General features: G+C 44.7%; 2 protein-coding genes and 1 long non-coding RNA gene across 3 annotated transcripts; all 3 read left to right on the top strand.

The window, feature by feature from the left end:
- The first annotated feature begins 1,007 nt into the window (after positions 1-1,007).
- On the top strand, positions 1,008-1,493 carry LOC110543892 (protein BTG1-like). The gene has a single exon (XM_060375252.1). It carries the CDS (start codon positions 1,008-1,010, stop codon positions 1,491-1,493), a length of 486 nt encoding a protein of 161 aa, XP_060231235.1.
- A 13,624-nt stretch (positions 1,494-15,117) lies between these two features.
- Positions 15,118-36,594, top strand: LOC132650140 (uncharacterized). The gene is made up of 4 exons (XR_009588527.1): positions 15,118-15,190; positions 15,307-15,354; positions 35,703-35,751; positions 36,559-36,594. It is a non-coding gene; the product is annotated as an uncharacterized LOC132650140 (long non-coding RNA).
- Positions 36,595-39,295: 2,701 nt separating this feature from the next.
- Positions 39,296-39,781, top strand: LOC132650089 (protein BTG1-like). The gene has a single exon (XM_060375193.1). The coding sequence runs from the start codon at positions 39,296-39,298 to the stop codon at positions 39,779-39,781; it is 486 nt and encodes a 161-aa protein (XP_060231176.1).
- The last annotated feature ends 32,308 nt before the right edge of the window (positions 39,782-72,089 follow it).

Genomic DNA, 72,089 nt, shown 5'->3' with positions numbered 1-72,089 from the left:
TCAAGGTTCTTTCTGCTGCTGGTGTACTAATACTCCCAAGCTTAGCTTCAGTCACACAGCCTGTACTCAATCCAATTTCCTGAGTGACTCAGAGTAACACAGATCTTACACTCTTGTACCATCTGACCAGTCAGGCCTCTAACCTCTGGCCCAGCTGAGGTTAATTGGCCTGCTCACCAGCCCAAATTGGTAAGTAATCAAGACCCTGCTCTCTCACACCTCAAACTCCCAGGGATAGCTTGGATCACAGCACTTGTCCATCAATCATGACCTGCTGACTCACCCATAACCTTGCCCATCTGCAACATTAGCACACTCTCAGGCCTAGCTTGGGCTTTGCCCTTCTGTGCCAACGACACAGTATCAGCAGAAGCTGGGGTCAAGCTGCCTGCTTACTAGCCCATACTGGTATGTGGTTGAGACACTCACCCACCCAACCACCCTGCAACCCTAACCATGGCATTACTGCTTAGGATCTGCTACCCTAGAGTTGAGACCATCCTGCTATTCAAGTATTCAAGGTGACCCACTCCTGCACCACCGCCAATCTCCCTGCCCCAGCTCTGGTCAGGCAGATTTCCCATCAGCCTGATCTAGCGAATACATTCAGTTGCCCACACTCACAGGCCAAGGAATGTACTCAGTGTGTTATCCTCTGTGCTCAGCCTGCTTAAGTTTAAAAGACCCTTAAGAATGCAAGTACATTTTCCCGTTGGAACTGGACCCACAATTCTTGGGATCCTCGGAGGTTTCCGAGCTAGTGGTAGGAGTGGCTGGGAAGGTGAAAGCTATGTGACAAGGCTATCTATCTCATCCCTCCACAATAACTTTTTCCTCTAACAGAAGAGTTGGAATAAGGCCGCTAGAGGTAGAAGCAGCCTTACACTCTTGCTTTCTCTAGACTACCAGGTCGTGGCAGAAGCCTGGGGTGGCCAGTGTGCCTTCAGGGCCACACTGGGGATCTACCTGCTACCCCATGCCTCCCTTCTATACCTTTTGCAGACACCATGATAGGGGAGATCTGTGCTGCAGCGACCTTCATCTCCAAATTCCTCAGCACCAAGGGGCTCAGGAGCGAACAACAGCTTCAGACCTTCAGCCAGAGCCTGCAGGAAGTGCTGGCAGAACATTATAAACACCACTGGTTCCCAGAGAAGCCCTGCAAGGGATCAGGTTACAGGTGTCTTCGCATCAACCATCAGATGGATCCTCTGATTGGACAGGCAGCCCAGCAGATTGGACTGAGCAGTCAAGAGTTGTTCAGGCTTCTCCCAAGTGAACTCACGCTCTGGGTTGACCCCTACGAAGTGTCCTACAGGATTGGAGAGGATGGCTCCATCTGTGTCCTGTATGAAGCCTCGCCAGCAGGTAGTAGCTCTCAAAACAGCACCAACGTGCAAATGGCAGATGGCATAAGCAGTTGCAAAGAGGAACCTCTCTTGGGCAGAACAAGCCCTTTCAAAAACTACAGTATGATGGCAGTATCAGGTTAAGATACAGCCTGTGGATGGATCATCTTATAACGGACGGATAAATTTGATTTTTTGCGTTGGGTGGGCTCCTCTTGGGGTTGGATTATTGAATTTAAATCATGTCCCAGCTGTAAAAACCTGCAAAAATTGGAGTGGTGACATTTTTTTTTTAAATGACATCGCCATAGTTGGATGATCAAGGAAACACTCACTGCATTTGCAAGGGAGTGACACTGCAAAATATAAAAATCTATATAACTTTGCTATAGTCAATATACTTGAACCATGCACATTTCAAATTTATCAAAGTTCACAGAGGTGATCTGTAAAGAAGGCTTTTACCCAATTACATATAAAGTTACAAACTAGACCTCCACTTTCGAAAAATAAGACATTTACTCAGTCTTAGAAAATTATAAGCTATGAAATGTATGGTTTAGGGTTCTCACAGGCCTTATATCTAAATTGTCACCTCTGTCCCTTTAATTTAATTTTAGATTGTATGTGTATGAGTGATTTTCTGAATGCATGTCTGTGTGCTACTTGTGGAGTAGCTGGGAGAAGTCAGAAGAGGGAGGTATATTCCCTTGAGAAGGCTGGGAATCAAAACTGGGCCTTTTGTTAGAACAAAAAGGACTCTGAATCATGAGCTATCTCTCTCAGCCCACAAACTTATATTTCAACAAACTACCTTTCACAGTTGATCTTTCAAGAGTATTTGCACTATTACACTTGAACACTATCAGTAACTATTTTTTGGCCATTTAGTAGGAAAGCTCAATCATTTAAGCATGAAATTAGAGGAAACTTTACGTCAGTACTAGGAAACTTTCCCTAGTACTTAAATGAATAAATATACATAAGGACAAAATAGGTCACATGATAGAGGAAAGGCAAGGGTCAGGCTTTGTATACATATATATATATATGTGTGTGTGTATATATATATATATATATATATACATATATATATATATATTGGTTTTGAAAGCAACAAGTGACCAGAATGTGCCTTGGCAGCAGGCTCTTAAAAGACACTTAAAAAGGCACTGTCAGAACTGGAATTGTTGGCACCAGCCAGAAGCCCATACATTTTATATCCTATAGTTTTCTAAGACTGAGTAAACATCTTATTTTTAGAAAGTCGAAGTCTACTTTGTAACTTTATATGTAATTGGGTAAAAGTCTGCTTTACAGATCATCTCTGTGAATTTTGGTAGCCACCGCTCATTTGAGAAATTTGAGCTTTATACAAGTGCACAGCTTTATTTGAGCTTTATACCATGTGCACAGTTCATCTATATTGACTACAGCAAAGTTGTATAAATTTTTATATTTCAGCTGAGAAACTTATTACATGTAATCAGCTTTTACAACCTAAGCCAAATCTGTGCCTTTGACCTTAAGCTATGTACTGTTCCATGATGCCAGCCCAGCATAATGTACTTGACAGGCCTAGCTGGTGTCACACAGGCTGACCACCATCCCAGTGCAGTAAAATTTCAAGAATCTCACCTGTAAGAGCCAGATACACTCTCCTGGCCTAGCTGAGGTCAGTCAAACTACACAGCATCCCAGCCCAGGGAGAGCTCAAAATCATATCCTGCTGTTGTTCTGCTCATAGCTCCAGGCTTAGCCAGGGTCCTACCATGACAGCCCAGCCTAGTGAGGCATCAAGGCTCCAGCTTCCTCCATCATCCTGAAACTCCCAGGCCTTGTTTGGGTCAAGCATCCCACTGTGAAGCCTGGTCTTGAACCAGACCCCTGCTATCTTGCACCAGCTCAGACTAGCAAGAAACCTCATGATCCTGAGGAGATAGTCTACCCTACTAAGTACCCAAATTCCCCACCTGCATTTACCATCCTTGTGCTCACAGTCTGAGGAACAGCCCAGCCTAGAGAGCAGTCAAGTCTCACTGTCCAGTGCCTTCCTCAGACTCTCTGGCCTGGTTTGGGTCAAGTAGATTCCTGACTTGCCCACCCCAATGAGGGACACAACCTCTGTTCACCAGTGCCATCCCTGAAGTCATATGTCCACCCAGGATGAAGCAGCCTTGGGCAAAAGCCCAGGATGGTGGGGGATGGAAACCATCCTACACCATCCTCAATCCTGTCATGTTGTCAGAAAGGTTGTATACCAGAGCAGTATGGTGTGTTCCCACGAACCTCACCCACTCAAGCAGTCATCACACTCCCTGGCCTAAACTCTGGCCACTCAGACTGTGTGCCATCCCAACCTGACAACAACTCAGCATCTCATCCTTCCAGTATCACATAATGATCTGTGGCCTTGCTTGTGTGCCATTTCCTGCACACCATAGCTCAGCCCGGTGATTCAACCAGACCCTGAACTCTGAGGCTATCCTCACCATCCCAAGCCTAGAACTGCTGAAACAGCCTGGGCATCAGTCTGTCCTGGAGAGGTCAAGACTATTTTGCACCAAACAAATTCCTAGGCTGAATAGAGCAAGCAGATTGTTCCTTAGTCAAGGTTGGTAATGAATCAGACCCTCAATTTTATTCTACCATCTATGGATTCATGACTGTTTTGAAATTTCCATGTACAGAATACACCTGAAATTGTAAAATTCGAAAATGAACAAATAGTCTTGAATCCTGTTAAAATATAAGACTTTAAACATTTTAGAGAATAAACAATAGAGTGTTTGCCACTTACCCCATGTGAGACAGATGTTAAATACCTGGTATACCCAAAACAGTGTTATCCCCCACGACTGGAAAGATTTAGTAGCACCTGTACTGGATACTGCAATGGCTGATGTGGTAGCAAGAAGAAGCTGCAGTTATGGAAATACAGATCTCTGAGTTCTAGCTAGTTAGCTGAGAGGCAGTTCAATGGAGTAGAGCTTGTGTCTGTTCAGTTGATGACAGTTCAATTCATGGATTTCAGAGGCAGTTTTAGAAGGATAGTTTTGTAGAGTCAGTTTAAAGAGAGAACAAACTAGACACAGATGAAGACGTAATGATCCAGGGAATTGTTACAATTAGTTTGAGGCCAAGCAGAGAAATTCAGTCAGAAGCTGAGAGAAGCCAGTTTGATTTAGTCAGCTTGGAAATGAATTTGAGCCAGAACAGTTGCCAGAGTTGAGAAAGAGCTAGAAAGGGTAACTTTATTCAGCAGCAAGTCTCAGAGCTGAAAATATTCTAGGCCTAGATTAGTTTGTATGGAGACTAGAAACTTCCAGGACTAGGCCTAGGTTAATAGATGGAGGCAGTAAGTCTCCAAGATGATGATTACATAAGGCGAATTAAGGTTACTTTTACACATCTGCACCATTATGACATTCTCAGGCTTAGATCTAGCTAGCCTGCGATCTTTGCCATCCTTATAGACCCAGGTAAAGCTGTGGGCAAGTTGTCTACTTATCATCCTACTCTATGATCAAAGCTAGTCTTTCTAAACCTGCTTAATTTTTTCAGGATTTGCTGAGGGTCAAGCAGCCTTATTACCAGTGAAGCATAGTGAATACTCAGGACTACCTCCTCCTTAAATCCCCCACACCTCTGGCTTAGCTATTGTTAAGCATCTTGTTCATCATCCAGGTGTAGAGATTTCCCAAGATCTCCACCACCTGTCTTTACCTTCCCCACAGTCAGAGGCCAATATTTGTTAATACAGCCTGAGCAATAGGCCACTCTTTTCAGTTATGAAGAATCCCCTCACTCCAGTGTTTTCCTTGTGAGCCATGTCTTAGTTCAGGTCATTTAGATCACTAATCAGCAGAGCCTGTTATATGACCTAGTCCCTGACTCTTCTGTGCCACCTTCATATTCTGATGTCTACCTGGGGTTAAGCCCAGACTGATGAATGATCAAAATCCTATTCTCTCACACCATCCTCACATTCCCAGGCTGACGAGTGATCAAAATCCTGCTCTCCCACACCATTCTCATATTCCCAGGCTGACGAGTGATCAAAATCCTGCTCTCCCACACCATTCTCATATTCCCAAATCTGGCTTGGATCATGGAGCATGCCCAATACTACAGCCTCATTAAAAATTAAGACCCTGACCTCCCATACCTTCCTCACACTCTCATCCTACACTCTTCTCCTGCCTGTGAATGACTCAGCTCTTTGCCCTACTATACCATCCAGGTAGTCTCAGTCTGAGATGGGGTCAAGCTTCCCGCTCATCAGCCTAGCTTAATCAGTAATCAGCTCAACCCAATGAGTGCTAATGGTGCCCACCTGGCTACATCTTTTCCAGAAGGACAAGTCAACATTGGGTCACAATTTCTGACTGCAAGGCCTACTTAGTCTCAGATGTTTGTGGACAAGGATGCAGGATGATCTAGAGAACTAGAGGAAACAGTGTCCCCCAGATGCAGCAGGGCTGATAAGCATATGAACTCACAGGGAATGTGACAATAGGCATAATATCTGTGCAATATCAAACCAGATGAAATCTCAGCATGGAGAAGGGGTGTAAGTACGAAATCTCACACCTAACCAAGAAACTATTTAAAACTGATATTTGCTGAGAAAGGGAATATCAGTTTTTTTTTTTTTTCTCCGTTGGCGTGCCATTAGGTATATCAACCACACTCTAGGGCATGCTTTATGCCTAGGAGTAGTTGGCCAGTGCAAAATAGACTCCACTTTTTTGTGTTGTTGATTTGGTTTAGTATTTTTGTTGTTTTTCATTAGTTTTTTTTTTTTGTTTTTTTTTTTTTTTTTTTTTTTTTTTTTTAGAGAAATTGAGTAGGTAAAGAGGTAGGGACATTCTGTAGAGAGTTGTGGGAAGAAAAATATTATCAAAATATATTGTATGAAAAACTGAAAAGTAATAACACAAATGAACAAACAAATAAATAAATGGATTACTTAAGATACTTAAGAGTCACCCAGACCTTTCCCTTCCACATTCCTAGGCGTAGCTGGGGTCAAGCTTACTGTTCATAAGGCTGCCCTCATGAGTGATCAAGACTCTCTGTCCAGCACCTTTCTTGGAAACCCAGGCCTATGTAGGGTAAAGCAGCTATCCAAACAACACAGCAAAATGAGTAATTAAGATTCTTCCCTTAGAAGGACATCAACTCACCCATCAAACCTTCAACACCAAAACTTGTCTTGCCTACAAAAAGTGTAAGAATAAAGATGGAGCAGAGATTGAGGGAATGGCCAACCAGTGACTAGCCCGGTTTCTTGGGTTACTGAACTAAAAAGTTTAAAACATATCAGGCCAGTTGACCTTGCTGCTTCTAGGCAAATCCAGCCAACTGCAGGGAGGAGCTGACCTTGCTGCTCATTAGAGATATCATTGCTAGGAAACTGGCCAAGATGGCCTCCAACTTGTTCCAACTTGTAGCTTTGCCCCTGAAAATATCACAGACTACCCAAGGCAGGCCATCCCACCACCTTCCTGATAAGAGAGAGAACAAAGAAAGCCAGAACTGTTGATGGTTTTGGCTTCCCACAGCAAATCATTTCTGAAATGTAGCCTCCCCTTTTCTGTTTTAACCACTAGAAGCTTACCAGGCTGGAATACCCCAGGCTTTGGGTGTGCTGGGAGGGGCTGGGACCTATAAATCACCTACAATCCATTGATCAAGGCTCTCTGCTGGGAACGAATGCCTTGGTGTTTGTGAGTGTCCCAGCTTGAGCTATAAGTAAGACTCATAACTAAACCTTTGGCAGAGCACAGGGAATCATATGAAAGAAGGGGGAGTTAGTACGACCTGGAGAGGACAGGAACCCCACAAGAACCAAATATATCTGAGTACAGGGGTCTTTTATGAGACTGTTTCTCCAACCAAGGACCATGTATGGATATAACCTAGAACCTCTGCTTGGATGTAGCCCATGGTAGCTCAGTATCCAAGTGGGTACTCTAGTAAGTGGAACAGGGACTATTTCTGACATGAACTCAATGGTGGGCTCTTTGACCTCTCCCCACCCCCAGGGATGAGCAGCCCTGCCAGGCCACAGAGGAGAACTTTGCAGCCAGTCCTGAAGATACCTGATAAACCAGAGTCAGATGAAAGGGGAGTAGGTCCTCCCCAATCAGTGGACTTGGAAAGGGGCAGGGAGGAGATGAGGAAGGGAGGGTGGGATTGGGAGGGAATGAGGGAGCAGGGTACAGCAGTTATACAAAGTTAATAAACTGTAACTGATATTTAAAAAAAAAATCCTCATGTGTTTTGTAACGGACTCTACTCCTCGTGGTCTTTGGAGGGTCTCACGAATCAGGCATAACAGCTGCTTGCCCTTGGATCCCTTTCCCACAGCTGGGCTCTCTTGTCTGGCCTCAGTGAGAGAGGATGCGATTAGTACTACTGCAAATTGATGTGCCAGAGTGGGCTGGTACCCACGGGAGGGCCTTCCCTGCTTTGAGAAGAAAGGGAAGGGGAGTGGTGCGAAAGACATCGGAGGGTAGGACTGACAGGAGAGGAGGGAGGGTGCTGGGATCAGGCTGTAAAGTGATTAAATAAATGATAAAAATGATCCTTCCCTCCCATATAAACCTCACACTACCAGATATTCCTAGTATTACTCAGTGTGTAGGTGAGCTCAGTACTAAGAATTCCCAAGAATGTTCCCACCTGGGTCATCCTCACATTCCATGACCTAGAAGTGGTCAGTCAGGCTATACACCATCCAAGCATGGGAAGAGCTCAATAGTATACCCTGCCTGTGTCTAACTAATACTCCCCAGGCAGCTTGGGTAGCAGAGCCTATATTCTAGATCAGTCTACTGTGTAACTTAGACCCTTGCACAGTCAGGACATCCCAACAGTCTCAAGTCTAGCTCATGAAACAGCGTGAGCATGAGCCCATTCTGGTGTGAGATTAACAACCCACCCTGTTGCATCATTCTCAGACTCTCAGGCCTAGTTCTGATTTCACTGAGAAGCAAAGACTGGTTAATAACCTAGAACCTTGTCTTCAACACCAGCTATGTTTAGCAAACAGACTGGTTAGTGACCCCAAATCATGCATTTACCAAGAATTACCACACTCACTGGCCTACTGTGGGCCAAACAAACATTTGTCATCCTAGGCCATGCCCATAATCCCAAGAACAGCTAAGATCAAGTTACCTTCTCACTCAACTATCTTGTTCAGTGATAAAGACTGGACCTTCATCCACAACTTAAAATCAGAACTTGTGTGAATCAAGCATCCCAGATACCAGCCCAGCCAACTCAGTAGTGAAGACCCTTCCTGTAGCATCCTCACACTCCCAGACCTACCTGTGGTTAAGGAGCTTGTTCATCAGCCCAGCATAAGGGCCTGAAATAACCACCTGCCTTTATATTTCCTACACTCACAATGACATGGGATGACAACCTGAATACCAGGCCTAGTGAGTACAACAAAATCTCTACCTGTCTTCACCATTCTCAAACTAACTGGCCTATCTTAGTTCATACAGCTTGACCAACATCTCAGCATGGTGTGTTGTCAGGACTTTACCTCCAGACCTTTCCTAGACCCCCAGGCCTAATTCAGACAAAGCAGCTCTCTGACATCATGGTGAGTGATTCAGACCTGTGTATTATTGTCCTGCCCCAAGTGTCTGAGTCCCAGCTGGGGGCATACATTCTAGGAAGCAGGCTAGAATGTTGACTATTCAAGATTTGCCCTCCTACACCATCCTCACGTTGCCTGGCTTAGCTCCCAGCTTCTCCACCAGGCCAGACCAGTGGGTGAACTAGAACACTGGCTTCCCCACAAGTAACACACTTTCAGGTCTGGATAGGGCCACCTATGTGTTACTGAGACCTTTGTTCAATTGTGACATTCCTCAGTCCCAAGAAGAATGGGTGTCAAGCTGCCCATTAATCAGCCTACCATGGTGAATGATCAAGACAAAGCCTTCATCAGTCATACTAACCCCAGGACTTAAATTTTAAGTAGCTTAATAACTTTTGCAGCCTAGTTAGGATCCAGATTCTCCCCTATCAAGTCATCCTCAAACTCCGAGGCCTAGCTCTGTTCAACTATCTTTTCTATAAGACAAGCTTAGTAAATGTTAATGATTCCAACATGCCTTCACCTTCCTGACACAGGCCATGATTAGGACACACAACTTGTGCAAAAGGATAACCTAGAGAGTACCCATTATTCAAATGTTTCTTACTATTCTTACTCTCACAGGGTCATATAAAATGAGCATTTTCAAGCCTGGGGAATGATCAAGAGTCCACCACTTTCCTGAGATCTTAAGCCTACTTCCTGTCAAATAGTTGGTCTATAACCTAGCCTGGTGAGAAAACTTTAACCTGTCCACTAGTTTCATGCCCATTATCAGAGGCCCAACTTAAGCTCAAGAAACCTGGGTTGGAATCAGTTCAGGCTGGTGATGGACCCAGAAAACTGCCTTTCCCCACCACTACCACATTCAGAAGATAAAAACCCTACCTTCCTATACTGTCCTCCCACTCCTGGGCCTAACTTGGGTCACACAGATTACACATTATCCCAGATTAGTGAATGAAACAAGATCCAGGCCTCTCATACAATCTTGTACTTTCTGGTCTATCTGGGGTCAATCAGACTGTGCACCATCACAGCACAGTGAAAACTCAATATATACTATCCTGCTTATGCTATACTAATCCTCCTAGGCTTATCATGGGTCACACAGTCTGTTGTACATGCCAGCCTTGTGTCCTAGAACTTTCACTCCAAGGTCATCTTCAGTCTCCTGTCTGTCCTGGGTAAAGCAGCCTGAGCACCAGCACATCCTGGAAGGGAGAAAAAGGGCCGCCAATCCTGTATTATCATATTTTTAGACCTAGTTCTGGTCAAGCAGCTTTCAGCCCCAGAACTCTGTTCCCCCATATCAGTTCAGAGTATCTAGTGATATCACAATCCCAGTCACTATGGGCAACAACCCAGCCTGTTGATTGACCCAGAATACTGCCTTTCCCCCACCATTACCACATTCAGAAGACTTTGCTTAGGTCAGAATGCATGCACACAAGCCTGCCTATGAGAGAAGGAGGCCCTGGTTATCCACTGCCATCCCTAGTCCTATAATTAGCTGAGATCAAGCTGCCTGCTCAGCAGCCTCCCCTGATTGAGTTATCAAGACCAGATCCTCTCCCAACATCTTATCAATCCCAGGAACTGTTAGGGTCAAACAGTCTCGGCACTAGCAGAGCTGGTTCAACAATCAAGTTGCCAGCCTCCTTCACTATCCACACACAGATTTAGCTCTGGTCAAGAAACTTGCCCATCAGCACAGTCCAGTGAGTACCTATGAGTCCCATCTGTCTTCACCTCCTTCACACCAACTGGCCAATATCAAGTCACATGGCCTGAACATCACACCAGTCTAATGACAACCCAACATTTCCACCTGCCTTTCTCATTACCACAGGGCTGCTTGTGCCATACAGGCTGAGAAACAACCAAGGCAGATGGATTATTAATACTATCTCTCCCGTATCATCCTCAGACTCCCAGACTTACCCTAAGGCAAGCAGAACACTGAATGGCCAGGCCTGGTGAGGGACCCAGACCCTTGCCCTGTGCCATCCCCTCAACCAAAGACCCATTTGGTGTCAAGCAGAGCAGGGCACCTACCCTGACTGGTATGTGAGCAAGATCCTGTAGTTAGCTGGTATCACAGAGCATATATATCTGCTCAGCTTGATAATATTCCAAGATCCTCAATTACCCTTGCCTTTCCCTGGCCTACCTGAGTCAGGTCAGACTATGCATTATCACACAACCTGGTGAAAGCTTGAGGTTCTATCTTACTTGGGTCATAATACTTCCCACAGGCCTAGCTGTGGTCAAGTATCTTGGGACCAGTATAGGCAACTGAGAGCCCACTATCCCCATCTGCCTGATCTTCCTAGGTCTATCGTGGGTCACAGACTTTGAACAATAGCCTAGGCTGGTAAGTGATCAAGATTCTCCTTCTGTACCATTCTCAGTACCAAGCCACTCTGGTGAGGGAGTAACATCCCTACCCCCTCCTCTCCTGTGCTATCACCATAACCCAAGGCCCAGTTAGAATCAAGCCTCATATTCACAAGCCCAAACTGGTAATTAAGACCCTGCCCTCACGCTTCATTGCTACATGCCTAGCTTGGGCCATGCTGCTTGCCTATCACCGCAGCCATATGAATATTCACAAATATTTCCCATCTACATCATTTCCACACTGCCTGGCTCAGCTTGAATCAAGCAAGCATAAGAACCAGTCCAGACTGGTGAGTGCTCAAGACCCTGTCTGGCACACCACCCTCCCACTGCCAGCTTTGGATGGTGTCGCAAAGCCTGCATGCCAGGCCAGCATGGTGTATTTCTAAGAACCTCATCTGCCGTGGTTATCTTCCCAACCCTTGGCCTAGCTGAGCTTGATCAGGTTTTCACCATTCCAACCTGGTATGAGTTCCAGGTCTTATCTTGCAGGTGTCAGACCTAGAATAGGAAATCTAGACTCCACTAAACCAGGCTTGGTCAGTGACTGGTAGCACTTTTGCACTTCCGGGACATTCCCAGTTTAAGGCCCCTACTCGTGAGGGAACAAGATCATACCTGTTCATTTTCATACTCTCAGGCATAGCTCAAATCACGCAGCTCCCAGACCAGCCAAACTTCCTTTGTGATCTAGACTCTTTCCTGTAATACCTGCTCTGACCAGGGTGACTTCACAATCACAGAGAGACTGTGGACCTATACAACCAGATGATCACAAGCCCCACCCTTTCCTACCATTACTGCACTTCCAGGTCTAGCTTGGGTCAAATAGTCTGCATACAAGCTCAGCCTGGGTCATACATCCTGACTAATAGACTACCATAGTAAGTGATCGAGACTCCCTTCTAGCAATTTCCTAAAACCTCAAGGTCCAATTCCAGCAAAGCAGATTTCCAATCAGAATGGTAAGTAACCCATCCTCTATTCAATACCATGAGGTACCAAGCTTCCCAGTCTTAAAAATCAAATACACACACAAAATTAAACAGGTAGGGGGTGGAGGTATGGTATTAATTATTCAGGAAAAACTTGCTAAAGTAACTCATAATTTAAAAATTTTAAACTGCTCTTTAAATGTTACCCTTTACATCTAAAGAAGAAACATAGGAAATATGTTTTATAATATTCATGATTTTATATAAACCAGTGTCTGGGTTAATTGTGGTCTGAGGCTTTGCATTTGTGATTTTTTTACAGGTGCTCTCTAGATACCAACAAGACTGATAAAGCCTTACTATGAGTTGACAGCCATAGACAACAACCATGAAACAAAAAAGGGGACCTTCTTTCAATTTCAGCCACATGAAAATCACACTTCATTTATAATTCTCTCCCCATTACTCTGGTACTCTATATACATGGCTTTCCCTTTCCTGAAATAAATACAGAACAAAGCCCTGTTTTTTCTTAGTGATAAGCAAAATACAACCAGGCAACAAGGATATATCATTCAGGCCATAAACCACAAGGGAAAAAGTGGAGAATTCGAAATTACTCCAAAAGGAAGATTTATTTTTTTTCTCATTCCTAAAGACAACATCCACACACTAAGTGAGTAGGTTGTTTGCACTTCTTGGAAGACCCCACAGTCCAAGGCCTAGCTTGGATGAAGGAGCCAAAGCACCAGTTCTCCTGTACCAATATCACACTAGAAGATCCCTGCCATTCCACAGCATACGGAAAGATCTAACAATCCCAGGGGATAGTGCAACTGTCATCCCCAACATTACCACCCTCCAAGAACTGGACAGACCCTTGTGTTCTGTGTCTTCCATATGGGCCCAGCCACAGCTTGAATAAAAGACCCTGAGTGGCAGCCCAGATTGGTTAGTGATGAAAACTCTGCCTGCCCACTCTATCCATACACTGATAGAACCATCTGCGGTCACACACTCTGTTCGTAAGCCCAAATTGTTTGCCAAGATGTTCTCTCCTTGCTCAAGCCATCCTCACATTCCCTGACCTCAATGGGGTCACTCAGGCTTTACAATCATCCAAGCCTAACACTCACGGTCCTACCTTGCCAGTTTCATGCTAATCCTCCCAGGCCTAGCTTGGGTCACATAGCTATCATAGATGACTCAGACCCTGTAGTCTTATGCCATTCTCACAATCTTAGGCATAGCTGGAGTTAAAACTGCCTATTTACCACCTCAGACGGATAAGTTGGGAAGACAGGGTCTTAGCAACTTATCCCAAACCATCCTCATACTCTGAGGCCTAACTTTGGTCACACATCATGCTCACCATTCAAACCTTGTAAGTGATGAAGAACCTTGCTCATCCATACTCTCACCATACTTCCAGGCCCAGCTTGTGTCACACCGGAACAAATGAGTATCCTAGTGCCCTAGTAATTGGGACTCTTCCCTCAGATACTCTCCTGATTCTCTTGGGCCTATCTTGGGTCACACAGCTTGAGCATAGACCCACTCTTACAAGGGATCCATATCTCTTGCCTCCATGAAATCCTCACAGCTCACAACATAAATAGTAGCCAGGTCTGGTGAGTGTTCAAAAACTCCCTGCCCTGTATGCTCATGCTGAGTTCAGGTCATGCAACTCACAGATCAGCACAGACTAGTGAGTCTCTCAGATGCCCAGTTTGGTGAGGAATCAAGATCCTGTTCTCCTGCATTGTGCTCACACTACCAGGCCTACCTTGGTTCAGGTAAACCATGCATTAGTCCATACTGTTGAGTTAAAAGATCCTCCAACAGCCTACACCACCCTCATGCTCTCCACCTAACTTGGGCCAAGCAACCTGCTGATCAGACTAATCTAGTTAGTGATTATTTTAGTATTTTTCTATCTCCATAACAAAACACCATGACCAAGGCAACTTATAGAAGAAAGAGTTTATTGGGGGCTTACAGTTTCAGAAGGTTATAGTACATGAGTATCATAGCAGGGAATAAGGCAGCAGGCAGGCAGGCATGGCACTGGGGCAGTAGCTAAGAGCTAACATCTTGTAATTACCAAATCACAAGGCAGAGAATTTTTCCTAAATAGTTCAACCAACTGGTAATGGGGGGGGCATTATCCTTCAGATTACCAAAATGATCAAGACCCTTGCCCTCCCCCACCTTTCTCACACTCCCAGACCTATATGGACTCTAGCAGCCTGCTGAAGGGCCCAGTCAGGTGAGTGATCAAGACCATTGCTCTCACACACCTTTCTCAAACTCTCAGGACTAGCATGGTCACCAGCCCAGGCTAGCGAGTAATCAAACCCTGTCTAAGAGAAAAAAAAATTAAAAATTAAGTTTTGGGGGGTACTGAGCTGAAAAGTTTAAGACATAACCGGCTAAGCTGACCTTGCTGCTTCTAGACATCAGGCCAGAGGCAGGAATTGCTGACCTTGTTGCTCATTAGAGGTACTGTTGCCAGGAAACCAGCTTTGCTTCTGGAGATACCACAGACTGAGCTAATTGTCCCATCTTCCACTAGCAGGAGTCTATCAGTCCAGGACAGGGCTGAAACCCAAGGCCAGCACATGACAGGACTGAAGCCCAAGGGCAGCTATTTTCCCTCACCCCCCTGCAAAAGAGAACAAAGGAAGCCAGAACCATTCATGGTCCTGGCACTTTCCCATAGCAAACAGTTTACGAAATGTAGCCTCCCTTTTTATATTTTAACCAATAAAAGCTTGCCAGGCTAGAATCCCATGCTTTGGATGTACTGGGAGGGATGAGGACCTACAAGTCATCCTCAGTCCTGAGCTCTGGGCTCTCAGCTGGATACCACTGCCTTGGTGTGTGTGAGATTCCAGCTTGATCTGAAAACAATGGCCATTTTTCAATGGACTTGACTCCTGGTGGTCTTTTGAGGGTCTCATGAATTGGGCATAACATTTGGTTTCCTGACTAGGAACTCCAAGATCCCCAGGAACCTCAAGCTGAAGGATCAGAACCCCAGGTAAGTGCTTTTGTATTGGCCAAGTTTTATGGCTTTGTTGTACTATCCTGTGTCTCTGTTCTGTTATTCTGGGTTTGAGATCTCAAGGCATTGGCAATGGAGGTCATGGAGCAGTTGTGTTGGTAGGACTCTGGCTGACGAACTGGAAGGCTATGGTCATGGGGATCTGGGAGGTGTCCCAGGTCCTGGACAGATCACTGTCTGTTTGACAGGTGAGGATCGAGAGCCTCACGCGTGGGAAACTAGGTCCCAAGTCTGTGTCTTAGGCCTAGAACAAAGTGGGTCACTCTCACAGAGACAGAAATTGCTGCCAAAGTACTGGTTTGGGGTTCTTATCCGCTCAACAGGAGGAATCTGTTGTTTGGATTTGTTTTTGTCTGTCTTTGCTGTCTGCAATAACTGTTCTCATTTATTTGGACAAGACTTGGACAACATAAAATACTGGACAGACTCCTTCCACTCTCCTGGACTTAGTCCTGGCCCACTTCAAAGAAGTTAGGGTCAGGGGACAGGACCTTCCTCTTTCTCTTAACAGAGACAAATTCATCACCTTTTGCAGCTCCAAATGGTCCACCTTCCATGTTGGATAGCCATAGGAGGTATCTTTTGACTTGAAAGTGATCTTAGCAGTCAAATCAGTGATTCTCAAACCTGACACCGGCCACCCAGGCTAATTTCCTTACATCATGATGTAGGAGGACATGGTGTTTAACACTCCCATATGGCTCAAGTCTTTCAAACCTTTCCTCCATGCTAACCCAATTTATTTAGGTCCAGATGCCAATACAGTGCTAACTATGGCAGAGCGAAGCAAACAAAGCAAGACAATTCGGAAGAACAAACATGCAGGGAAGAGTCAACTGCTGCATCCAACTGTCACTGCACCTTCCCAGTATCCATTATTACAGGGGAGAACAGAGGAGGATAGACTCTTTTCTCCTCTGCCTTACCCTAGACCCTTACAGGCTATGCCGCCTAGAAACATTGAGTCTCAGGCAGGAGCTGAAGCTGCAAAACAGCAGAACAGCAGAAGCTGTTCCCACAGGACCAGTGGGGGTGGGGCCAAGGACACCCAGCTCAGGCACCGGGGGAAGGACCTGCTCAGAGAACCAGAAGTAGGCAGGCAGCCACGCCTGAGGTGGAGTCCACAATGGCCCTGCCTCTCTGAGCAGCGGAGCTGGCTGATGACTAGCAATTAGCCTCATCACTATTGGCTTATCACTACTAGTAATCTTTATAGCTGGAAGGAAAGGCATGCTAAGTTCTCAAAAGATCCAAAGGATCTCATAGAATTATTTGATAGTGTTCTTTTTACCCATCAGCCCACTTGGGATGATTGCCAGCAGCTATTAAAGATCCTGTTCACCAAGGAAGAAAAGGAACGTATCCAGATTGAGGCCAGAAAATTTATTCCTGACACAAATGGGGAGTCAACCACCAACCAGGCTGATATAGATATCAGCTTCTCCTTGCAGAGACCTACCTGGGACTACAATACAGCAGCAGGCAAGCAGAGGCTCCTAGTCTGCCGTTGGGCTCTTTTGGCAGGTTTCAAAGCAGCAGCCAAGAGGCCCACTAATTAGACTGAGGTTTACGATGTTAAGCAGGGAACCGACGAGAGCCCCGCAGCTTTCCTAGAAAGGATCATGGAAACTTTCCAGAGGTACAAACCATAATGATCCAGAGGCAGCCGAGCACAAGGCCACAATAGTGATGTCCTTTGTGGCCCAAGCAGAGTCAGATATTAGGAGAAAGCTCCAAGGCCTAGAAAATTTGCAGGAAAAGAGACATGGAGAATTAGTAACTATGGCAGCTAAGGTGTATAACAATAGGGAAAGTACAGAGGAAAAACAAATCAGGATCAGTCAACAGAGTAACAAAGATATGGTAAGCTCAATGGCTAATATCTTGCTAGCAGCCCCCAGGTCTATGGACACGGCAGGCACACACTACAGGAGGTGGTGCAAGACACTGAAGGTAAGAGGCGAAACAAAGGCAGGCCAAAGTGGGCACATAACCAATGTGCTTACTGTAAGGAATAAGGGCATTGGGCAAAGGAATATCCTAAGAAAGGGGGAGCTAAAAAGACACTCCCCCTGGGAGCAATAGCAAGGACTGATGGGGATGGGGTTTGGACCCCCTCCGCAAATCTCGGGTAACTCTAAAAGTGGAAGGTAAGCCAATGGATTTCCTGGTTGATACTGGAGCCTGACATTCAGTTTTGTTGCAACAAAAGGGTCCCCTGTCCCTAAAATATCTTGGGTACAAGGGGCCACTGGAATGAAACAATATCCATGGACTAGCTGAAGAACGGTGGACTTAGGAATGGGCTGGGTAACCCATTTATTCATAATGGTACCAGATTGCCCCTATCCCCTGTTGGGGAGAGATCTTCTGACTAAGCTGGGAGCCCAAATACATTTCTCACCAGATGGTGTGAAAGTCCTTGCCCATCAGGGGCCCCCAATGCATGTCTTCACCACCACACTGTCAGATGAATACAGGCTCTTTAATACAATGATAAAGCCAGACACTGCGAGAAAAGTCTGGCTAAAAACTTCCCCCAGGCTTGGGTGGAAACAGGAGGTATGGGATTGGCTAAGCACAGAGCACCTGTTTTCATTGAACTGAAGCCTGAAGCCTGGTGCATATCCAGCCAAAGTCCGGCAATACCTAATGCCTCTAGAAACTAAGAAAGGCATCACTCCTCACATCCATCAGTTACTAGAGCTGGGAGTTCTCAGGAAATGTCAATCAGCCTGGAACATACTCTTGTTGCCAGTTAAGAAGCTGAAGCTGAATTCCACTGACTATCAGCCAGTTCCGGACCTCAGAGAGATGAAAAAACAAGTGATAGACATTCATTCTACTGTATCTAACCCTTATATCCTCCTATGTGCATTGCCCCCAGAGCAGCAATGGTACACAGTTCTAGATTTAAAAGATGCCTTTTTCAGTCTGCCTCTAGCCCCAAAGAGCCAGAAATATTTTGTCTTTGAATGGCACTATCCAGACATTGGAATAAATGGACAACTGACATGGACCAGACTCCCTCAAGGATTCAATAACTCTCTAACAATTTTCGATGAGGCTTTGCGTGAGGATTCAGGTGAGTACCGAGAATAGCACCCCTAAGTTACTCTCTTGCAGTATGTGGATGATCTGCTGATAGCAGCTTGCTGACAGGAGACTTGCCTTCAAGAAACAAAGGACTTACTCAACACTCTAGGAGAACTTGGCTATCGAGCCTTGGCTAACTAGGTCCAAATATGCAGGTCAGAAGTGCAATACCTAGGGTACATCCTAAAGGAAGGTAAAAGGTGGTTATCAGATGACCACAAGGTAACAGTTCTCAAGATCCCGACCACCATGAGCCAGAAACAGGTACAGGAATTCTTGGGGTCTGCTGGATTCTGTAGGCTCTGGATACCAAATTTCCCAGAACTTGCTAAGGTACTTTATGATGCCACGAAAGAACAGTCAGGTGACTTCTCATGGACAGCTAAGCATCAGCAGACCTTTGAAACCATAAAAGGGGCATTGCTGTCAGGCCCAGCCCTCAGATTGCCTAATATCAACTAACCATTGCAACCATTTATAGACAAGAAAAAAGGAATAGGAAAGGGGGTTCTCACTCAGCTAGGACCATGGAGGAGACCATAGCTTACCTATCCAAAAAGCTAGACTCAGTGGCAGCCTGATGGCCCCCATGCCTCCATATCATTGTTGGTCAGTGACACTAACAAAGTGACTCTAGGGCAGGACTTGATTATAATCACCCCTCATGCCATTGGGAAAGTGCTAAAACAACCCCAGATTTGTGACTGATCAGTGCTCGCCTGACCCATTACCAAGCACTGTTGCTGAATCCTCCTAGAGTCACTTTTCATGTGCTTACTTCCTTGATTCCTGCCACTCTGCTGCAAAACCCAAACCTGGACACTCCTCCCCCCATGACTGTGCTGAGATTTTAACCCATGTGCACGAAATCAGCTGATATCCCCTGACCAACGCAGACAAGACTTCCTTCACCGATGGGAGCAGTTTCATCAGGAATGGGAAAGGGTACGAAAGGGCAGCAGTGCTGTCACTGAATGAGACTCTTTGGGCAGAGCCCCTTCCTCCTGGAACTTCGGCCCAGAGAGTAGAACTAATAGATTTGACTAAGGCATTGACTCTGGGAAAAGACCTAAGCCTTAACGTGTATACTGACAGTCCATATGGTTTTGCGACTGCACATGTGCATGCCGCCATCTACTGGGAGCGAGGCCTATTGACAGCTGATGGGAAAACTATGAAAAACGAAGAAGAAATACTGGCATTATTAAAAGCTCTCTGGCTCCCCAAAAGACTGGTTATCATACACTGTCCAGAACATCAGAGGGGGGACACTCCAATCTCCTGGAGATCTGGTCCTCCCTCAGAAGCTGGATTATTCCCCAAAGGACACTGAATGGGCCAGGGGATTGCCCATGTCGCAATACCTACAAGGATGTTGGAAATCAACTGAAGGATACCTGATACTCCTCGAAAAGCTGGGAGAAAAGATGTTAAGAAAAATCCATCACGAAGAGGAGGACCTCCCTTATCAGTGGATTGGGGGAGGGGCAGGGAAGGAGAAGAGGGAGGGAGGAAGGAAAGGAGGGAGATTGGGATTGGGAGGGGATGAGGGAGGGGGTTACAGCTGTGATACAAAGTGAATAAATTGTAATACATAAATGTAAAAAATAAAGAAAAATCCATCACTCCTCCCACATGGGTATCTGGAGGATGCAAGATTTGATCGGACAGTCGAAGTTTACTCTCAGAGATGCTAACTCTAAGATTTGGGGCATTGTTTCCAACTACAAGACATGCAAATTGATAAATGCTGTAACTAATGGTAAAAATACAGGTACCCAGTGGAGAGGTAAGAAACCAGGAGCCTACTGGGAAATTTCTAGACACCTTCTCAGGATGCACTGAAGCCTTCCCTACAAAACATGAAACAGCACGAATTGTAGCCAAGCAGTTATAGAAGACATCCTTCTGAGGTATGGCTTTTCTCAGATGGTAGGGTCAGATAATGGGCCGGCTTTTGTGTCCAAGGTAAGTCAGAGTTTGGTCACGGTCCTGGAGATTGATTGGAAGTTACATTGTGCTTATAGACCCCAGAATTCAAGGCAGGTAGAACGGATGAATAGAACTCTAAGAGACTTTAACTAAATTGACCTTAGAGACCGGCGGGGACTGGGTGGCTCTCTTTCCATTTGTGCTCTACCAGGTGTGCAATTCTCCTTATTAGATGGGGCTCACTCCTTTTGAGATTATGTTTGGAGTCCCTCCCCCGATTATCCCTAGCCTACAAGCTGTGGTCATTGCTGAGTTTGAAGACGGAGACTTCCTGAAAGACCTCAAGAGGATATCATGGCCCCATAAACATGTTTGGCCTAAGTTAAGAGCTCTTTATGAATCAGGTCCTACCCCAGAGCCTCATTGATATAGACTGGGAGATTGGGTCTATATCAAGAGACACTGCTAGGAGTCACTGGAACCACACTGGAAGGGACCATTACATGGTGGTGCTTACAACACTGACTACCTTGATGTTTGATTGTGTCATCACCTGGATCCACACCCATGCCAGGCCAGCTAGCCAGACTACACCAACCATCAGGCAACAGAGAAGGCATCAAAGAACCAAGAAAATCCACTAAAAGTTCAAGTTTTCCCAGTGTGGGGATTACTAACTGTATGTACTCTATTGCTCATGACACCTAGAGTCAGTACACATCTCTAGGGTCCTAACTTTGAGCCTGGCTGAAAGACATGCCAGTGAGACCACACCAACTTAAGAAATTAATATGGCAAATAATCAGCATGGCCACTGGGGATGTTATCTCAACCACTTCCCATATAGGTCCCCAAGACACATGGTGGCCTGAACTTCATTTTGATTTCTGTGACTTCGCCACTGGAGATAAAAATTGGGATGTGCCAGACTGGAAGGTTGGTTTCCCTGGTATGCCTGAATGCCCATCAAGGCGTTGTCCTGGGCCTAAGTGGAGACAAGATATTGGCTGTTTTTAGGCAGGACCCAGGGACAAACTAATGGGGATCTAGTTTCACGTTTGTCCTAGGGACTAAAGGAACTGGGCACAGAGCCATAAATGTGGAAGAACAAAAGACTTTTTTTTTCTGTGCAGCCCTGGGGGTTCAAGTGGACAGGCCAGATAAGCTGGAAACCCAGAGTCAAGTTTAGCTTGATCCAAATGACATGGGGAAAATGACCATCAACCACATATATCTATAGTATCGCAAGCCATCAAATTTACGGCTCTGGTCCATGTGATCATTATGCCTGCAACTCTCTAAGACTGAACTTTACAGATGAGGGCAAAAGATTTCCTAATTGGGAAAAAGGTCAGACTTGGGGTCTATATCTATACTTCTTTGGGGTGGAATATGATCCTGGGTTTCTCTTCAAGGTACAACTACTGACTAGCTCCTGGGTTAGACAAACAATAGGCACCGATCCAGTCATGAGGCTTAAACTCTAACACCTTCATGCCCCCAGCCGAAAGCCTGAGGGTCTCCACCAACTCAATGAACAAGTTTGGCAACTCCAGGGCTATAATGGGCAAGAATACAACAACCCCAATTCCAACAGGGGCCCTCACCTTGACAATGAGCCAATCTGGACTCCTTTTTTAAACTTTTATTAATTACACTTTACTCACTTTGTATCCCCCCCATAAACCCCTCCCTCCTCCCCTCCTAAACCCACCTTCCCTCCCCCTTCTTCACGAATGCTCCTCCCCAAGTCCACTGATAGGGGAGGTCCCCTTCTCCTTCCTTCTGATCTTAGTCTATCAGATCACATCAGGAGTGGCTGCATTGTCATCTTTTGTGGCCTGGCAAGGCTGCTCCCCCCTCAGGGGAGGTGATCAAAGAGCAGGCCAATCAGTTTATATCAGAGACAGTCCTTCTTCCATTACTATGGAACCCACTTGGACACTGAACTGCCATGGGCTACATCTGTGCAGGGGTTCTAGGATATCTCCATGCATAGTCCTTGGTTGGAGTCTCTGGAAAGACCCCTGCATTCAAATTTTCTGGTTCTGTTGCTCTCCTTGTGGAGTTCCTGTCTTCTCTACATCTTAATATTCCCCCACTTCTTATATAAGATTCCATGCACCTCTGCCCAACAGTTGGCCACAAGTCTCAGTGTCTGCTTTGATAGTCTGCAGGGCAGAGCCTTTCAGAGGCCCTCTGTGGCAGGTTCTTAACTTGTTTCCTGTTTTCTTACAACCACTCTGGAAATCAATATGGTGCATTCTCAGACAGTTAGGAATAACGCTTCCTCAAGATCTAGCTATACCACTCCTAGGCATATATCCAAAAGAGGCTCACGTACGCAATAAGGACATTTGCTCAACCATGTTTGTAGCAGCTTTATTTGTAATAGCCAGAAGCTGGAAACAGCCCAGATGCCCCTCAACTGAAGAATGGATACAAAAATTGTAGTACATCTACACAATGGAGTATTACTCTGCAATAAAAAACAAGGAAATCATGAAATTTGCAAGTAAATGGTGGGACCTGGAAAGGATCATCCTGAGTGAGCTGTCCCAGAAGCAGAAAGACACACGCAGTATATTCTCACTCATATAGACATATAATATAGGATAAACCTACTAAAATCTGTACATCTAAAGAAACTAATCAAGAGGGAGGACTCTGACTAAAATGCTCAATCCCCATCCTGAAAGGCAAAGGGGATGGACATCAGAAGAAGAAAACAAGAAACAGTCTGGACTCTTATGCTGCAAACCTATCAGATGATTAATGAGTCCAGGCCAGATCTAACTGAGTCATGTTAGCTCTGTTATTTCCCTAGTTCCCCATACTATAAGGGCATTGCATTCAATGGGCAGATTTCTTACTCATGGAGCCCACAAGATTGCAGATGGCTGCAAGTAGACTGGGCAGGTTTAACTTTGCAGGAGGTCTCAGGTGCTGATACTTGCAAAGGCAAAATACCAGCCTCCTATAAAGTCTTATGTAATATAACCCTCTCTGTCCCATCACATGATTTTCATCGAATTTCTCCTGAGCAAGGATGATGGACATGTTCTATGGGACTGACACCTTACATACTTTCTAAAGTATTAAACCAGACTACAGGGTACTGCATATTGGTACAGTTCATCCCTAGGATTACTTATCATACAGATGAGGAGGTAAGCAAGGCTCTGCTTGGGACAGTAACAACAGGAATGGGGAAACAATAGAGAGAGTGAGTCACTACTGTTACCCTAACAATGTTACTGGGGCTGGGACTAGCAGGTGCAGGGAATGGAATCTCTGAATTAGTGACTTAGAGCCATAGCTATAACAACCTCAGAAATAGCCATAGATGCTATTCTGAATTTGGAAAAATCCATATCTCACTTGCGGGAGTCACTGACTTTACTGGAAGAAGTCATGTTACAAAATAGGAGACTTATCATTCTTCCAGCAAGGAGGACTTTGCGCAGCCCTCAAATAAGAATGTTGTTTTTACACTGACCACTCCAGAATAGTCAGAGAGTCCTTGGCTAAGGTTAAAGAAAACCTGGCTAAACATGAAAGAGTACAAAGCAAACCAAACCTGGTTTGAATCTTGGTTTAGTGTTTCCCCTTGGTTTATTACTTTGTTATCTGCCTGTTGTTATCTATAATAGGACCCTTGCTGATACTGTTACTTATGCCCCTGCATATTAAATAGATTGATTGCCTTTATTTGACAAAGATTGGGAGCAATCCAGCTAATGGTCATGAGGACTCAACATCAGGCCCTCTATCTGATCACTGAGATAAGAGAGTCTACATTTCAGGAAACCCCATGATTCAGCCTTTAATGAACCTGTCAGTGGCGGAGTGAGAGACAAAAAAAAAAAAAAAAAAAACAAAACTAAAAATTAAGTTTTTGGGATACTGAGCTAAAGAGTTTAAGACATAACCGGCTAAGCTGACCTTGCTGCTTCTAGACATCAGGCCAGATACAGGGAAGAGCTGACCTTGTTGCTCATTAGAGGTACTGTTGCCAGGAAACCAGCTTTGCTTCTGGAGATACCACAGACTGAGTTAATTGTCCCATCTTCCACTAGCAGGAGTCTATCAGTCCAGAACAGGGCTGAAACCCAAGGCCAGCACATGACAGGACTGAAGCCCAAGGGCAGCTATTTCCCCTCATCCCCCTGCAAAAGAGAACAAAGAAAGCCAGAACCATTCATGGTCCTGGCACTTTCCCATAGCAAACAGTTTATGAAATGTAGCCTCCCCTTTTTCTGTATTAACCACTAGAAGCTTGCCAGGATAGATTCCCATGCTTTGGATGCACTAGGAGGGATGGGGACCTATAAATCATCCTCAGTCCTGAGCTCTGGGCTCTCAGCTGGATACCACTGCCTTGGTGTGTGTGAGATTCCAGCTTGAGATGCCAATAAAGATCCTACTGTGTTTTGCAATGGACTCAACTCCTGGTGGTCTCTTGGGGGTCTCACAAATTGGGTATAATAGTCTTATCTGACCATTCTCAAACTCCCAGGCCTACTTTAGGTCAGAAAGCTTAGCTACAAGCCCAGACTGGTGACGGAAGAAAAAAGAAGAAGAAGAAGAAGAAGAAGAAGAAGAAGAAGAAGAAGAAGAAGAAGAAGAAGAAGAAGAAGAAACTCTTGCAACTCTGCAACATGGCCAAGCTCTGAGCCTACGTGGATCACAAAGGATGGCCAGAGGATCAGAACAAGCCCTGTTTATACCATACCCACATGTTCAGGATTAGCTGGTTTCACAAAGTCTGTGCACCACCCCAACATAGTGAGATCCTAAGAACTTCACCTGCTCATTCCATCCCTATTCTTCCTGGTCTAGATGAGGTCAACCAGATGGTATACCATCCCAGCTTGGTGAGAACTAAAGACCCTGTTCTGTCAATGTCATACTGATACTCTCAGTCCTAGCTTGTGTTGTACAATGTACACACCAACTAATCCTGGTGAGTGACCTAGACCCTGTATTCCAAGGATATTCCCACAGTCCCAGGCCTAAGCTTGGGTGAAGCAGCTTGAGAAGCAGCTCTTCCTTGTGAGGAATCAAGAAAGATTCCTAGCCTGGTTGGAACTCAAGCTGCTAATACTTCCTGCCTAGATGGGCTTGCACAGCCTGCACTCTGCCTCAGATTAGTGAATGACCCCAAGCATTTCACTCAAGGATCACCCTTAGTACCAGCCTAACTTGAATGAAAGAAGCTGTAGAATAGCCTGACATGATAAGTTCCCCAAATCTAATTTTCCTTAGCTTCACACTATCCATGCCTAGCTTGGGTTCATAGCCTGGGTACCAGCCTATCCAGACCCAACTTTCCTATACTACCCTAACATTTCCAGGCCTAATTCTAGTCAAGTACTTCACCAACCAGTCAAGACTGGCAGGTGAACCAGAGGCCTGCCCTTTCACACAATGACTAGATCCCCAAGCCTTAGTTTACAAAGCCTTCATACATGCAACACAAGTTACCAAGAGTTTTGCCCTCTCATACCATATCCTGACTCCTAAGCTGAGCTCAGGTAAAGCTGTCTTCTTATGAGTCTACACTGGTAAGTGATCATGACCAGGTGTCGCCCACTATCCCAACAAACATAGGAATTGTATCAAGCAGCCTGGGTATTATAAATACCAAGTCAGTGGTCAAGATGTTTCTTTTCACACCATCCTCACATTCATGGGCCTAGCTGTGGCCAAGCAGTTTGCTAAACAGCATACCCTAGAGAGTGCCCAATAGGCCCACTTGCCTTTGCCATCATCATACTAACAAGCCTAGCTTGAGACATATAGCCTTAGCAAAATCTCAGCCTGTGAGTGACCAAAACTCTTCCAACATCTCCCTCAGACTTTCAGGCCTAGTTGTCGTCAAGTAAATCACTGATTAGCACAACCTGAAGAGTGATGTAAACCCTGTCCCCTTATATCATCTCAGCTAGAATCAAGGACCCTGAGAAACAGCCCATACTAGTAAGTGACCAAAAGTCTGTCATTCCACACTGCCAGGCCTACTTGTGGTTAAACGGCTAACCGATCTGTTGGGGTGAACTTTTCATGCACTGTGTAAAGATTGTCCTTGTATTATTCAAATGCTGATTTCTGTATGCAGAGAGCTCGGTTTAGGTTAGACTTCAGTATTGTCATTTTTTATGAAGTATCACTTACCCCAGTATTTTGTAAACACTGTTCTCCATCACCTTATGATTGGTTGAATAAAGTGCTGAATGGCCTATAGCAAAGGCAAGAGAGACTAGGCAGGACTTCCTGCAGAGATGGGAATTCTGGGAAAGAATCAGGCATGAGAGAGTTGCCAGGGAAGCTGTGAGGAGGTCAGGTGCATAGTACCTGACCATAGGTAACCAGCCATGTGGCAGAATATTGATTATAAAAAATGGGTAATTTTAAGTTATGAGCTAGTCAGAGAACAGCCTATCAATATGGCCAAGGTATTTGTAAATATATTTTGAGTCTTGAGAATCTTTATTCTGGGAACTTAGGGCCAGGAGAATACCCCTCCCCTCCCACAACACTTACTGGTCAGTACAGCATAATGAGCAACCAAAATGCCTATCTGCTTCTACCTTTTGACACTTACAGTACAATATTGGGTCACACAGCTCAAACAATAGAACTTATACACCAATATGGATAAGTGACTTTCCAAGTATCTCACCAGAACTATGCTCCTAAACACATTGCCTGCCTTAGGTAAGTCAAACTGTGCACCATTTCAGCCTGATGAGGGTTTAAGATCCTGTCCTGACACAGTCATACTAATTCTTCCATGAAAAGCTTTTGGGTCAAGCAGCCTACAATCAGTCTAGCCTGGTGAGTGTCCAGAACCCTTGCACTCAACACAGCATATCCATAATGCCAGGCCTAGATTGGGTGAAGAAGTCTGGTCACCAGCTCCTTCTGATGAGTTATAAATGCCCCACCCTCCTGCACCACATTCCCAAGCATAGTTCCATTCAAAGAGCTTGAAAAACAGCCAATCATTTTTATTGTTGTTGTTGTTACTCAGACCTATCTTTCTGAACCTGTAAAAAGAATAATCTCATAATCACAGGTAAATTGTACACCAGCCTGATCAGGTGAATGATCCTGAACCCCCCTTCCACAGCATTACCACACTCTCAGACCCAGGTCAAAAACCTGCATACAAGCTCAGCCTATGCAGTTTCCAGATCTTTGTCTGCCTGTGCCTTCCCAATGGTCCCTGGTCAAGCTGCCTGCTCACAAACTTACCTTAATGAGTGAACAAGACCATCACTCCCCTACCATTCTAACAATTCCAGGACTTGTTGTGGTAAGGCAATGTGAGGTCACCAAAAGAGATATAACTGAGTGTCCTACTGTCCTAGCCCCCCAGTGATCAAGGCTCTCATCTCACATATGCTCCTCAAACTCGCAGGCCTAGCTTGGGCAATGCAGCCTGAGCAACAGTCCAGTCCACTGAGTGATTGAGACTCTCATTCCCACACCATCCCCAAACTCCAAGACATGCAGTCAAGCAGCTTCCCAATCAGGCCAGGTCAATGTATACCCAAGAATCCGAACTGTCTTCACCTTTTTCAAACTGCTACATCAAAACTGGGGTCCCACAACCTAAGCATTAGGCCAGCCACATGAGTTTCCGCAGCCCTACCTGTGTTTACAATCCTCACTCTCCCTAGCCTAGCTGAAGCCAATCAGACCATGTACCAATGCCAGCCTGGTGAGAGCTGAAGATCCTTCTACAAGCAGGCTTAGCTTAGATCCACAGCCTACACACTTTCTCAGCCAGATCACTCACCCAGACTTTTGTTCTCCCAGAATACTGTCATAGTCCCAGTGTGGTTGGGGTGAAGCATTGTGAATTGCTATGTTCTGGCATGATTTGGGTTCTAGAAGTGTGGAGAGGTGAAATGAAAATGAAGAAAGGACAGACACTAAAGAAACAATAGGCACAATCATAGAACAGCTGGGTTTGGGTGGTCTGAGCTCTCAGATGAAGAACCATTGTACTGAAATTAATCATGTTTGTTCTATAGAGTTGAACAGGAAGGCAGATTTTTTTGCATGTAGTTAAACATGAGGCAGGTTTAGCCTGTCCCAGTAACAGACTCTGTAGGTGAGCAGTCTTCAGGCCACAAACATCTAGGGGAAAGAAAGCATAGACTGGCACTTTCAACACACATTGTCAACACTCACACTCAGACCCAAGAAAGGTTTTGTCATCTGTCTGAGTCTCAGAAGGCTTTTACCACTGCCATGGTGCTACCATGTTAAGGTATTGGGGTCCTTAATATGCCCATGCCCATGTCAACAACACACATTCACTCAGAACTTGACTCAATCCCCACAGTACGTTTCCAAGAACTTCTGATCACTGAACTATCCTCACTCCTTGTTGCAGTTAGAGTCAATAAGACTGAGCACGGTGAGAGCTAGAAGGTCTGTCCTGCTGGTAGAACATGGATACTTCTAGATCTAGCTTGGGTTGCATAGCCTGTACTACAGCCAATTTCACCCTTAGAATTTGCCCACATTACAGGCCTTGATGGCCATGCTGCATGCTTACCAGTCTACTCTGTTGAATGATCAACATACGGCCTTCTCTGGCTCTTTTCATAATCATAGGAGTTGGTGGGGTCAAGCAGCCTGGTGACCAGCACAGCCTAGTAATTTATCAAGACTCTCTTCTCCTGCAACATCCTCATACTCCCAGGTGTAGTTCTGGTTAACTAGGTTGCCCCTTAGTACAGCCTAATGAATACCCCAAGGTCCCCTCCCCTTCATAATCCCCACACTCATGGGCCAAGACTGGGTGACATGACAACCAAGCCAGTGTAGTGAGTTGCTAAACATACACAGCTACCTTCATCATCCATATACTCATAAGCCTTGCTTGGTTCACATAGCCTGAGCAACAAGTAGATTAGTCTAGTGAGTGATGAAGACTCCCCTCTAGCACCTTCTTCAGATTCCTAGGCTGAGGTTCAATTAAGTAGCTCTACATTAGCACAGCTTTGTGGGTGACAACACCAACTCTCCCAGTCCCAGCTGGAGACAAACAGCCTATGCACCAGCACAGATTACTATGAAATCAAGACGCTACCTTCCTACACCATCCTCACATGGTCAGGCCCAATTATTAACTGAAAGAGCCTGCACAATAGGCCCAGCCTGGTGATTTTCCAACATCTTCACACTTGCCTTCACAACCTTCCCATCACTGTCCTAGCAGTGGCTAATAAGACTGCATACCACACTAGCCCACTGAGAACAATCTCATCCTGGGGGTGTACTATTAATAGTCCCGTGCCTCCCTTTGGTCATAAAACCTTTACTCTACCCCAGCTTGTTGAGTAACCCAGATCTGTACGTTTCCAAAACCCCAGTGTCCCAAAACATCCTTACAGTTACAGGCCCAGTTTGTTTCACAAAGCCTGGTGAGTTTTGGTGATTTTTTTTTCTCAAAAGAAAGCCTTTGAAGAGATGAACTTGTAAGTCCTTGCAAACAAGTTATTACTATGCCTTGAGATCATTTGAAACTATTTACTTAATTTATTATCCAACTATGTATCCAACTTGTTTAACTATAATCGGACTTTTAAATTTTTATTTATTTGTTTGTTTGTTACAGTTTATTCACTTTGTGTCCCAGCTGTGGCCCCCTCCCACGTCCCCTTCCAATCCCACTCTTCCTTCCTCATCTCCTCCCATGCCCATCCCCAAGTCCACTGATAGGGGAGGTCCTCCTCCCTTTCCCTCTGACCCTAGCCTATCAGGTCTCATCAGGACTGGCTGCATTGTCTTCCTCTGCAATCTGGTAAGGCTGCTTCCCCCTTAGGGGGTGGTGATAACTCAGAGAGCCAGCCACTGAGTTCACGTCAGAGACAATCCCTGTTCCCCTTACAAGGGAACCCACTTAGAGACTGAGATGCCATGGGATACAGCTGTGCAGGGGTTCTAGGTTATCTCCATGTATAGTCCTTGGTCTCAGAAAAGACCCCTGGGCCCAGATTTCTTGGTTCTGTTGCTCTCCTTGTAGAGCCTTTAAGAAAGCATGCAATCAGCTTTTCTAACGTAAGCTAAATGCATACTATAATCTCAAACTATGTACTCTCCCGTGTCTCTGACCTACAATATTTTATGTGTTTATGTGTGCTGTGGTAATCATCTCTTGAAAGCAACCTTAACATTATCCCATGAACATTAGAAGTAACATGCACATATATGTTGGTAGCATCTCTGTGAAGTTTTGAGTGCTACTGTGAGAAAAGTGAAGTCAGTAAAGCAACTTCTCTTGTGAAACTCAAAGAATTCCATGCCATCTGCCATGTTTTCTGTGCTGTTCAATAAACAGAGGGATGCATAATACAGACAGGCAATACAGACAGATCTCTCTCTCTCTCTCTCTCTCTCTCTCTCTCTCTCTCTCTCTCTCTCTCACACACACACACACACACACACATACACACACACACACACACGAACACATACACACAAACACCAGATCGACCACAAACTACAGATGAAAGACACATGTAGAGAAATGGAGAGTTTAGATGGGACTTGCTCTCGGTCTAAATATCACAGGCAGACGCCCCTTTTTTCCCATTTTTTATGCATGAACACATTAGGTGGTACTCCATTTGATGATTCTTTAGTAATTGAACTACTCTGGAAAGAGGAACTTTTGGATCTCCCAGCCACTGAGAGCTTCCACCTCCCCTCAATCTTGAGGACAAAGTCTCAGGCCCCAAGAAAAAGGAGGGAGGATCAGGCCTACCCAGGTACAGGGTTCTCTTTCCCTGCACATGCCTGCTGAGAGTTTACTCTTGATTTCTTTTGTTTCTTTCCAATCCTTACCAAGGCCAGTTTGCTTCATAGAAGTGAGCATGATTTTCTCTAAAGCACGCATACTTTACTTTATCCACAACTTTTTATCTCCTAAATTTCAAATGCATCTACAAAAAAAATGTTTTCCCAACACTTTAAAAATTTTACTTATTTATTGACTTTACATCCCGACTCACCTTGCTCCTCCCCTACTGGTCCCACACTCCTTCCCTCTTACCTCTTCCCTACCTTCCCCATTCCTCAAAAGAGGGGAGCCTCCAAACTCACCCAAATACATCAAGTTGCATCAGGACTGAGCACTTCCTCTTCACCTGTAATTTGGCAAGGCAGCACAGCCAGGGGGAAGTGATAGAAAAGCAAGCAACACAGTCCATGTCAGAGACAGCCGCCACCCCCCCCCCCTTACTAGTAGGGGCCCACATGAAGACCTGCACATCAGCTACATCTGTGTAGGGGGGCTTAGGTCCCCTACATGCATGGTCCTGATTGGTGCTTCAGTTTCTGTGAGCTCCCCTGGGCCCAGGTTATTTTACTCTGTTGGTCTTCTTGTGGACCTCCTGTCCCCTCCAGGTCTTTCTATCCTTCCCCCATCCCTGTTCCATGAGGCTTCCTGTGATCCACTCAATGTTTGGCTATTAGTTTCAGCATCTGTTTTGATCCACTGCTGTGTGGAGTCTTTCAGAGGGTAGTTATGCTACGCTGCTGACTTCAAGCATAGCAGGATATCATCAATAGTAACTGAGGTTAGCTCTCTCTCATAGGGTGGGTCTCACGGCAGGCAACTCTTTGGCTGGACATTCCCTTAATTTCTGCTCTATTATTATTTCTGTACATCTTGTAGGCAGAGTAAATTCATCCTGAGTGAGGTAACCTAAACCCAGGAAGACAGGCAGGGTATATACTCACTTATAAGCAGATATTAACCATATTGTATAGGATAACCATACTGCAATCTATGGACATAAATAAGAAAAGTAACAAGAAGGGCTCAAGGAAGAACACTTAATTCTCACTTAGAAGGGGAAATAGAATTTACAGCAGAAGTGGCTAAAGAGAGCGAACAGAGTAGGTGAGGGAGTGTTTACGAAAATGAGGATGGAAACAGCAGTGGAGAGAACAGGGACAGGAGAACATAGGGCTTGGAAAAGAAGAGAAATCAAGAACTGGGGCATCTGAGACAAGCTGGAGATCTATAGAAGGGTAGGCTCATGGAAGAATATAGGGGTGACTCTAAGATTTCTAGTAGTGGAGGTCATAGAAACTGAAGAGGCCACCTCCCAGCTAGATAGCATTTGTAATGGACAAGGGGGAACACCAATCTCCCCCAACACTTTTTATTATTACAATGCTTAAAACACAGAACATTTGAATTACTAAAATGCTTAAAACACAGAACATTTGAAGGAAAAATATGTGCATGTTTTCAAGATTTCTTCTGATATTCAAAAATTGTTAATATTTTCTAAATTTATCAAATTATTAATCCATTTTAAAATAATTTATAGGCAACACAACTATTAGCTATGCTTACTATTTTATCATTTAAAATGTATATTAATTTTAAAAAGTACAACTAATACCTCATTGTCAGGAGCTTCCTTTCAGGCACCTCTTCTTTCCTTACCCGGCCCTGTTTGTCACCAGTATCTTTACGGGTCTGCTTCTAAAGCACGAAGATGGTCTTCACTACAAGGACAAAAACCTGCAGAGTCCTTTATAGGCTTTGGTAATCAGAGAAAACAAGATATTTCTTTAGATGAAGAAGTTGTTACCATTTTATTTTTACCTTGAATATAAAATACTTCTTCATTACCTGGTTACAATTCTTTTTCATAGAATGCCAAAATAAGGGCATTCATTACAACATCCTTTTCTATTTTTCCCTTTTAAAATTTATTCTTCTTTCATATATTATATCCCAAATGCAGTTTTGCCTCCTTCCTCTCCTCCTTTTCAAATGTAAGTAAAAATCCACCCCCTTCCCTAGGAAGCTAACAGGCTTCCTGAGTCAAATAAACTCACAAAATAAACTTAATATTGATTTAATACCCTGATGATAAAGATTTGCTTTTTAAGTGCCTACTTTTTTAAGTAGAATAAAGGGAGAAAGGGATGTACGTATGAGAAGATTTTTAGTAAGGAAAGATTTACATATGAAGATGAAGATGCTTGGGAAGTAAAGGAGAATGAGAAGATGTGTAGGTCTGAGTGAGTTCTTGAAGGTATGTAGCTGGTAATTAGTGATGATGTATATGACGTCAACATTTAACAGTGATCTCTGTGTATTTCAAGAGTTCTCATGAGTTATTAGCACACATCCTAAAGAACATTTCAATTATTATAGCTACAGTCTCAAAAACTTTAACCTGGTCATGTTCGTGTTAATACCTTTTCAGGTTTATTTATGCTGTTTATATACCTGTTATGAGGATCTCCAAACAAGAGTTTTAGACAGCTATGCAGGGCCATTGTCTCTTTTAATTCTTCTGTATTTCAACTGCATGAGGACCACATGGGACTTCTAATTTTCACCCCACTTACCAAACTTCCTCTCATTACACTGTGACTCAGTCTCTTGGGTCTTACATGGCTTACCTTTGCCTAACTTGACAGAACATCATGGGTTTAAACAGGAATCCAGGTTTTATTATATTCAAAAGATCACTATGAAATTATAAGAATACACTCATATTGGCCAAGGCATGCTTAAGATGCTCCTTGAAACTGCTGTCATGTGGTTTGGGGAAAAATCAGGATGGCTTCCTCATCAACGTTCACTGTGTGTGTGTCAGTCCTTTCCTATCCTCAGGGGTGCACTGACATGCCTGCTCTGGGGTGTGAGGGTGGTAGGGGAGAGGCTTTACAATGGAGATGTTTCCAAAGCTTTCTCCCCAACTTCAAACACTCAGAGAACAACACAGATGCAGCTAGCTAATAATTCCTTTTCAGGATTAAATCTTACTCTTTTTTATAGGACAGCCATTCAGTTTGTCTGTTTCTTCCTGTGGTCCTCTGTCACCTTTAAAGAATGTTGTAATGCTGATTGAAGCTGTTCTATCATGCCTGAACTTAGTACTTTACCACTGAACACCAGCACAGGCATGCTTCTTGGGAACTATGATAATACCTGTTTCTGAGAAAGCTCCCTCTTGACCTCGAAACAAAGTTAAGAATATGCATTGTGCAGATCTCTGAGTTTGAGGCCAGCCTGGTCTACAGAGTTTGAAGACAGCCAAAGCTACAGAGATAAACCCTGCCTCAAAAAAACAAAAGAAAACAACAGCAGCAGCAGCAACATCAACAATATACCTTGAGATCACTAAAACTGTGTACTTAATCTAACACTCATCTAACTCCATGCAATCAGCTTTTACAACCTAAGAATGCATATAGGTCAATAATATCTGTGAGCAATTCTGGGTCAGTAAAGTAAAACTTCCCTTCTAAAACGATACTGATTTATTGATTTCTTTCCATGAAAAAAATAAAAAAGCCTTCTTTAGAGACATCATACACAGGGATTTTTTTTTTTTTTTTCATTCTTCAATGCAAAATTGATGCAGTGAGTGACCCATGGCAATTACAGAATATTCCCCACTGTCACATGCCTAGCTTGGGTGAAGCAGCATAGGCACCCCTCATCATCATTATCACATTCCCCAGTCTGGTTAGTTAAACAGACCCCTCCCTCCCCCACCAGGCAAGGAGAGCCATGATGTCACAATAGGGGGTGGTCTGTGCACCAGTCTAGTCTGGAGTATAACCCAGATCCTATCCCTCGTGAACCATTACCACACTCAAGCCTAACAGGCTGGTACCAGCCCAGACTGGTGAGTAACCAAGAACCTGTCCTCATAGTGCCAGGTCTAGCTGGTGTTCCACTCTCTGTACAGCAGTCCAAAATGGTGAATCCCCAAGAACTTTGCCTGCCAGAGATAGCCTCACAGTCCCTAGTCTACTGGGGTCAGTCAGACTGCATACCACCATCTCAGTCTAGTGACAGATCAAGATCTTATCCTGGGGTGTCCCACTAATACTCCCAGACATAGCTTGGACTGAACAGCCTGCACTCCAACATAGCCTAGTATAGAACTAAGACCCCATGTTACTGAACTTTCCTGATGGGATCAGCCTAAATCTGGGTCGAGGAGTTCACTGACCAGCCAGGTCTGGTTAGCTATCCCTGCCCTAACAGTTCAGTCAAGTGAGTGTTCACATGATCCCAGGAAGACTGTGTTGTAGGCCAGTCTAGTAAGTATCCAACATCCCCAACCCACCATAACATATACTCATTGAGCCTGAGCAACATCCCAGCCTGGTGAGGATCAAGACTACCCCTCTAGTACTTTCCTCAGACTCCCAGGCTCAGTTCAGGTCAAACAGATGAACTAAACTGTTGTATGACTTACAATTGTGAATTCCTCTGCCATCCTCAGAGTCATTGGCCCAGCTGGTGTCAAGCATCCTGGGTACCTGACCAGACTGGTGAGTGATCAAAACCCTGCCTGCCTTCCCATTTCATCCATAGTTTGGGGCCTAGTTTACTTCACACTGTTACCCACAATGCTAACCTTGTTGAATTCCCCAGAACCTTGCTGATCTAATTCGTTACCATACTTTTAGACCCAGCTGGGTAGCAATGAAGACTGGTGAATGATCAAGAACTTGTCCTCCACACCATTCTCATAATACCATGCCCAGCTGGGGTCACTAAGCCTGAACGTCATCCTAGCCTTTTGAGTTCATATGAATCTTATCTGCCTGAGCCATCTTCATAGTTCCTGGCTTAGATGGTATCAGTCAGAAAGTTCCGCAATTCCAGCTGTTGAGAACACATGATCCTACCCTACTGATATTCCTACTAATATTTCCAGGCCCAGTTTGGGTTGCATAACCTGTACCCCAACCCAACCAGGTTTGGGATCAAGACCCCTACCCTACCTGACACTCCCAGGCATATTTTTGCTGAGTCAGCTCACTGACCAGCCCAGACTAATCAGTGACTCACATCCAGACCTTGCCATTGCAGGGTATCCCTACAGTCCCAGGTCCCTCTCTGTGTTGTGACTGAAGAGCCCTGGCTTTAACCACTATCCTCACATTTTCAGGCATAGACCCACTCAAGCAGCTCCTGGGCCAGCTAAGGCTCCTATATGGCCCAGACCACTCCCCTGCTGCACCTACTCAGACTGGGGAGTGATCTCACAATTACAGGCAGATTGAAGAGCAGCTGTACCAGGTGAGTGACCCTGGCCCTGACCCTGCTCTTTCCCACTATTGGCACACTTCCAGGACGACCTTGGGTAAAACAACCTGTATGAAAACTCAGCCTGTGAGGGACCCACACTGTTCTCCTGTGCCATCCCTACAGTCCCCGATTCACCTAGGGTCAAGTTGCCTTCCCTCCAGCTTAGTTTGGTGAGTAACCAAGACCTCTAATCTCCCACAGCCCTAATGATTCCATGACTTGCTGTGATCAAGCAATGTAGCCACCAGAGGAGACAAATGAGTGCTCTAAGATCAAGACTTTCTCTCGTGTATCCGCCTCACACTCATAGGCCTACCGTGGGTCACACTGCCTGAGCAAGAGACCAGACCAGTGAATTATCAGGTTCCCCTTCGAGCAGCTTCCTGAGACTACCGCTCAAGTACACCACGAGAGCTGCCTGGTGAGTGTTTTACACCATTGTTCTCCATGTCAATGCCACAGTTCAAGCCTAGCAGGGTCTAAGCAGCCCAAGTACCAGCACAAACTACAGAAAGATCAAGCCCCCACATCTCCATACTACTAGGCTTAGCTGTTGTCATAAAGCCAGGTGGGTTTGTACAAATCTTCCCTGCCCTAGCCCCCATCCTCATGACTCAGCCAGAGTCAATCAGATTGAACATCATCCCAGCCTGGTGAGAGCTGAAGATCCTGCCCTCCTGGTGTGGTGCTAAGACTCCCTAAAGGCTTGAATAGCAATGCCTGCACTCTAACCTTGGACGCTGAATGACACAGAGCTCTGCACTTCCAAGAACATCCTCGAATTCCCAGGTTTATAATGGCTGCAATAGCCTGGGAACTCCAACATCCTGGTGAGAAGAAAGACCCTGCTCTTATCCCCATCCTCATACTCCTTGGCCTAGTTCAACCTAGTTCAAGTCAAGTAGATTGTAGGCCTGCCAAGCCTGGCTGGTGACCCAGAATGTTGTCCTCCTGCCTCACTCCAGACTACAGTGTGCTCTCCCAATCCAGGCATACTGTGTACCAGACCAGAGTGGTGAGTGACTGAGACCCTTGCTCTCCCACAACATTATTACATTACCAAGTGTAGCTCAGGTCACATATCCTGCCCACAGCCACCTCTTTTTGACTTTGTCCTCCCTCGTCATATCCAACAGTAACTCAGCAAGATAGGGGTCAAGCTACCTGCTTATGAGTTTACCATGGTATATAATCAAAACTGGGTTATACTCCATGATCCTAACAATATAGCACTCAGGCTCAAGTGGAGTATTTGGTGGGGGGGTTAAAAAGTTTCTCTCCCCACATGGTCCTTATATGGCTAGGCCTAGCTAAATTGAGCATCTTGCCCATTAAGCACAGACTAATAAAAGCTCAACATACTTACCTCTCTTTATCATTTCCACAGCCCTGGCTTTGGTCACATAGCCTGTCCAACAGCAGAGTCAGTGACCAAGAGATCCCCTCCAATCCCTTAGTCATACTTCCACAGCTAGTTTGGTTCAATAGACAGGCAAGCACTGTCTATTGAGTAATTAAGAGCCTGCCTCTTCAGTGCCATCTCCACACTCCCTGACCCATGAGGGCTCAAGCAGCCTGGACACTAACCCACAGTGGTGAGTTATCAAGACATTGCCATACCACACCATTCTCACATCCAAGACCTAACCCAGGTTAGTCAGCTTGCCTAGCAGCACAGTCTCAGGTGGGATCTAGAAGCTTGTCCTTCTGCACTATTATTGTGTACACATGTACAGGTAGGATCAAATAGCCTGACCACTATTCCTGTTGGGATCCTAAGATCATGACTGCATAAGATACTATGATGTCAGGCTTAGGACATTCAGACTCCGTACCATTCCAGCCTCGTGAGAGCTCAAGATCCTATCCAGCTGCTGACATTAATCCCCACCCTCTTGTGAAAACTTCAGAGTATCAAGGCCCAGGTACGGTTAGTAGAACAACTCATCAGCCCAGACAGGTAAGTAATCAAGACCCTTATATACCAAATACTATAGCTTGGACCACAACATTTATCCTCCAATCATGGTCTGCTGATTCACCCATAACCTTGCCCATCTGCAACATTAGCACATTCCCAGGCCTAGCCTGGGCTATGCCCTTCTGTGCCAACCACACAGTATCAGCAGAAGCTGGGGTCAAGCTGCCTGCTTACTAGTCCATACTGGTATGTGGTTGAGACTAGCCCCCACTCACCCACTTACCCACCCAACCACCCTGCAACCCTAACCATGGCATTACTGCTTAGGATCTGCTACCCTAGAGTTGAGACCATCCTGCTATTCAAGTATTCAAGGTGACCACTCCTGCACCACCGCCAATCTCCCTGCCCCAGCTCTGGTCAGGCAGATTTCCCATCAGCCTGATCTAGCGAATACATTCAGTTGCCCACACTCACAGGCCAAGGAATGTACTCAGTGTGTTATCCTCTGTGCTCAGCCTGCTTAAGTTTAAAAGACCCTTAAGAATGCAAGTACATTTTCCCGTTGGAACTGGACCCACAATTCTTGGGATCCTCGGAGGTTTCCGAGCTAGTGGTAGGAGTGGCTGGGAAGGTGAAAGCTATGTGACAAGGCTATCTATCTCATCCCTCCACAATAACTTTTTCCTCTAACAGAAGAGTTGGAATAAGGCCGCTGGAGGTAGAAGCAGCCTTACACTCTTGCTTTCTCTAGACTACCAGGTCGTGGCAGAAGCCTGGGGTGGCCAGTGTGCCTTCAGGGCCACACTGGGGATCTACCTGCTACCCCATGCCTCCCTTCTATACCTTTTGCAGACACCATGATAGGGGAGATCTGTGCTGCAGCGACCTTCATCTCCAAATTCCTCAGCACCAAGGGGCTCAGGAGCGAACAACAGCTTCAGACCTTCAGCCAGAGCCTGCAGGAAGTGCTGGCAGAACATTATAAACACCACTGGTTCCCAGAGAAGCCCTGCAAGGGATCAGGTTACAGGTGTCTTCGCATCAACCATCAGATGGATCCTCTGATTGGACAGGCAGCCCAGCAGATTGGACTGAGCAGTCAAGAGTTGTTCAGGCTTCTCCCAAGTGAACTCACGCTCTGGGTTGACCCCTACGAAGTGTCCTACAGGATTGGAGAGGATGGCTCCATCTGTGTTCTGTATGAAGCCTCGCCAGCAGGTAGTAGCTCTCAAAACAGCACCAACGTGCAAATGGTAGACAGCAGAAGCAGTTGCAAAGAGGAACCTCTCTTGGGCAGAACAAGCCCTTCTAAAAACTACAATATAATGACAGTATCAGGTTAAGATACAGCCTGTGGATGGATCATCTTATAACAGACGAAAAAATTTGATTTTTGCCTTGGGTGGGCTCCTCTTGGGGTTTGATTATTGAATTTAAATCATGTCCCAGCTGTGAAAACCTGATACAAGTTGGAGTGGTGACAATTTTTTAGTGACATTGCCATAGTTGTATAGTACCTTTCAATTATGATGTAATAATCGCCTATGAGTTCAAGGAAACATTCACTGCATTTGCAAGGGGGTGACATTATAGGGTGGTTTAGGGTTCTCACAGACCTTATATCTAAATTGTCACCTCTGACCCTTTAATTTAATTTTAGATTGTATGTGTATGAGTGATTTTCTGAATGCATGTCTGTGTGCTACTTGTGGAGTAGCTGGGAGAAGTCAGAAGAGGGAGGTGTAGTCCCTTGAGGAGGCTGGGAATCAAAACTAGGCCTTTTGTTAGAACAAAAAGGACTCTGAATCGTGAGCTATCTCTCTAGCCCCACAAACCTATATTTCAACAACTACTTTTCACAGTTGATCTTTTAAGAGTATTTGCACTATTACACTTGAACACTATCAGTAACTATTTTTGGCCATTTAGTAGGAAAGCTCAATCATTTAAGCATGAAATTAGAGGAAACTTTACCTAGTATTTAAATGAATAAATATACATAAGGACAAACTAGGTCACATGATAGAGGAAAGGCAACGGTAGGAAAGGCAACGGTCGGGCTTTTTTTTTTTTTTTTTTTTTTTTTTTTGCTTTTGAAGGCAACAAGTGACCAGAATATGCCTTGACAACAAGAGCTGTAGAGGACAGGGTCTCCACAAGGAGAGCAACAGAACAAGAAAATTTGAACACAGGGGTCTTTCCAGAAACTCATACTCCAACCAAGGACTATTCATGGAGATAACCTAGAACCCCTGCACAGATGTAGCCCATGGCAGTTCAGTGTCCAAGTGGGTTACATAGTAATGGGAAGAGGGGCTGCCTCTGACATAATCTGATTGGCCTGCTCTTTGATCACCTCCCCCTGGGGGGGAGCAGCCTTACCAGGCCATAGTAGAGGACAATGCAGCCACTTTGGATGTGAACTGATAGACTAAGATCAGAAAGGAGAGGAGAACCTCCCCTATCAGTGGACTTGGGGAGTGGCATGCATGCAGAAAGGGAAGGGAGGGTGGGATCAGGAGGGGAGGAGGGAGGGGCTTATGGGGGGATACAAAATGAATAAAGTGTAATTAATAAAAAATTAAAAAAAGACACTTAAAAAGGCACTGTTGGAACTGGAATTGTTGGCACCGGCCAGCAGCCCATACATTTTATAGCCTATAGTTTTCTAAGACTGAGTAAACATCTTATTTTTAGAAAGTGGAGGTCTAGTTTGTAACTTTATATGTAATTGGGTAAAAGTCTTTCTTATAAGATTTCCTGTATTTGGCGATGAGTCTCAGCATCTCCTTTCTATACCTTGCTGGGTAGTCTTTCAAGGGCCCTCTGTGGTAGGTTCCTGTTCTGTTGCCTGTTTTCTCCACAGAGGAAGACAGTGCAGCCCCTCCTAATAAGACCTGATAGGCTACGGTCAGAGGGAAGGGGTGGAGGACCTCCCTTATCAGTGGACTTGGGGAGGGTCATGGGAGAAGGTGAGGGAAGAAGGATGAGGGAGAGAGTTACAGCAAGAATACAAAGTGAATAACCATAATTTACAAAAATAGAAATAAATTTTAAAACGTGAAAAATGTCTGCTTTACAGATCACCTCTGTGAATTCTGTTAGCCACCGCTCATTTGAGAAATTTGAGCTTGTATACATGTGCACAGTTCATCTATATTGACTACAGCAAAGTTGTATAAATTTTTATATTTCAGCTGAGAAACTTATTACATGTAATCAGCTTTTACAACCTAAGCCAAATCTGTGCCTTTGACCTTAAGCTATGTACTGTTCCATGATGCCAGCCCAGCATAATGTACTTGACAGGCCTAGCTGGTGTCACACAGGCTGACCACCATCCCAGTGCAGTAAAATTTCAAGAATCTCACCTGTAAGAGCCAGATACACTCTCCTGGCCTAGCTGAGGTCAGTCAAACTACACAGCATCCCAGCCCAGGGAGAGCTCAAAATCATATCCTGCTGTTGTTCTGCTCATAGCTCCAGGCTTAGCCAGGGTCCTACCATGACAGCCCAGCCTAGTGAAGCATCAAGGCTCCAGCTTCCTCCATCATCCTGAAACTCCCAGGCCTTGTTTGGGTCAAGCATCCCACTGTGAAGCCTGGTCTTGAACCAGACCCCTGCCATCTTGCACCAGCTCAGACTAGCAAGAAACCTCATGATCCTGAGGAGACAGTCTACCCTACTAAGTACCCAAATTCCCCACCTGCATTTACCATCCTTGTGCTCACAGTCTGAGGAACAGCCCAACCTAGAGAGCAGTCAAGTCTCACTGTCCAGTGCCTTCCTCAGACTCTCTGGCCTGGTTTGGGTCAAGTAGATTCCTGACTTGCCCACCCCAATGAGGGACACAACCTCTGTTCACCAGTGCCATCCCTGAAGTCATATGTCCACCCAGGATGAAGCAGCCTTGGGCAAAAGCCCAGGATGGTGGGGGATGGAAACCATCCTACACCATCCTCAATCCTGTCATGTTGTCAGAAAGGTTGTATACCAGAGCAGTATGGTGTGTTCCCACGAACCTCACCCACTCAAGCAGTCATCACACTCCCTGGCCTAAACTCTGGCCACTCAGACTGTGTGCCATCCCAACCTGACAACAACTCAGCATCTCATCCTTCCAGTATCACATAATGATCTGTGGCCTTGCTTGTGTGCCATTTCCTGCACACCATAGCTCAGCCCGGTGATTCAACCAGACCCTGAACTCTGAGGCTATCCTCACCATCCCAAGCCTAGAACTGCTGAAACAGCCTGGGCATCAGTCTGTCCTGGAGAGGTCAAGACTATTTTGCACCAAACAAATTCCTAGGCTGAATGGAGCAAGCAGATTGCTCCTTAGTCAAGGTTGGTAATGAATCAGACCCTTAATTCTCTTTTACCAGCTAAGATTCGTGACTGGTGTGAAATTCCAGGTATACAATGCACCAGCCCATCTTAGTGAGAGACCCATAACCTCATCCTTCTCCACCATTACTACAATATCAGCCCTAGATCCAGTCATAAAGACTGCACAAAATTATATCATGAGTGACTGAGACCTTTTGCCTACCCATGTCACCCACAGTCTAAGACTCAGCTAAAATTGACTGCTCAGCAACTAGTGATCACTAGTATTCCCTCTTCCATCATCTTCACACTTGAGGCATACCTATAGTCCCTCTGATTGTCCAACACCCCAGCATATGAGTACTAAAAATCACCATCTATCTTCACCTTCCCCACACTCATAGGCCAAGTATGGATTATATAGCATGAGTATCAGGTCAGAGTAGTGACTGTCTAATGTTCCCCACCTGCTTTCCCTATACTCATACATACAGGCCTTGCCCTGGCCATATAAACTGAGCAATATCTCAGCTCTATGAGTTATCCAGACTCTCACTCAAGTAGCATCCCCAGACTTTCAGGCCTAGTTCAGATCAACCATAAGGCCAATGAGGAAGCCTGGTGCATAACTCCTGCTCTCCTGTGGCATTTCTGAAATCCCAGGCCTAGATGGTGTCTCACAGTCTGCACACCAACCCTGAGTTACCAGGAATTTCACCCATGTAAGCCATTCTCACACTCCCTGACCTAGCTAAGATCAATGAGACGGGATGCTCCCAGCCTGGAGAGAGTTTGGAAGCCTATCCTGTTGCTGTCTTCCTAATATGTTCAGGCCTTGCTTGGGTTGTATAGCCTCTAATTCCAGCGCTGCCTGGTAAGTGATGCAGAGCCTTACGCTGCCATGATATCCACCACAGTCCCAGGCCCCTCCTTGTAAGTATCAATACCCCATTCTCCTACACCATTCTCATGTATCCTGGCATAGTTCCACTCAAGGAGCTCTCAGAGCTGTCAAACCACCTTTGTGAACCAGACCTCTGGCCTCCTGCACCTGCCCAAACTAGGAACTTAGCTCATAATTACAGGCAGATTGTGGACCAGAACACCAGGTAAATGACCACAAAACATTTTCTTTCCCCACCAGGCCCTTCTAGGCCTAGCTAGGTTTAAAACAACAACAACAACCAGCCCAAATACTCAGCCTGTGAGGGACCCAGACTTTTATCCTTTGTCATCTTTACATTCACAAACTTACACCTTTACACCACAAGCTTACTCTAGCAAGTGATCTACATTAGACCTTCATGATCCAAAACAGTAACAACAGGACTGAAGGTTTAACCTCAAAGCACAAGGATAGCTTGGGTGTTGCAGGGTCGAAAATAGCTCAGCATATGAGTTCCCAAGAATCACATACCCTAGCTATCCTCACACTCTCTGATATAGCTTGCTTATTCAGAATTCTTACTGTCAGCCTGAAGAGAGCTCAGGGTCCTACAGATATCCTACTATACAGGTTGCACATCTGGCACTTCTGTCCAAGTTGTGACATAGACCAACCCTTAACACTTCTAAGACATCACTACATCTCTAGGACTTACTTGGTTAGGAATAAAGACTCCATCATCCTTCTACCCCCAGCCATCATTCCATTCAAGTATTTCTGAGACCAGCCAATCCTCTATTGTGAGCCAGACCCTTGCCTTCCTGCCCCTACTCAGTCTTGGCATGGTCTCTCAGTCACAGGCAGACTGTCTGCCTGCCAGTAGAGATGAGTGACCCTGGATTCCACACTTTCTCACTGTAGTAACAATTCCAGGACTTGATGAGGTCAGGCAGTGTGGATACCAGAAGAGAGAAGTGAGTACCCTAAGTGCCCCAGTGATTCAAACTCTCCATTCAGTATCCTCCTTATACAGATAGGCCTGGTTTGGTTCACACGGCCTGAGCAACATCCCAGCCCTGTGAGTGATCCCGACTCTTACTTTAGCACCTTCTTCAGATTCCCAAGACTAGTTTGGTCAAGTAGAACCCTTCATAGTGAATCCCAGTAAATGACCCAGACTGCTGTACCTGTGTTATCCCTATAGTTTCAGGCTTTGGTCAAACCTTCTAGACACCAGGCCAGACTGTTAAATTATCAAGGCCCTGCCTTTAACACACTGTCCTCCAACTCCCATGCCTAGTATGAGTCAAAGATGCTTGCCCACAAGACTAGGCTAGTGAGTGTCCCATAAGCCCACCCATCTGTACCATTAGTACACTTCCAAGGCTAGCTCCATACAGGTCCTTCACTGCCATCCCCGTAAACCCAGGAAGAGTTTTCTATCCACCAGCTAAACCTGTCAGTGATCTGGGTCAGGGCTTCTTTCCCATGCCAAAACTTGGGTTCAAGTAACCTGGTTACCAAGTGTAGCCTAGACTATAGTGATCAAGACTCTTCCCCTCCCTGAAAATCCTTCCATTCCCAGGCTTTAATCAGGTCAAGAAGCTTGCCCATCACAAGCATAGTGACTACTGGAGTTCTCTTCCTGCCTTACCTTCCACACAGTCAGAAGCCAGTATTTGTTCACACAAATTGAGCACCCTGTTTAATGATGAAGGCTCCCTCCCCCCACCCCCAGAGCCTTCCTAGCACTCTCAGGCCTAATTCAGGTAAAGCAAATTGTTGATCAGCACAGCCTAGTAAGTGATACAGACCCCTGACCTCCCATGCCAGCTGGGGTCAATCTGGCTAGGCACAAGCCCAGACTGGTGGGTGAACAAGATTCTGCCTTTCTATATCATCCTCTTTCCACAATGCCTAGCATTTGCCACACAGCTCACATAAAATTCCAGCCTTGTGACAAATCAAGACCTCACCCCCACCCCATAGTCCATCATAATACTTGGAGCCAGCATTCCAGGCCAGCCTGTGAGTAACCCAAACCTTGACCCTCCTACTCCATCCAGACAGTCTCAGTCCAAGCTAAGGTCATGTTGCCTCCTCAGCAGTATAGTCAGTCAGTGGTCTAGAGCAGCGATTCTCAATCTGTGAGTCTGCGACTCCTTTGAGGGGTGTCAAATGACCCTTTCACAGGGGTTGCCTAAGATGATCAGCAATCACAAATTTATATTACAGTTCATAACAGTAGCAAAATTAGTTATGAAGTAGCAAAAAAAAAAAAAAAGATTTTATGGTTTGGGAGTCAACATAACATGAGGCTGTATTGAAGAGTCATAGCATAAGGATGGCTGAGAACAATTGATCTAGACTTTCTTACCCTGCACATTTCACACACCTAGGCCTAGTGGTGGTCCAACAGGTTGCCAACCAAATGAGGGCCCAAGAGTCCCTATATGCTTTACACTCACGGAGTAAAATTAGTTCACAAGACCTACGTAGGCTCAGATTCTATGATAGAAGAGGAGGTATAAGATTGTAAGATCAAGAGGTGGTAGAAGATTCCAAGGAAACAGTGTCTTCCAGACACAACAGGACTGATGAACATATGAACTGAAACAGTCACTGACAGCATATGGAAGACCTGCATATGTTTCATTAGAGCATAAAGAAGGGAAAGGCAACACAAAGTTCCAGCACTAACCAAGAAGTTATTTAGAATTGATACCGGAGGAAAGGAAAAGCCCATTTTCTCTAATAGAGGGACACAGGGTATAGCAACCCTAATCAAGGGCAAGGCACAATATCCAGCAATTATTAGCCAACACAAATTATACTCCAAGTATTTTCTGTGTCTTTTTTGGTTGTTGTTTTGGTTTGGTATTTTTGTCTTTTGGAGGTTTTTGTTTTATTAGGTGTTTTTTTCTTCTTTTTTTTAGAGATAGAAAGACCATAAAGCTGAGTCTGTAAGGAGATGAAGAGGTTCTGGGAGGAGTTGGAAGAGGAAGAGAAATGTTCAAAATCTATTGTATTAAAATGTATTAATATATTAATTTATATATGATAAAAATAACTTAACTATATATATAAATCTACATGGAATTCATCCAGATATTTGCCATCAGGTGACATCTTCATACTCCCAGGCATAAGTTGGGATCAAGCTGTCTGCTTACTAGGCTACCCTACTTAGTGATCCAAACCACCCTCAACCCCAGGCCTGCATGATTCTCAGAATCTCAGACTTAGTTTGAGTCAGTCATGTCTCTGATTAATTAAGACCCTGCCCTCTCACATTTTCCCCATGCTGCCATGCTTGGCCTGCCTTATACAGCTTGCACATGAATGAATTGTAGTGAGTTACCATGAACCTTGCCTGCTTGAGCCAAACTCACACTTCCTGGCTTAGCTGAAGTCAATTAGACTATGCAACCATTGCAGCCTAGTGAGAATTCAAAATTTTGCACTCCTTTGTATTATGAGTATTCTCAAGCATACTTAGATAGCAGACCCTACACTTCAGCCCAGCCCTGGTGTGTTAACAGGACTTCTGCACTTCCAGGACATCCTTGCAGTGTGAAGTCTAACTTTCATGAGATTGTCCTAGTACTAAGAACTCAGAACTAGAACTCAGCCAGGGGTTGAGTTCATCCTGGTGGACAATTCAACCTCCTGCAGTCTTTGGACTCATAAACCTAGTTTTAGTTAAGAACTTACTCACCAGCCAACTCTGTTTATGACTCAGACCTTCCACACCAGCTAAGATTACCAAGTAATTTCACAATCCTAGGCAGACTAGTGAGTGACCTAGAAACACACATTTACCCACCATTGTAAACATAAGGTTACTGTATAATTCAAATGCTGATTTCTGTGCTTCCAAGTCCAGTTACAATTCTTGTTCTGAGAATCTCCTGTTTCAGTGTTGTGTAAACACTGATCCCCAATTGTCCCCTTATAAGCCAATATAAAGGGGCTTATAGCCAATCACCAAGAAGGGGAGGGAATAGGGCTGGACTTCCTGCAAGCCAGGGGAGAAGGAGTTGGAAAAGGAAGAAGGGCATTTGCCATATGTTCTGGTCCAGAAGACATTAGGAGAGAGTGATAAGCACAGAAAACTACAAAGGGCAAGTATCTATGGGATGTACATTGGGAGGAAGCCAAATTAACTTAGAGGGTAAGCTTGGAGATGGAAGAAAGAATTAACTTAGAGATGGAAGAAAGAATCTCAGGTGTGGAAGATACAATGGAAGGAATTGATGTATCCATCAAAGAAAATAATAAATCTAAAAAATTCCTGACACAAACCATCCAAGAAATCCAAGACAACATAAAAAGACAAAACCTAAGAATAATAGGAATAGAGGAAAAAGAAGATTCCTTCCTCCAAGACCCAGAAAATATTTTCAACAAAATCATTGAAGGAAATTTCCCCAACTTAAAGGAGAGGCCAATAAAAATACAAGAGGCCTAGAGAAAAGAAATTCGAAACATCTCATTTGAGCAACTTAATGGCTCACTTAAAAGCCCTAGAAAAAAAAGAAGCAGACATACCAAAGAGGAGTATATGGCTGGAAATAATAAAACTCAGGGTTCAAATCAATAAATTAGAAAGAAATAAAACAATTGAAAGAATCAGTGAAACCAAGAGCTGGTTCTTTGAGAAAATCAACAAGATAGACAAACCCTTAGCCAAACTAACTAAAAGGCAGAGAGACACTATCCAAATCAACAAAATCAGAAATGAAAAGGGGGACATAACCACAGACATTGAGGAAATCCAAACAATCATTAGGACTTACTTCAAAAACCTATATGCCACACAATTTGAAAATCGAAATGAAATGGACAATTTTCTTGATCGATTCCACATGCCAAAGCTGAATCAAGACCAGGTAAATCAATTAAATAGCCTATATCCCCTAAGGAAATAGAAGGTGTCATCAAAATTCTCCCATGCAAAAAAGGCCCAGGGCCAGATGGTTTCAGCACAGAATTCTATCAGACCATCAAAGAGGAGCTAACACCAATACTCTTCAAACTAGTCCACAAAACATAAACAGAAGGAACACTACCCAAACTCATTCTATGAAGCCGCAGTCACATTGGTACCTAAACCTCACAAAGACCCAACAGAGAAAGAGAATTTCAGGCCAATCTCTCATGAACATCAATGCAAAAATGCTCAACAACATACTTGTAAACCGAATCCAAGAACACATCAAAGATATCATCTACTATGACCAAGTAGGTTTCATCCCAGGCATGCAAGGGTGGTTCACTATAAGAAGATCCATCAATGTGATCCACCATATAAACAAACTGAAGGAGAAAACCACATGATCATCTCATTAGAAGCTGAAAAGGCATTTGACAAAATCCAACATCCATTCATGTTTAAAGTCTTGGAGAGATCAGGGATACAAGGCACATACCTGAACATAGTAAAGGTAATATACAGCAAGCCTATAGCCAATATCAAACTCAATGGAGAGAAACTTAAATCAATCCCACTGAAATCAGGGACAAGGCAAGGCCACCCACTCTCTCCATATCTCTTCAATATTGTTCTTGAAGTCCTTGCTAGAGCAATAAGACAATTAAAGGAGATCAAGGAGATACAAATTGGAAAGGAAGAAGTCAAAGTATCACTATTTGCAGATGATATGACAGTATACTTGAGTGACCGCAAAAATTCTACTAGGGAACTCCTACACCTGATTAACACCTTCAGCAAAGTGGCTGGATATAAAATTAACTCAAAAAAGTCAGTAGCCCTCCTGTATACCATAGACAAAAGGGCTGAGAAAGAAATTAGGGAAACAACACCCTTCACAATAGCCACAAAGGACATAAAGTGCCTTAGTGTGAACCTAACCAAGCAAGTCAAAGACTTGTATGAAAAAAATTTCCAGTCTCTGAAGAAAGAATTAGAAGAAGATATCAGAAGATGGAAAGGTCTCCCATGCTCATGGCTTGGCAGGATTAATATAGTAAAAATGGCCATCTTACCAAAAGCAATCTACAGATTCAATGCAGTTCCCATCAAATTACCAACACAATTCTTTACAGACCTGGAAAGAAAAATTCTCACCTTCATATGGAACAACAAGAAACCCAGAATTGCTAAAACAATTCTCTACAGTAAAAGATCTTCAGGAGGTATCTCCATCCCTGATCTCAAGCTGTACTATAGAGCAACAATACTAAAAACTGCATGGTATTGGCATAGAAACAGAATGGTGTATCAATGGAATTGAATAGAAGACCCTAACATAAACCCACACACTTATGGACACCTGATTTTTGACAAAGATGCCAAAACCATTCAGTGGAAAAAGACAGCATCTTCACAAATGGTGCTGGTCTAACTGGAAGTCTACATGTAGAAAAATGCAAATAGATCCATACTTATCACCCTACACAAAAGTAAAGTCCAAGGGATCAAAGACCTCAATATAAAACCAGACACACTAAACTGCTTAGAAGAAAAAGTGGGAAAGAGCCTTAAACTCATTGGCACAGGAGACAACTTCCTGAACAGAACACCAACAGCACAGGCTCTAAGGAACAACAATCAATAAATGGGATCTCATGAAACTGAAAAGCTTCTGTAAAGCAAAGGACACTGTTGTCAGAACAAAATGACTGCCTACAAATTGGGAAAGGAACTTCACCAATCCTATATCTGACAGAGGACTAATATCCAGTATATATAAAGAACTCAAGAAATTAAACAGCAACCAATCAAGTAATCCAATTAAAAATGGAGTACAGAGCTAAACAGAGAATTCTCTGCAGAGGAATATCGAATGGCAGAGAAACACTTAAAAAAATGTTCAGCGTCCTTAGTCATGAGGGAAATGCAAATCAAAAGGACCCTAAGATTTCACCTTACACTCATCAGAATAGCTAAGATCAAAAACTCAAATGAAAATACATTCTGGAGAGGTTGTGGAGAAAGGGGAACCCTCCTCCATTGCTGGTGGGAATGCAAACTTGTACAACCACTTTGGAAATCAATCAGGCACTTCCTCAGACAACTAGGAATAGTGCTTCCTCAAGATCCAATATCCCACTCCTAGGAATATACCCAAAAGAGGCTCAAGTACACAGTAAGGATATCTGCTCAACCATGTTTGTAGCAACTTTATTTGTAATAGCCAGAAGCTGGAAACAGCCCAGATGCCCCTCAGTGGAGGAATAGATACAGAAATTGTGGTACATCTACACAATGGAATATTACTCAGCAATAAAAAAAAAAAAAAAACAGGAAATCATGAAATTTGTAGGTAAATGGTGGGATCTGGAAAGATCATCTTGAGTGAGCTATCCCATAAGCAGAAAGTCATACACAGTATATACTAAGTCATATAGACATATAATATAGGATAAACCTACTAAAATCTGTACACCTAAAGAAACTAATCAAGAGGGAGGACTTTTGCTAAAATTCCCAATCCCTATCCAGAAAGGCAAAGAGGATGGACATTAGAAGAAGGAGAAAAGAGAGAACACATCAAGAGCCTGACACAGAGGACCTGTGAAAGGCTCTGCCCTGCAGACTCTCAATGCAAGATGCTGAGACTTATGGGCAACCTTTGGGCAGAGTGCATGGAATTTTATGAAATAATTGGGAAACAGTACAATCTGGAGAGGACAGAAACTCCACAAGGAGAGCAACAGAACCAAAAAAATCTGAGCAGAGGGTTCTTTCCTGAGACTGATACTCCAACCAAGGACCATTCCTGGAGATAACTTAAGACCCCTGCACAGATGTAGCCCATGGCAGTTCAGTATCCAAGTGGGTTCCATTGTAATAGGAACAGGGACTGTCTCTGACATGAACTGATTGGCCTGCTCTTTAATTACCTCCCCCTGAGGGGGAAGCAATATTACCAGGCCACAGAAGAAGACACTGCAGCCACTCCTGATGAGACCTAATTGACTAGGATCAGAAGGAAGGAAAAGAAGACACACCCCCATGAGTGGACTTGGGGAAGGGCATTTGTGCAGAGGGGGGAGAAAGGGTGGGGTTGGGATGGAAAGAGGGAGGGAACTACAGGGGGGATACAAAGTGAATAACGTATAATTAATAAAGAATTAAAAAAAGAAACCATGACCCCCCCCCAAAAAAAAAAGAATAGAGTAATAACTTCTCAGTTCTTGTGCTGTGAAGCTTGTAAAAATAATATGAGTCTTGGTTATTTGGGTGATAGCTGAGTTAGAGAGAAACTGAGAAACAAACATAATTTTCTAAAAATAACTGTAATACACTATTTTCACACTTAGTGGCACAATCTGATATCATGCAAAGTTTTGTCACCCTGTGTCATCCCTATAATCTCAAGTACACCTGGGATCGAGTTGCTTTCTTACAAAGTTATCTTGCACAGTGATAAAGACTTGGCCCTCTTCTATGACCTGACTATCCCATGACCAGTATGGGTAAAACAGTCTGAACACCAATTCAGCCTACTTAGTGATTAAGATTCTCCCCTCCTGTAGCATCCTCACACTCGCAAGCATAACTGTGGTCAAGGAGTATATCTATCCATCAGCCAAACATAGTGAGTACCCAACCTGCCTTCACATTTCTGACACTCGTAGGCCAAGATGGGGGGGTGGTGTCTCATGGCCTTAGTACTAGGACAGCCTAGTGAGTTTTCAACAAACTCACCTGCCTTGTCATCCTCACAATCACAGACCTAGTTTGAATCATATAAGCTGAGTAACTGCCCAGCCAGGTGAGTGATTAGGCCTCACACTCAGGCCTAGTTTAGTCAGGCAGACCCCCAGCCAGTGTAGCCTGGTCAATGAACAAGACCACTATCCTCCTGTGTTATCCCCACAATCCCAGACCATCTGAGTCAAACAGAATGGGTAGGAGACAAAACTAGTAAGTTATCAAGACTCCGACACCCCATTCCATCTTCATGCTGCCAGGACAGGCTAGTATCACACAGTCTTCACAGCCATCCAAAATTGGGAATGCCCCACAACTTCACCTTCTACAGCTGTCCCCAAATTTCCTGACCTAACTAGGTTCAATCATACTGTGAACTGTACCAACACTATGAGAGCTCAATATCCTAACCTTCTGGTGCAGTACTAACTGTAGTGACCTTTTTGGTTTCTTTAAAAACTCGGTTATATTATGTACAAAGGTTTTCGCTTTAATCCCAAGTGTGGGTTATGGAGGTGCTTTTCATTTGTCCACAGCTGATAACAGCCTCTGATTGGAGAGGGGCTTGGTCTTTGCCATCTGGAAATAGTTTAACTCTGAAGACTCTGAGAGGGTATAAATACCAGAGCCAAGAGAGAGGGACGAGGCTTGGCAGGAAGGGTCTGAGAAGGAATAAGGCTGCTGACAGTTCATCCTGCTGCTGCATTTGCTGCTTTTCTGGTTAGCTGGACTGCTGGATGTCCTGACTATGAAGATTGGAACTGCCCCTAAGGAACTAAGTCTAAAGAAGTCTACATCCCATGTTCCTTCTACCTTTCTTTCTTACCTAGGGTCAGGGAATTGGAAGGGAGGTAGAGGCTTTAGGAACCCCAAATAAAATAGAGTTTAAAAATAACACCAACAAGTAAATACTCCCAGTCCTTGCTTGGTGAGCAACTTAGTCCCCTTGTACTTTCAGGGCATCCCAACTGTCCCAGGCCTAACATGGGTGATGCAGCTTGGCCACTAGCTTATTCCAGTGACAGATCAAGACTTCTTCCTCCTTCAGTACCCTTCATGTTCCCAGGACTAGTGAAGACCAAACAATTTTCTAACCACCCAGTCTTTATTAGTCACCCAGAATGCTGTGCTCCAGCACAAGCTCAGATAAGAGACTGGGTGATCTCACTCTTAGGCTGATTGCATAACAGCCCAGCATTGTGAGTGGCCCAGAATCCCACTGTTCCCCACCAATATCACATTCCCAGGACTAGCTCTGATTGTAGAGTCTACATGTAAGCCTTGACTATTAGTAATCCAGATCTTTTCTAATCCATACTGTCCTCACAGACTCAGCCTGCTTCCCAAGACCAAGCCTTTCCCCACCATGTTAAAACTCCCAGGAGATGTTGGGATCAAGTAGCCTGGGTACCAATCTAGCTATGACAGCATCAAGACTCTTCCCTCCCATACCATTCTCATATTTCTGGCTGTACTTGGGCACCTTGCCCATCAGTATAGCACAGTGCATAACCAAAATCACAACTTGCCTTCAACTTCCCACATTCACAGGCCAAAATATATATTCGCTGTTATCATCAATTCAATGTAAACTCAGACTGTTTAACACACTTTGAAGAAAACATATAATCAGATTGTACAGCATAAAATATGTGCATAATTTTGCCTTGAAGTAAAAATGACATACTTGACAGGCTTAGTTGGTATCACACAGCCTATACACTGGTCCATCATGGTGACTATCTAAGTAACTCACCCGCCCAAGCCATCATGATATTCTTTGGCCTAACTGTGGTAAATCAGCTTGTATAGCACCCCATCTTGGTGCTAGCCCAAGATCCTACTCTGTTCACTTCATACTAATACCCCCAGGCCTATATTGGATCACAGAGCCTGCATTGCAGGCAAGCTTGGTGAGTAGACTGTACCCTTGCACTCATGGCGCATCCACATAGTTCCAGACCAGGTTTGAATGAAGCAGCATGGGAACTATCCCATACTAGTGAGGTATCAAGAACTCAATGGCAGGCTCTTTGACCTCCCCACCTCCCAAGGGAGGAGCAGTACTGTTAGGCCACAGAGGAGGACTTTACAGCCAGTCCTGAAGATACCTAACAAAACAGAGTCATATGAAAGGGGAAGAGGTCCTCCCCTATCAGTGGACTTGGAAAGAGGCAGGGAGGAGATGAGGGAGGGAGGGTGGGATTGGGGAGGGAATGAGGGAGCGGGATACAGCTGGGATACAGAATTAACAATACGTAACTAATAAGAAAAATAAAATTAAAAAAATAAAAATAATAAAAGGTAAAAAGAAAAAAAAAAGAACTCTAACATGGCCACCTAAGCCAAAAGGACGTATTCTGAAAGTCCCACACTTACTCGGTTGCAAGATTGGATTGATAAGCTTTTTTGCTGTTTCTCTGATTCTTGGAACAGCACAATTAATTATCCAAGGAAACATTTCTAATAGAATACTAAAAGCTTTAGCAAATAAGAGTAGAAGGAAAATAAAATTTTAGGAAAGGTAATAAATCAGATTCAGCATCAGGAGTTGCTTGTGGAAAAACCAAATATTGTAGGTAGTAAAGGGACAAGAGTTTTAGGGCTTTCTAAAGAAAATGTTTAATCAGGATCTGTTAGGATAAATGCTCTGAATATTCCCACAGCAGTAAAACTACTACAAAACCATTACCAAACACAGGTGTTTATGATGAGGCAGAAAGAAGATAGGCAAACATAGGAGGTCAGAGAGTTTTATATTATACTATGAGTTTTACGGACAGGCTAGCTCAAGCATCTTATCTCTAAGGAAAGAGTGTAAATCCTTAGCATGACAAACAAGAGGAATTCCCTTCAATTCTTAACTCTAGGGGGGTTGTAAATATTTAGCGGACTTGGTTCAGAGGGCAATGACAGCCCCTGGCCTTCCACTCACTAATTAGTAGAAGTAAACTATGTAAACACCACTAGTTAAGGTTTTGTATTTGCTTTGATTAAAAGCTTTTAGGCCAAGATTTTTTTAGACACTGCTTCTATCAGGTCACTCTTTCAGTTAAAATGTAAACTTTATATTATTGGTAAAAAGTCTGAATTCTCCGGGAAGTATGTCAACTTCAAGATGCTTCTTTATGTAATCACTATATAAGTGTTAGCTTGACTTCAGTAAATCACAGTAGATCCAAATCAATACTACTTGGTGTGGTCTCTGTCATTTCGCCTACCTGTGTCTAACCTGATATCCGAACGCCTGATTTTCCCTTGGGTTCTGAACTCCCGGCTGGTTTGGTCCGAGGCAGATGATCACAGGTCTAGCTAGACTCAAGATACCTGGTAACCAGTCCAGATCTATGAGTGATAAATATTCTGCATTCTTACACCATCCTCATTCTCCCAGACCTACCTTGGATCACATAGGTTGCTTCCAGCCCAGTCGGGCAAGTAATCAAGATCCTGTCCTCCAACACAATTCTTGCATTTTCTGGCCTAGCTGGGGTAAGTTAGACTGTGTACCATTGTGTTATGATGGAAGCTTAATGTCACACCCTGTTTGCATCATATTGATTCTTCCAGGCTTAGCTTGGGTCACACAGTTTGCACTGCATGCCAACCTTGTGAGTGTCCTAGAACTTTCACTCTGAGGTCATTCTCCTCCACAGGCCTATCTTGGATGAGGCAGCCTGAGCACTTTTCCATCTTGGAAAGAGAAAAAAGACACACAATCCTCACTATGCTCATACTCTCAGGCCCAATTATGGTCTAGCAGCTTGCACAAGATTAGTGACTCAGAACACCCCCCCTCCATATCAGTTAAGACTAGCTAGTGCTGTCACAGTTATACTCATGCTGGGCACTAACTCAGCCATGTGAGGGACTCAGAACTGACTTCCTTTATCATTATCTCATTCTGAAGGCTTTGCTTGGTTCATAATGCCTGGTTACCTGTGAGTGACCAAGACTTTGGCTGTCCACTGATATCCCTTGTCTCCTAACAAGCTAAGGAAAAGCTGCCTGCTCATTAACCACCCTAGTGAGTTATCAAGACTGAGCCTCCCCTCCATTCTATCAGTTCCAGGAATTGCTAGAATTAATAAGTCTGAGCACTAGCAGAGCCAAGTCATTGATCAAGACTCACCCCTCTTGTACTATCATCACACTCACAGGCCTAGCTGTAGTCTAGTGAATACCTAAGATTCCCATCTACCTCCACCTTTGCTACCCTCACGGCCATAATCAGATAACTGGCCTGAAGGCCAGGCTAATCTAATGAGTGCCCCAAATCCCCAATCACTTTCATCATCCTCACAGGCTTAACTTGTTTCATATAGCCTGAGCAAAAGCCAAGCCTTGTGAGTGATCAAGACTCCTCCTCCAGCAACATCCTCAGAATACCAGGCCTAGTTCAGGACAAGCCTGATGAGGGACCCAGACCCTTGCCTTTCTGTGTCATTACCACAATTCAAGATCTAGCTGATGTCAAGCACCTGGGCTCTCAAACAGACTTTGGTGAGTGATCAAGACCTTATCTTCCCTAGACTCCACGACAGGCTGATACGGTGACACAAACATGCATACCTGCTCAGTATGGAAAATTCCCAGGAACCCTTCCTGTGGGAGCCTACCTGGATTCAGTGAGACTGCATACTATTCTAGCCTGGTGGTAGCTCAAGATCTTATCACACAAAGGTTATACTAATTCTCCCAGGCTTTGCTGTTCCCCATGCCCCTCACTCTCCCAGCCTGGTGAGTGACCCAGACGCTTGCACTCACAATGCATCTATACAGTCTAAGGCATTGCTTCATTAAGCAGCCTGTACCTTAATGGAAGATCAAGACCCTACACTTTTATACTACTTTCACATTTCCAGGCCTAGCTCTCCAGGTAAGCACCCTGCACACATACAAACTTGGTTAGTGACCCAGAACCCTGCTCTCCCACACCAACTCAGACTAGCTAGCCATCTTACAATCCCACTAAGACTTATCATCTCAGCTGGTGAATAACCCTGAACTCTGCCTTTCCCCCACCATTACCACATTCAGAAGACCTCTCAGGTCACGATGCATACAAGCCATGCCCATGAGTGATCAGCAGAGCTTGGCTGCCCACTGTCATCCCTACAGGGTCCTGCAGACATGGGGTCAGGTTGCCTGCTCATCAGTCTAGCCTGGATAGTGATCGAAACCAGGAGCTAGTCCACTCTCTTAACAATCACAGAAATTGCAGGGGTCAAGCAACCTGGGCTATCAGAGTCCAGTGATGTACTCTTCTCCATCACCATCCTCACACTCAACAGGCCTAGCTGCATTGTCCATCAGTATAGCTGAGATTCTCATCTGCCTCCATATTCCCCAGCCTCACAGGCCAGTCTCAGGTCACACAACCTAACCACCTGCCTTTATCATCATCAAAGGCCTAGCTTGTGTCATATAGTCTGAGCAATGGCCAAACCTGATGAGAGATCAAGACTCCCCTGCAAGCCATATCATTAGACTTGGAGACATAGATCAAGACAAGTTCCAAATAGCAAGGCCTGATGAGGTACTCAGATGCAAGCTTTCCTATGCCACACCCACAAAAAACAAACAAACAAACAAAAAAACAGCAGAAATAAAAAGAATTAGTCAAGACTGATGAGCATCCTTACATTGCCAGGACTAGCTGGTGTTAAAGAGAAAGCACACTTGCTCAGCATAGCGAGTGCCTACCTAGTCAGTCAGACTAGGTACCACCCAGTTAAAAACTCAAGCTACTAGCCTACTTGTGTTCCATTACTCTTTACAGCCTTTGCTGTGGCCAAGCACCTTGACCAGCAGGATAAACTACTGAGAGCCAAATATCCCCATCTTCTTTCAAGTTCCCAGGACTAATTTGAGTCAGATAGTCTGAGCAAAAGGCTAGGCTGGTGAGAGATAGAGAATTCTCTCCTGGATCATCTTAAGATTCCAAAGCTACCTTGGAGAGGGAATCAAAACCCAGGCCTCCCCTGCCATCCATGAAGTCCTAGACCCAGTTGGGATCAGGCTACCTGCTTACCAAAACCAACTGATAACTGATCAAGACCCTTCCCTTAAACACCACCTTCACACTCCCAGTGCCTAGCTTAGCTCACAAAGCTTGCCCACTCTTATATACAAAGAGAGTTAGCATGAACTCTGCTTATCCACAATGTAACCACACTCCCAGATCAAGCAGCATTAAAATTGGTTAAGACTTGACATGAACTCAGTGGCTGGCCCTTTGATCACCTCCCCCTGAGGGGGGAGAAGCCTTACCAGGCCACAGAGGAAGACTATGAAAGACAGTCCTGATGAGATCTGATAGGCTAGGGACAGATGGAAGAGGAGGAGGTCCTCCCCTATCAGTGTACTGGGGAAGGGGAATTGGAGGAGATGAAGGAGGAAGGGAGGACAGGATTAGGAGGGGATGAGGGTGGGGCTACAGCTGGGATACAAAGTGAATAAACTGTGATAAATAAAAAAAATATATTATAAAAAGAACAGCAGAAAAAAAAGAATTGGTCAAGATTGATGATGTTCAACACACTATCCTCCAAAACCATCTTAACACCTGCCAAGCCTAGCTGGTGTCACCAAACTTGCACATCTGCCCAGTGTAGCACATTCCCATGAACCTTCCCTTCCATATTCTTATTCTAATCTCTGGCCTAGCTGGGGTGATTTAGGTTTTGCACCATCCCACCCTGGTGAAAGCTGAACTTCTATTCTGAAGATGCATATTAATAAATTCAGCTGTAGCCTGGGATACACGGTTCCCACTCCAGCCCATCCTGGTGAATACCCAGGACCTTTGTACTCCCAGGAGATCCCCACAATCCTAGGTCCCTATTGGTGAGGGATCAAGACCTTACCTTCCTGCACCATTCTCATACTCCTAGCCAAGCCTCTTTTGTGACCAAGCTCCCTGCTCTGATTAGGAGCGATCTCACAATCGAAGACAAATTGTGCATCACAACTAAGTGAGTGACCTGGAATGCCACCCTTTCCTATCCATTACCATATTCCCAAACCCAGCTTGAGTGAAACAACCTAGACATAAGCTCAGCCTATGAATGAGCCTGACATTGTACTCCTGTGCTGTCCACACAGTTCCAGGTTAAGTTGCAGTCAAGTTACTTTCTCATGAGTCCCTATCAGTAAGTAATCAAGATCTGACCCTCACCCATAATTCTAACTATCTCAACATGTTATGGGGCCATCAGGAAAGAAGAGTGAGTATCCTAGTGATATAACATCTTCACAATCACAGGCCTGCCTTGCTTCTTTTTTCATTAATTAATTTATTTAATCAATTTACAACCTGATCAAAGCTCCCTCCCACCTCCACTCGCAGGCCCACTGGCACATTCCCCTTCCTCAGTATCCCTCCCCCTTCTCTTCTCTTCCGAGAAGGGGAGGCTCCCCATGGAGACCAAGCCACCCTGGTGCATCAAGTCACAGCAGTACTAAGTGCATTCAGAGGGTCTGCCTTGTTTCTTACACATTGAGCAACAGCTCAGCCCAGTGAGTGATCAATACTCCTCTTAAAACAGACTTTGGGTCAGGCACATAGCTGACCAACACAGTCTGTTGAGTGACCCAGACACCTATTCTCCAATGCCATCCTCAATTCATTTCAGGGCTCAGTTAAGGCTTAGCTGCTGTCTCAGAGCCTTTTTAGTTCCCATGAGCCTCACCTACCTCAGCCATCCTCATACTTCAGGGCCTAGATGGGATCAATAAAACTGCACTAGCTGAGTGCAGTGGTGCACACCTATGATCCCAGTATTCAGGGAGGCAGAGGCAGGTGGACATCTGTGAGTTTGAGGTCAACCTGGTCTACAAAACAAGTCCAGGACAGCCAATGCTACACAGAGAAACCCTGTCTTGAAAAAAACAAAACAAATAAACAACAACAACACTTGTGTGTAATAATCCTAGCCTGTTAGAGCTCAAGATCCTATCCTTTCAGGATCATACTAATATCCCCAGACCTACCTTGGGCCCCACCAGCTTCAACATAGCATAGGCTGATGAGTTATCTGGAATTGTGTATTTCCTAGGCATCCTGTTCTTCTCAGGCCTAGAACGGCTGAGGCAGCCTTGGTAGAAGCTCATTGTAGTGAAGGATCAAGAGCCTGACCTCATGCACCATCCGTACACACCTAGGCTTAGCCCAGGTCAACTACCTCACAAACCTGCCAAGGCTGATTAATGACCCAATCTGCTCCTCCTCATCCCCCCAAATCAGACTAGAACATTATCTCACAATCCCTAGCATTCTGGTCAGCCTGGTGAATGACCAAAAAAACCCACCCTTTTATGCCATTACTACACTAACAGGGAGAGGTCACAAAACCTACATATACACCTAGTCTAGTCCATTTGTGACCCAAAACTTTGCTATCCCTTGTCACCCCAGGGTTACAGAGCTAGCTGGGTTCAGGTTACCTTTTCCCCATCATATACTACTGAGCGATTAAGACTGGACTATTTTAACTATACCAGGATTAGCTTGGGTTCATACAGTCTGAGCAAAGGCCCAGAAAACTGAGTGATACAGACTCTCCCTTCTGCACATCCTTAGACTCATGGGCTCATTTCTGGATAAGCAGATTGCCAAGCACCCATATAGATAGATTCAGGGCCTGCCCTCCTGCATCATCCACACACTTCTAAGGCCAGCCGAGGTACAGAAGTCTGGGTGCCCAACCAAAATAGTGAGGGATCAAGAGCCTGCTCTTCTACACCATCCTCCTATTGCCATGACAAGCTGGTGCCACATAGACTACAATCAGCCCAGTGTGGTGAGCTTTCAAGACTCTTGCCTGCCAGAGCCATATAGCTTTATGGAATACTTATATTCCCTGGCTTAGCTGAGGTCAATCAGACTGCACAGAAAACAATATCCTCCCTCCTTCATCTCCTCCTTGCCCCTTTCCAAGTCCACTGATGAGGGAGAGAGGGTGGGTTTGGGAGGGAATGAGAGAGAGGGATACAGCTGGGATACAAAGTTAATAAACTGTAACTAATATTTAAAAAATATAAAAAGTAAAAAAAAAATGACGAAGTTTATGTACACACAAAAAATCATGTCTGCTGTGTTCTATCTATGACCTCTGATTAAAGTTTGCTTCAGCTGCTGAGAGTCTGTCTAGGCCTTTGACATTATGTTAAGGGTGAAATAAATTATGTTTTCTCTCATAAAAAAAGGAAAACAATATCCAAGCCTCTCAGTGGTAGCAACAGATTGAATTGCACAGCCTGCAATCAAACCCAGCCTGGTGAGTGACCCAGAACTTCTCTTCCAGACTCAGCACTTGTCAAGCAGCCTGGGCACTAGCCCAGACTTGTGAATGATCAAAATTATACCCTCCCACACCATCTTCCCACTGCAAGACCTTTGCCCTGCCATGCCATCACCACAGTTCCAGGCCAGGCTGAGGTCAAGCTCCTGTTCCAGCCAACTCTGGTGAGTGAACAAGACCATCACTTGCCATCCTAGTAACCCCCAGGACGTGCGTTAATCAGCTTTTCTGAAACATCTGCACATTCCCAAGCCTGTTTGGGGTCAAGCAGCTTGTTGGCCAGCCAAGCTTGGTTAGCAACTCACATACCACATACTCTCACATACCAGCTCAAAATAACAGGTGATCTCACAACTTGAAGGAGACTATGAGCTAGACCAGCATGGTGAGTGACCCAAAATCCATGCACTTCCTCACTATAACAACACTCCAAGGCCTATTTCTGGTCACAAATTCTGCCTACATCTTAGTTATGGTTCTTATTATTATGAGAAAACACCATGACCAAATGCAACTTGGGAAATAAAAAAGTTTATTTCATCTTACATTTTCATATCACAGTCCATGGAAGGAAGTCAGAGCAGGGATACAAAGCAGGAACCCAGAGGTAGGAAATGAAGCACAGTCCACAAAGAATTGCTGTCCATTGGCTTAGTCCTAGTGGCTTGTTCAGCCAGCTTTCTTACATAACCCAGGACCATGAACCCAGAGGTGGTACCACCCTTAGTTACTTAGGCCATCCCATCGCAATCAAGACAACGTATCACAGGCTTACCTATAGGCCAGTATGGTGAGAGTATTTAGTTAAAATTCTCCCTTGCTAAATAACTCTAATTTTTGTCAAGTTTATATAAAAATAGTCAGCAAAGCCCATAAGCCCCAACTGTGAGTGACCAGACTTTGACCTCCAAAGCCATCCTGACTGAAAGAGGATTAGCTGGGGTCGAGCTGCCTGTTCACCTTTCTAACCTGGTGAGTGTTCAAGGTCCCATTTTCCCATACATCTAAACTACCCCATCCCAGGTAACCAGCACTGCCAGACCAGTGATCAAGAAAATCCCTTCCCTACAACTACTAAAACCCACAAGCATGGCTGTGGTTGAGCAGCATAGCAATCAGCCCAAGTACAGTGATTCCTTCACCTTCCCTATATACCCACACAAAGATCTGGACACACATCCTGAGTACCAGGTCTCTCTGTTCAATGCTCAAGATGCCCATTCCAAGGACTCTTCTTACACTCCCAGGTCTAGCTCAGACCATGCACCCTGCCTAACATCTCAGCCTTGAGAGTGTACCTGGACCCCACTCATCTAAACCATTACCACACTCAGAGGCTAAACCGGAGTCAAGAAGCATAGGTACTAATCCAGACTGGTAAGCGAGCCCTGACCTCCCAAACCATCTTGACAGTGTCAGGCCTAGATGGTGTGACACAGTGTGCATGGTGGCCCAATGTGGTAAATTTCCAAGAACCTTGCCTGCCTCAAGCCATCCTCCCAATCCCTGGCCTAGCTGGGGAACATCAGACTGTGCACCATCCCTGCCTAGGGAGGGCTCAAAATCCTGCACATGTCGTACCAATACTTTCATGCAGCCTGTATTCTTGCCCAGTCTAGTGTGTGCCCTGGACCCATGCACTCAAAAGATATCCCCATACTCCTGAGCCCCATTAGATGAGGAATCAAAACCCTTCCCAGCCCCACATTCCATGGCATAGTTCCACTCTGACAGCTCCCAACCAACCCAAAACTCATTTCTGGACTAACTGCTGCCCTCTTGCACCTTTTCAAAATGGGAATAAGGTTAAAATCACAGGCTGTGGTCAAGCACCTTGGCCATAAGCCTAGGTAATTGCCCAAGAGCCCCATCTGCTTTCATCCCTAAGGTTGATGCCAATATGCAGTCACAATTCCTGAGTACCATTGGCCAAGACTCCTGCTCAGGTGCCTTCTTCACACTCCAAGGCCTTGTTCTGATGAAACAACTTGTTGACCAACATATCCTGGTAAGTGACTTGGACTCGTGTCCTCCAATTAAATCTTTATTTTCCAAGGCCTAGTTGTGACCAAGAGGCCTGGGCACTAGACCCTGCTGGTGAGTGATCAAGACATTGGTTTTCCTCACCACCCTCATACTTCCAATCCTAGCTGTTGTCATCCTTTCACTGCTGATCTAGCTGGGGTCCATCAGAGTGCTCACCATCCCAGCCTGGTAAGACCTTGCCCTCATGCACCATCTCCATACTTCTAGGCCTATTCCTGGTCAAGCAGCTTGCCTACATGCCAAGCATGACAAATGACTCAGACTGCTGTTTTCACACTCTCCTTGGACTAGAAAGTGATCTCACAATCATAATTATACTGTATACCAGACTCTCCTGGTGAGTGACCCAAAACCTGGCCCTTCCATACCATTACCACCCTACTAGGCATGCCTCCAGTCACAAAGCCTTCACACAAGGTCAACTCTTTTCTGACTAGCCCTCTCCATGCCATTACCTCAGTCAAAGTTAGCTGGAATTAAGCTGTCTGCTCAACAGCCTAATCTGAAGAGTGATCAAACTGGGAATTACTGCACTATGCTAACAATACCATGACTTTCTGGGATCAAGCAGCCTGGGTACCACCATAACCTACTAAATGACTATCCCTTCTGCAACATCCTCAATATCCCAGGCCTAGATGTAGTCATTCAGACTGGTGAACTACAGAGCCTAGTGAATGCCAAATATCCCTGTCTGTGTTTACTTTCCCCATATGCACAGGCCAAGATTGGTTTCAGACAACTGAGCACCAGGCCAGCTTAGTGAGAACAACATACACTTCTCCCTCCTTCATTATTTTCACACTCACAACCTGAGTCCTATACCCTGAGCATACTTATTGACCAAGAATCCCTATTCACCACCTTCTTCAGACTCCCATGAGTAGTTTTGGTCAAAAGGATTACTAATTAAGTCTAACTGCTGATGATCCTGACATCTCCCATTCACATTTTCTCAGGCTTAGCTGTGGCCAAGCGGCATGGACATTAGACCAGAGAGACAAGTTATTCAGACATAACCAATGCATACCATCTTCAGAATCACATACCTAGATAGGATCTTGAAGTTTTCCACCAAACCAGTCTCAAGAATGATCTAGAATCCTGACCTCCACACAGTTGTCACAATCTAAGGCCTACGTTATGTCCAGTAATTTGGGCACTACTTCTAACTAGTGAGAATCCAAAAACTTGTTAGCCTGAGGCATTCCTTGTTTAGTATTCCATTGGCTAGCTAGGGAGAATCAAACAAGGAAACAAGGCATCAACCCAGCCTACCAAGAGCATTAGATCCTATCCTGCTGATGTGGTACTTGTCCTAGGGTGCACAGTCTAAACTCCAGTGCATCCTGTTAAGTGACCCAGATCCTTGCACTTCTGGGATACCTATAGTCCCAAGGACAGAATGGATGAAACACAGGAACAAACATAGGTATATCATGGTGATGGAGCAAAAACCTTTGCTTGTGCACCCTAGGAATAGGCCAGGAAACACTGCTTTAGTACAAGCCAAGTTCATGAGTGATCCTGACTCTTACAAGCCTTAGGTACTTTTCTATTGCTGTGATGAAATCCTTTTTTTTTTTTTAAAGAAAGACATAATGTCAGGTGAGTAGGGAGGTGGTGAGGACACAGGAGTTGAGGGAGGGAGAAATTCATCAAAATACATTGTATAAATAAAAAATAATTGAAAATACCCTAAGCAAGAACAGTTATAAAATAAAACTTTTATTTTGTGGTTCATGATTCCATAGTGTTAGTCCATGACCCTCGTGGCAGAGATCATGGCAACAGACAGGTAGCCATGGTGCTGTAGTAGTAGCCAAGAGTCTACATCTTGATCTACAAAAGCAGGAGGCAGAAAGAGAACTAACTGGAAATGACTTGAAATTTTTAAAACTGCGTTCTCACCCAGTCACACACACTTTCAAACATGACCACACCTCCTAATCCTAGAGACCAAGTATTATAGTACATGACCCTATGGAGGACATTCTTACTCAAACCACAGCACTGCCTCTAAAGCACTGATATCACATTCCCAGGACAAGCCTCTGCCAGGCAATTGTGGGCACATTCACAGACAAGTAAAATTTCTCTAGCTGCAGTGTAGCAAGGGCCAGTGAAACTGCATACCATCGCAGCCTGGAGGAAGCTCCGAATCCTATCCTGCTGCTTTCCAAACAACTCCAGGCTTAACTTGTGTCATGCAGCCTGCACACCAAGTCAGCCTCGTGAGTGATCCAGACACTTCTCCCTCCTCTATGCTATCCCCACATTTCCAGAATCAGCAGAGTTCACTCTTTCTAGGCACCAATACAGACCTATGTGTGATCAAGTACCTGCACTAACAAACCATCTTCACATTGCTGGGCCTGGCTGGTGTCTCCATTTTTACAGTAATATACCTTGCCAGTCCTTGGTATACCTGGGTTCAATCAGAATGTGCTCCATTACAGCCTGGTGAGAAGTTAAAGTCTTGAAAGTATCATCCTAGTATTTTCAGGTCTAGTTTGAGAAGCATGAACCACAGTCCAAGCCATCCTGGAGAATGATCTGGGCCTGTGTACTGCTATGACTTCACTCAAGTTCCAGCCCCAAGTGAAGGACCAAGATTGTCCTCACAGTTCCAAGCTCAGTTGCCATCAGCTCCCAGACCCACCAAGACTCCTTTGTGATCTAGATCCCTGGACCCTGCAACTCCTCAGAATGAGAATGAGGTCACACTTGTGAACCAACCAATCCAGTTGAAAGACCTCCAACCTTGCCTTTCCCCAACATAACCACACTCCAGGCCTAGCTGTAGTAAAATGCCTGCATACAAGCTGAGCCTGAGAATGATTCCTGAACTTTGTTCTCTACCTTACCCAGACTTCCAGTTCCATCTGGTCAAGCTGCCTGCTCAGAACTCCATCCTAGTGAGTAATCAAGACTGTACTCTCCCCCAACACCCTAACAATCCCAGAACTGAATGGGGCCTAATGAGCTGCTTGACAGCTATGACCAGACAGTGATCAAGACTTTCCCCCAGTGACAATCCTCACACCTCTAAGCATAGCTCTGCCAAAGCAGTTTGTCCATCACTCAAGCACTGTGGTTGCCAAGAACCTCACCTGCCCTCATCTTCCCCATGGTCCCATACGATAAGGCCACACCGGTTAAGAATCAGCTCTCCATTTGCTGATCAAGATTCACCCTTTCTCAACCCCAAGGCCTAGTGACGGCAAAGCATATTGTTGACCAGCATGTATCCTGGTGATTCCCCAAGACCTATTCCTTTTGCTGCCATCTCCAATGTCCATTATGCAGCTGGTCCAAGAAGCCAGGGCACTAGCACAGACTAGTATGACTAGGAACTTGGTCTCCCAAACCTTCTTCATACTTCCAGGCTTACCTGTTGACACAAAGCCTACTGAGTTCCCAAGAACCTCACCTGCCATGACTATACTTTCACCCCATGCTTTAGTGGAGGTCAATCAGAACATGCACTATCCCAGCTTAGTGAGGGTCAAGATCCAATATTGTGAATACTCCTATCTTAGGTTGTACAGGTTGAACTCTAGCTAAACCTGGTGGGTGATCTGGCCCATGCACTTCCAGGACATCCCATAATTCCAAGTGCAGAATGGCTTAATCAGGCTGATAGCTAGTTAAAAGAGAGTCAGACCTGCCATCATGTGCTATCCCGCACTTGTAGCCATAGTCCTGGTAACACACCTTTCCCACAAGAAAGCCTCATATGTCATCCAGAACCTGCCCTCTGCATTAATACCACACTCCTAGGGCCAGCTGCTGTCAAGCAACTTCGGTATTACCCTGACGGGAGATCCCAGGAAGCTTGACAGTCTGAGCCACTGCTTTGTCTGGCTTGGGTGATTCAGACTTCCTGGCATCCCAACACAGTGAGAATTTAAAATTCAGTTGTACTGTTGTTAGAATCTACCTAGGCCTACCTTGACCCACCCAGCCTATTCTCAACCTAGCCCCAAGATCCAATCCTGTTGTTATCAGAATAATCCCAGATGTTTCTTGGGTGAAACAGCCATACTCAAGTAAGCCTGTGAGTGACCAAGACCCTTGTTCTCCTGTGCTAGCTGTATATCCACAGGCCTAACAGAGGTCATGCAGTATTGTAGATAAACAAGACCTTACACACCATCCTCACACTCCTAGGCCCAGCTTGGGTCATGCAGTTGACCCTGAACTTTGCTCATCTATAACATCACTGCACTCTCATTCCCAAGTGGGGTCAAGATGAATTTGTACCCAACAAGAGTAGGAACAGATCAAGACCCTGAATTCCCCCAAAATCTTTACACTGGCAGTACTTGCTGGTGTCACACAGTTTTCTCAACACTCTAGCTTGGTGAGTTTACAAGAACCTCTGTGTCCAAGTCATTCTCAAAGCCCAGAGCGGTGGTCAATCAGAATATGCCTCATCTGAGCCTGGTGAGAGGTCAAAATCCTGCAGATGTCATATTAATACTTTGGGCCTAGCTTGAGATTCACAGCTTGCAATCAAACACAGGCTGGTAAATTACATGGACACTTATACTGTTAGCACATCCTCACAGTTCCAGGCCCCTCATCCAGACCACTTTTACCATCCTTTCAGTCCTTACCATAGAGAAAGCACTCTGAGAGCAGGCAAGGTTCCTTTGCGACCAAGATTCTTAACCCCTGCACTGATTCAGAATGGGTGAGATATCCCAACACAGTCTGGCTGTCTGCCCAAATAGGTGAACCACCATGAACTTCTCCCTTTCCCACAATTTCCATGAACTCAGGCCTAGCTGGAGATAAAATGTCTGCACACAAGCTAAGACTGTGGGTGGCCCCTCTCTTGCCTTCTTGTGCCAACCGCACAGTTCCCAGCTGAGCTAAGGTTGAGTTGACTATTTACCAGCCTATCTTGGTGAATGATCATAACCTGACTCTCCAAGCATCCTAACAATGGTGGCAAGTGTTGGGGTCAAGTGGCCCGGATGCCAGTGCTGGTTAGCTAGTGATCAAGACTCCCTTTCCTGACAGTCCTCACACACCCAGGCATAGCTGTGGTCAAAAAGCTTGCTCATGAGCCAAGCAGAGTGATTTTCCATGCCCCAACCTACCTTCATGTTCCCCATTGCCCAAACCAATATCTGGCCACACAGCCACAGAGAGTATCAGGCCTCCTTGTTGACAGATCAAGACTCCCATTCCAGTGCCTTCTTCCCATCTCCAGGCTGAGATCCAGTGAAACAGATAGCTAAACAGCACAGCCTGCTGAGTGACCCAGACACTTGCCATCTCTAATGCCCAGACACTGAACATAGACAGCAATCCAAATTGGCAGATTTTCAGGTTCTTGGTCTCACACACCATTCTCATGCTTCCAGGCAATCCGTTGTCACAGAGCTTTCTGAGTTCCCAGGAACTACATCTTCAGTATAAAGACTGACACTGTTTAGCCTAGCTAGAGTCAATCAGATTGTGTTCATCCCAGTCTTTTGAGCACTTCAAATCTTACCCAGGCAGTGTGGTATCAGCACTCTCAGGCTTACCTTGTGAAGTACAGCCTGTACCCCAGTCTAGTGAATGTCCTGGACCCATATACTTCAAGGACATCCCACTAGTCCAAGGCAGAGTCAGGCTGAAGCAGTCTAGCCACACCAACCTCCCCTAATTGAGAAAACAGGACCCCACTGTCTGGAAACATCTTCATATTCCTAGCCTAGCCCAGGTATCAGAACTTTCTGACTAACCAGTCTCATGAATTATTTAGACTCTTGCCACTCCACAGGGATCCCACACTCCCAGGCTAAGCTGCTGAAGCAACCAGGGCACTATCCCTTACCAGTGAGATCCCAGGAACCTCCAGTGTTAGAGCCAATGCTTTAACACTGTTGATCACAAGCTAAATAATGATGCCACTTAACCTCAAACTTTTCTCGCATTGTTAGCACACTGGAAGATAGTCAGTTAGGATCCCTCACCTTGACCACAGCTTGAGTGGGGATTGCAGGGGGTGGCACAGGAGAGCAAAGGAGAAGAGTGCTCAGGATCAACCCCTGTGCAGGCTTCTTGACCCCAATTTGGAGTGTATGGTGACAGCTTAAAATCTTCTCCTGCTACTGTCATAAAACTCCCAGGCCTAATCTTACCAAAAGCAATCTACAGATTCAATGCAATTCCCATCCAAATACCAACACAATTCTTTACAGAACTTGAAAGAAAAATGCTCAACTTCGTCTGGAACAACAAGAAACCCAGAATAGCTATAACAATCCCCTACAATAAAAGATCTCCTGGAAGTGTCTCCATTCCTGATCGCAAGCTAAACTACAGAGCAACAGTAATAAAAACCTTCAGAGTACTGGCATAGAAACAGACTGGTGGATCAATGGAATCGAATTGAAGACCCAGAAACAAACCCATACATCTAGAAACATCTGATTTTTGACAAAGATGCCAAAACCATACAATGGGAAAAAGACAGAATCTTCAACCAGTGGTGTTGGTCTAACTGGATGTTCACATGCAGAAAAATGGAAATAGATCCACATCTATCACCCTGCCCAAAATTAAAGTTCAAGTGGATCAAAGCTCTCAACATAAAACCAGACACACTAAATCTGGTGGAAGAAAAAGTGGGGAAGAGCCTCGAACTCATTGGCACAGGAGAAAATTTCCTGAACAGAACACCAACAGCTTAGGTTCTAAGATCTAAAATTAATAAATTGGACCTCATGAAACTAAAAAGCTTCTCTAAAGCAAAAGACACTGTCAAAAGAACAAAAGGATAGCCTACAGAATGTGACAAGATCTTCACCAACCCTACATCCGATAAAGGGCTAATATGCAGAATATATAAAAAACTCAAGAAATTAGACTCCAACAAACAAATAATCCACTTAAAATTGGGTAGAGAGCTAAGCAGGGAATTCTTAACAGAGGAATATTGAATGGCAGAGAAACAAAGAAATGCTCAGCATCCTTAGTCATCAGTGAAATGCAAATCAAAACAACTCTGAGATTCCATCTTACACCGATCAGAATGGCTAAAATAAAAAACGCAAGTGACAACACATGCTGGAGACTCCCATTGCTAGTGAGAGTGAAAACCTTTACAACCACTTTGGAAATCAATCTGGCGGTTTTTCAGAAAATTGGGAATAGCACTACCTCAGGATCCAGCTATACCACTCCTGGGCATATACCCAAAAGATGCTCTACCATTCAACAAGGTAGAATTTGCTCAGCCATGTTTATAGCAGATTTATTTGTAATATCCAGAATCTGGAAACAAACCAGATGTCCCTCAATGGAGGAATGGATATAGAAATTGTGGCACATTTACACAATGGAATACTACTAAGCTATTAAAAACAAGGAAACCATGAAATTTTCAGGCAAATGGATGGAACTAGAAAAGATCATCCTGAGTGAGGTAACCCAGAAGCAGAAAGACAGGCATGGTATACACTCACTTATAAACAGATATTAGCCATATAATATATGATAACCATACTATAATCTACAGACCTAAAGAAGCTAAACACTAAGGAAGACTATATGGGGGTACTTAAATCCTATTCAGAATGGCAAACAGGATAGACACCAGAAGTGGTAGAAAAGAGGAAACAGGATGGGAGCCTACTGTAATGAGTCCTCTGAGGGGCTCCACCCAAGAGGGGATCAAAGCAGATGCTGAGACTCACAGTCAAACTTTGGGCAGAGCACTGGGAGTTTTATGGAAGGGGAAAGTTGGGGATAGAGGGACATGGTGAGTATCATAAGCTCTTGCCTTCCTTAACCACTGCCTTAGCTGGCTGGGCTGAATCAGACTGTGCCTCATCCCAGCCTGAGAAGAGCTTGCAATCACATCCTGTTACTCTAAAAATATTTGCAAGTCTAGCTTGTGTCAAGCTGCCTGCACTCAAACCAGCCTGGTGAGTGATACAGACCCTGCTTGACCCTGCTAGCCCTACTTCATCAGGTCCAGATGAGTTCAAACGGCTTGTTCTAACATCCCAGCCTTGTGATTGATTCTGAACCATGGGTGTCTGTACAAATTACTACACTTCCAAGCCCAGCTGGGTTTATGGGCATCAAACATAAGTAGAACGTGATCAAGACCCTGCAATCTCAAACCATCATGACACATGGTTTCAGATAGGCCCAGATTGTGTCAAAGCAGTTAGCAAAGCAGCCCAGCCTTGTGACTTCGCAAGACTCTTGCCTGCCTGAGCAATTCTCAGTCTAGCTGGATCAATCAGTATAGGTTTAGTCCCATATACTAAAAAACCTACAGGTATTATATTAATATTTTCAGGCCTAGCTCCAGAAACACAGCCATAAGTCCAGCACAGCCTGGTGAATAACTTGTCCTGAGCCAAGTTAGGATATCCCCACAGTGGCAA

Source organism: Meriones unguiculatus, chromosome X, assembly GCF_030254825.1.
Source record: "Meriones unguiculatus strain TT.TT164.6M chromosome X, Bangor_MerUng_6.1, whole genome shotgun sequence".
In the NCBI taxonomy this organism is placed as follows: Eukaryota; Metazoa; Chordata; class Mammalia; order Rodentia; family Muridae; genus Meriones; species Meriones unguiculatus.
Note: the sequence above shows the minus strand (reverse complement) of the source record. Positions and strands in the feature narration are given on the sequence as shown.

What these genes read in the sequence shown, in the direction of transcription:
- LOC132650089 (XM_060375193.1), top strand. Translation starts at nt 39,296, where the DNA reads ATGATAGGGGAGATCTGTGCTGCAGCGACCTTCATCTCCAAATTCCTC.
- LOC110543892 (XM_060375252.1), top strand. Translation starts at nt 1,008, where the DNA reads ATGATAGGGGAGATCTGTGCTGCAGCGACCTTCATCTCCAAATTCCTC.